At 40.1% G+C, this 72,089-nt stretch overlaps 2 protein-coding genes across 2 annotated transcripts; both read right to left on the bottom strand.

Moving 5' to 3' along the window:
* Window positions 1-22,075: 22,075 nt before the first annotated feature.
* LOC128355523 (monocarboxylate transporter 2-like) lies at window positions 22,076-38,002 on the bottom strand. Its single transcript, XM_053315805.1, has 5 exons — window positions 37,956-38,002; window positions 36,874-37,091; window positions 31,389-31,532; window positions 28,320-29,129; window positions 22,076-22,727 (listed from the first exon to the last, which is right to left on the bottom strand). The coding sequence occupies exons 2-5, from the start codon at window positions 37,085-37,087 to the stop codon at window positions 22,516-22,518; spliced, it is 1,380 nt and encodes a 459-aa protein (XP_053171780.1). The 5' UTR covers window positions 37,088-37,091; window positions 37,956-38,002; the 3' UTR covers window positions 22,076-22,515.
* A 2,313-nt stretch (window positions 38,003-40,315) lies between these two features.
* On the bottom strand, window positions 40,316-46,595 carry kbtbd8 (kelch repeat and BTB (POZ) domain containing 8). Its single transcript, XM_053316508.1, has 5 exons — window positions 46,567-46,595; window positions 43,665-43,872; window positions 43,116-43,422; window positions 42,136-42,955; window positions 40,316-41,611 (listed from the first exon to the last, which is right to left on the bottom strand). The coding sequence occupies exons 1-5, from the start codon at window positions 46,580-46,582 to the stop codon at window positions 41,148-41,150; spliced, it is 1,815 nt and encodes a 604-aa protein (XP_053172483.1). The 5' UTR covers window positions 46,583-46,595; the 3' UTR covers window positions 40,316-41,147.
* Window positions 46,596-72,089: the final 25,494 nt, after the last annotated feature.

Below are 72,089 nucleotides of genomic sequence, written 5' to 3'. Positions count from 1 at the left end.
AAACATGTCAGGCACTTTGAGCAGAGGAAGTGTGAGGTGTGCTATAGCCTTTCTCACCTCTGGAGCAAATGCCGCCAGCTCAGTCCTCACCCCCTCCAACCCCCTCCAACACTGCACTTGTGTCTCTTGCTCTACTTGCTGCCAGTGGATAGCAGGCGATCACATGACCTTCCCAGTGGCTTTATGAATTATGCAGCCTGAACAAACATACAAGCCACCAGGTCACTCGAGGGGAAGGCTGTCTTCTTTTTCTTTTTCTTTTTTTTTTCTTCTTTTTTTTTTAGTAATCCTGCAGGTTTCAACTTGAGCTGTGGAAGGCGATAGACTGATTGGATAAAAGAGTGAAAGGGGGGAGAAGTTGAGTAACAGACAGGGGAGGAGATGAGAGATCAGCTGGCGGTCCGCTGTGTCCTCTCTTCATCCTAAAATTTTTGTACTCACACACACACACACACAAACACACCATGCCCCCAACACACGTCCCCACGTCCCAACTTACCCAGCAGGAGACTGGTGGTGATCTCAGAGAACTGTGACAGGACAGCAGGGGCCCCCAAGGTGGGGGGTCAGAGGGACAGCAAAGGTTAGTGTATAGTGTGGCATGATGTGTGTATGTGTGTGTGTATGTGTGTGTGTATGGAGAGAGCGTAGTGTGTAGCCACTGTGTCCATTAACAGTGGCCAGCCCTGAAGATCAAGCCAAGGGCACTCCAGCCAGCTACTCCTCTAGCCAGCCTTGTCTCTGGTGACTCTGTGTGTGTGCGTAGGTGTGTGTAGGTGTGTGTGTGTGTGTCTGTGTGTAGGTGTGTGTGTGACTCACCTATGACCATTCCTGCTTGCTCGGAGGCAGCTCTTTGTCTTTGTGCTGACAGGGTGAAGATGATCGAACACTCCTCCTCCAGTTTTACGCCACAGAGACCGAGAGCTTTTACACAAAGAACAAGTTTTGTACCACAGTGCGTGTTGGAGCCTCACCTCTGTACCTACCTAACTGTAACACACTCATTTCCAAATGTAATAATAATCTACTCTAACTAACTGTTTCCTATCTGGATGAGCGATTCCCTCAGCTCAAAGGGATTATATTAGACTATGGCTGCTTTTATTCATCAGAAATCCAAATATATATCTATGTCTGCCTAAATAGGGCAGTTTAAATGAAAGAAAGTATGACTTGTGTGTGTGTGCTTGAGCAGGAGTGAAAGAAAGCATTCAGTGAGTGGTTTTCTGTACTCATGTAGAATTCATTTTTACATGATCTTTATGTGGTATGTTTTAAAAGATATGTGATAGGAAGTATATTAACTGTTTTCTGTTAGCTCTGAGCAAATCAGCTGTTCACTGTGCGATTTGTCTTCATGAAGTAAATGAGTGTTTATGTTTAGGGTATTGTATTTTCACGGTGGTTACACACAGAAACATAGGGATGAAAAAATAATGAAGTACTAGAAGAAAATGAAGAAGGGAATGTGAAAGGGAATGGGGATGATAGACTGAAAAAACATTGGTGTGGGTCAAAATGATATTATCAGAGGGAATTTTAATCACACCATAAAATATCCTAAATGAGATCAAACTGTGATGTGTGAAATTCTGATTGGATATCATTTTTGCATTTCTTGGTTTGTTAATCACAATCAAAACCACACTTTTCACAAACTGCATCAAATTGATAGTGTTAAAAATATACACACATATATTTATCTTCTACAAATTGTACTAAATTCTATATCAGGTGATATAACTCCTTTGATCAAAGTTATTCTGCTGAATAGCTACATCTGCTTCCTGTAGTGTTACTGCTACACAAAAGGCTCAAACTGGGATTTAAACACTGAACAAGAGTCTAGCTTGTGTCTTCAGTAGAATATCATTCCTGTGAGACTTTATAAACAACTGACTCCAACAAAGAATCAGCACTGCCAGCACTAGTCTGGTGCTGTACAGTACAGGCCTGATTGTCACATCAGATGGATGGTTCTGTGGAGCAGGGCAGGGCAGGTCTGTTATTAGACTCAACTTGCTGCAAAGTTTTCTGAAGCTTGGTTTTGTAGCACCTGTACAAAGAACTTACAGATGCATATTATTAACCATTAACAAAGTGTTACAAATATCTGGTCCATATATCTATGTAATGTTTATAGATGATCATTTTTCAATCATTAATATTGTACATAAAATGTTGTGTGCTGATTTTTTTTATATGGCTCTTAAATTAATAATTAAAGTTCATAATGTAACGATAATGTAATTGTTATTATCTCTTATCAGCTACAATATACATTATATAAACTAATCTTAAAATTACATAACTTATAGCATTGCTGATAATTATTAAACATGATTAATTATCATTTCTTTGTTTGTTAACTTAGTTACAAGCCAATCGTTATTCAATGTACACAGAACAGACTTTACAGTAACATAGGAGACAACTTGTATCCAGCAGTTACTTTACAGAACTTTTGAAATGAAAAATATTTGCATATTCATAGGTTCAGAGGAAATGTAATATTAAGCATTTAATAATGTGGCTGAAGCTGTCTTATGGATGATACAACTGTATATCTGAAAAAAATGAATAGATTGGTCGATTAAGGGAAAATTAACCAGCCACTTTTATGATAATCACTTAATCATATAATTTATTTTACATTTTGAGTATTTCCTGCTTTTCTTTCTTCTCATTTGGAGCTTCTGGTTTTATAATTTACAAATTGAACTTAAAACATTTTATAGGTCAAAACATGAATTGATTAATTGAGAAAAATAATCTACAGATTAATGGATCATGACAATAATAGTTGCAGCCTTACATAAGTGAGTACAATCTAACAATGACTGACTGAAGCACTAGACTAGCCTTGTTCTTTGTAGATGACGGCAGGGAGTAGACTGCAACGTTTGTCCTCTTCTCTCATAATATCATACTTCTAGGGCTGTTGATACCATTATGTTGACAAGAGTGTACTGAAATATGGAGTTTGGCTTGGGTCCCTGGAGAACATGTGCTGTTGGAATGATTAGTAAAGCGTGTAACCAGCCTGCATCTTGTTGAGCTAGAAAGACAGAGAACATATGTATGTGTGCTGGGCCTTGTAATCAACACATGGACTGCAAGGCTGCTCTTATTGCCAGGGATTGAAAACCCTTCTTCTCTGTGTGGTTTGACGTGAAATAAGGTAAACCAAAACACAAGTATAACTATATTACAAACACACATGTGCAAATATACTAAGACATAGAAGCCAAGAAGCAATAACAAATAGAAGTTCATGGCTCCTTCTTTACTGAAAGAGATCAACAAAATCACATTAACAGTGTGTGAACAGCTGAGATTCAGTTTTTCTAGCCACACACACACACACACACACTCACACACACACACACACACACACACACACACACACATAAAAAAAACAAATCCATATAGTATTTCGTTTGAATACCACTGGCCTAAACAGCATTATGAAGCAGACAGATGCTAATTAATTTCATTGGCAGTGCCATCTCTCTCTCTCTCTCTCCCTCTCTCTCTGCGCCTCTGTTAAGCCTTCGGTGTGTAGGGTGTCATCAGTATTCGTCTGCGGTCATCAGTAAACTGAGAGAGTAGTGTGACAGTGACCCTCTGGGTGCACACAGACCCCACTGCCTCCTCACTCTGCCTGCCGTCACTCCCGTCCCGCCAAAGGCTGCCTGTAATTAAGAGCCACACACAGGAGGAGGGTGCATGTGTGTGCCCATCTATCAGTGGAGCAATACAATGAGTATTTATTGTAGAAGTAATACTGCACAGATTAACTGTGGAAAAAATAAACAGGAAAATCCATGTATTTTTTTTAACATGGTCTATATGGAATTAATAAGGCTGCAGAATTCAATATTGTTCCAGCCAAAACCAGCATCACATAGCACAACTTATTCTGCGTGTACTCCGTTAGCCACATGAAGTTTTTTGGCAAATCTACTGCTCATTATTTATATCCAGTAGTGTAAACCAGTGGCAGTGCAGATTTTTTTAAGTAAGGATGTGGAGGACAGGTTGGTAGATGGATATGTAGTGCATCTGACTTTCATCACTGTAACCACAATCTTTCCCTAACCTTTAAGAGACAATATGTAAGTTTTCTGCGTTTGTAATGTCTAAAAACGACTAGACCTATGTTATGTATTTTGTTGAGTTGTCTACTTACATTATAACAGATGTTTCCAACAAAGCTCAAACCCACAGAAATCCATCATTTTAATCAAGGTAATAGTTTGCTTCATTTGATCACCTGTCAATGGCATCATATCCCCTTTACTCCTTCCTCTTGCTATAACTTCCAGGGAAACAGGGAAGATCAGATGATACATTAGAGGAATTTCATTATCGACCTAGCTTACTACTATTACAAGTGCTTCATGCCAACCACCAAGCTAATGTGTATGGTAATGCATGTGTAACCTATGTGATGGTAGGTTAACATCATGTTAGCTAACATTACTTGCAGAATGAAATGGCATATATTACCTTTTATGTGGATATGATTTCCCCTTTGTTCGTCTTATGTCTGAGTCACGTCACACCAATTTGAATCGACAATGATGGTTACCAATGAAGATGACAACTCCCATGGTCCCACACTACTTCATGACATCATCAAACTCTTTTGTTATTGTTTTGATACCTAGCAGCAAAAATCACATGTTTAACCAGGTGTTTTAGTTGGCCAACCCTTATCATAGTAACATTCATGACTGTTTCCAGGACAACCCAGGGCCCAGTATGCTCAGTTCCTGTCTTGATAGGTAAAGGATAAAGAATTGTGAATCTGCTTAGAGACAGGAAGCACTCAACCAGTCTTGCACATTTGTCTAATTTGCAGAACAGTTGACAGTATAGATATATATGAGTTTAACATCCATGTTGACAAGCCCCAGAACAGAGGCCCTGAAGAACTGTGTTGTGTTTGTGATAACTATGGACTTACTTAGCAAGTGAGCCCAAACAATCTGGACTGAATCATCTCCACGGGTATGAACATTGCTAAGATTGTGGTGAACAATGTTGCTCTCTTTGATCCCTCCTGTGTTTTCTTTGAGACTAACACAGTATAACACACAGTATATCAATGAACTCACCAGTGAAATATTTATTTAGGCTTTTTCTTGCCCTCTCTTGGGTCTCAGTCAATAAGCTTGTAGATCATTTTAAAAGAAAAATATCTCCATAGAGACATGCCATAGTGGTCAGAATATAAAAAAGAGTGAAACGGAACGTAGGTGGTGAAATGACATCTATAAAGAGAGACATTGCATTTATAATTTGAAACTGAGAAATCCAAGGTGTTGCTTTTTTTCTGACAAAAACCCCTAAACCTTTATCCACTAGGGCCTGCAATTAATTTGTCTCCTTCACTGACAGAATTGAGAAAATTAGACAGGCAGTCAGTGCTATGTGTTGTCCCTGTGTGTCCACTTAATATCAATTCAAATACCATGACACAATTTTATCCCATCAACCATACAAACCTGGTGGACATTATTCAACATCTGAAATCCTCCTGCTGCTGCCTTGATATTCTGCCTACGGGCTTTTTCAAAAAACTGTCTCAAATTGAAAGTCCTCAGATCTTCTGCAAATTGTCTTTTCTCTCAGGTTTCTTCCCACAGGCCCTGAAAACAAGTCACCAAGTCACTCATAAAAAGAAACAATGTCAGACACTTCACTAATGAACAATTATAGGCCCATATCAAGCCTCCCGATTTCAAGTAAAATCATTGAAAAATGTATTATTCTTGGCACAAAACAACTCCTTTGAGGTCTTCCAGTCAGGATTTCGACCACACCACAGCACTGAGAATGCTCTTGTTAAGGTCTTTAATGAGATCCACTTAAACACACACAGTGGCAGAATTTCAGTCTTTGTATTACTGGATCTCAGTGCTGCATTTGATGTAGTTAACCACAACATATTACTAGACCAACTGGAAAACTGGGCGTGATTTTCTGGTAGAGTACTAAATTGATTCAACAGAGACTAATTTGTGTTTATTGGTTATTACACATCTGAGCTGACAAAAATGACCTGTGGAGTTACCCAAGACTCCATTCTGGGGCCTCTTATTTGACATTTACATGCTTCCACTGGCTTAGTTAAATATGTAACCATAATTATGCAGACGACACACAAATTTACATAACTGCACCACCAGGGGACTATGTAAGTGCACTGAAGAACTCAATGACTGGATGTGCCAGAATTTTCTTCAGTTAAACAAAGCCAAAACTGAAGTAACTGCTTTTGGAGACATGGAAAAACAGTTCAAAGTCAGCGCTCAGTCTCAATCTGTAAGAAATCTTGGTGTGGTCATGGACATGAATTACTGCAATTACAAAACCAGCCTATTATCACCTGAAGAATATATCAAGAATTAAAGTACTTACGTCTCAGCAGGATTTGGAAAAACTCCAATCGTTTATCTTCTGTAGACTTGACTACTGTAATGGAGTCTTTACGGGTCTCTGTAAAAAGTGGACCAGACAGCTGCAGCTGATTCAGAATGCTGCTGCTTGAGTACTCACTGAAACCAATAAAGTGGATCACATCACAACAGTTCTCAGATCTTTACACTGGCATCCTGTCTGTCAAAGCATTGATTTTAAAATACTGCTGTTGGTTCATAAAGCACTGAATGGTTTAGGGCCAAATACATGTGAACCATGCAGAAGTATCAGGTCGTCTGGGACAGGCCTGCTTAAGACTTTTCTCTTTGCTGTTGCCTTTTATTAAATCAAATAAATTAGTCATGTACTACACTGCACTGCAACTTTTCTTCTTGTAGCTTGTTTTTATTTTCTATTCTCTAAGCTGTTTAATGGTTGTTTTTAATTATATCTAAATGTACTTGTGTGGTGCATTTCCTCTGCACTTTATCTCAATGCTTTGAATGTTTTATGTAAAGCACCTTGAATTGCCTTGTTGCTGAAATGTGCTATATAAATAAACCTGCCTTGCTTTGCCATGTTAATGTGCTGTAACCAGTGTTTTTACTTAAAGATAACATATCCTTTTTGTGTTTGCCTTTATTTTTATACTATTATGATGATGTTGGATTTCTTATGTTAAAATTCCAAAACATGAGGCAAGCATATGTGAGGTTACCTCTACTTCCACATTGACATAACATCATATTGTTTGCATATGCCAGCTATCTGTTGCCAAAGTTGTTTCATGGGTCATTTGTGTTGTGTACTTGCATATTTCAAATTGGCTCTGTACATAGAAACAAGTATGGATGTATTTGAGAAGTTGAAATTTTGACTGAAGACATCAAAAATACCCAAATCGGATTGTTCTCCAAGCCGGGGGGCAGCTTCCAGAAAGCGGCACCAAACAGAGTCTGATCTTAGGGGATGCTTAAAGGGTTAGTTTTAGATACATAACATGTTTTTACTAGTAAATCATGCAAAATATTCCAGGAGCTCCCCAGAATAAAAAAATAAGGAAATGTGCATAATATGTCCCCTTTAACATTAATCATGTTATTTTAATTAAACACTAATTCTGCATGTAACTATGTAGAGTATTTACAGAAAAGTTAATCGGCCTACAACTCAATGCCCAAATTTTATATTATATAACAATGTAGCCATAAATCATAACAGCAGCCTTAACACTGAATTTACAGCATGCTGAGTATGCATGTTCATTGTTTTAACAAAGGTTAAGTATCTGTCAGAGTTGAGCTGAGAGCATCTTTTATTCCCATATTTCCCTCTCTGTCTCTGAACTCTGTATCCTGATGTGGGAGTCAGGTGAGGTATGAGAGGAAGATGATGGGCTTCACTTCCTGCAAACACCCTCATCAGCGTATTGCATCGATTGCATTAGTATCTAGTCCTCAGCGATCAATGACTCACTGTGCCGTCCTGAGCTGTGCTCAACATGCAGGATTTCACCACACATCAACACATCTCTTTCTCAGAGAGATTCTCATCTGTCTCACTGCTGTTTTGTCTCTATCATATCTGACAGTGTTCTCCCTCTTCTTTCTCTCTTTCTCTACATAACATTTGTACAAAAAGAGTAAAAATAATTCTTTTGATCTTTCAAATATAGTTATATTTACTTTTTGGCCTCTTTTTCTGTATACCCTTCATTCATCTTCATTATACTGGGAAAAGATCAGAGATTATTATTTGACCCTTTACTGAGAGATGATTCCTGTGAGAGATGATTCCTCTGTCTCTCCCATGCTGTGACAGGGAGCCAGGTGTTAGATGAAATAGAGAAGATGAGCTCAGTGGAAATACCCATTAGAAGTCAGCAGCGAGGGCTCATTTGAACAAATAGAAACACTGTTATCATCTCCGTTTCCCATAGCCAACTGAATGCAATCCTATCAAAGGATACATGCAAACACATGTACTCACATACTGTACAGGTATAGGGATGTTATCTGTAAATTAGCCTGGCTCCGTTGCAAGAATCCCAGAATATAACATTTTATGCTGATTTTTTATTTTTTATAGGTATTTTAAATGAATAAAATTGCTGAAATGTCCTGATTTTGCTCCCTAAATGTGCCTCTTTTTTTTAGTAATGTGCTGTAATGGTCCTATTATCTATCACTTGGCTTCAGTTTTATTGTTTCACCTGTAAAATCTCCATCCATAACAATCTCCACCTGCAGGTTACTGTAAATCATTTTTATTATGACCTCCTTTTGCTCTGTATCTCTTGCACCAACACAATACTTACCGGACTCTACCGTACTATCTCTCCTCTTCCTCCTCTTCCTTTATCTGTCGACTTACTGTCACCGTCCTGCTCACCTTCTGGCGCTGGCATGTGTGCCGAAATCCTCAGAGCAACCTCACCCCTCCCTAACTCCCGCAAATTTATTAATATGATTTACATAAAGTTAAAGTTCTCCCAGCAGCCAAGGAGGCCGCTCTAAAATAAGCTGTGGTGGTGACAGAGCCAATGTGTTATGTGTGTCATAGGCCCGGGGGCTCTGGGGGCTGCTGGGTAGGGAACGTGGAGGATTCCCTGGGGGCCCGCTGGCCTGGAAATGACACGAAGTGAGGGAAGAGCCCCCATACCCCAGAATCAGTCATTTCATCTGCAGGGGAGAGAAGGAAGGACAAAGACGCATCGCCCCACCGCCGGGCACACACACACACACACACACACACACACACACACACAATGGGAAATACAAGCATGCCCTCTCTCTCACACACAGGCACACACACACACACACACACACACCAGAATGTAATATTTTGTGTGATTTTTAAATATGGTTTTAGAGAAGGATTATGCTGGGGATGATGCAGGCCGATTATGGTTTCAGGACATCACGGGCACTTTATCTCTTCAGAGGTGCCCGAATTTATTCATACAGCACACAGATTTGCAAAAAAAGATGTCACAGTTTCAGCTTTTAAAGGGTCAGTTCAACCAAATTATGAGATGTTTTTCACTTACACAGAGTGCCTCTATAGCTTAATGGTTACTGTGCATGCACACATAACTGCAATATTACTTGTTTCCTATCTGCCATTTTCTCTGTCCAATAAAGACAAAAATAATAAGGTTTGGATATATTTGTATAGGGGGAGATTCTGTGTATAAGTTAAAGGCTCATAATCCTGCTTCAGTCACCGCAACACTCTGCCTTCCGAAACAAGAGTGCAACAAAATCAATTGTTAACATGGCCCGATAATCACCACATCTGACCATGATGGGCTGGAAATAGCAGTGTGCGGTGTAGCTTACCTACCACAAGGTCAATATCTGCCTCTACCTGATGACAGCCAACTGATTTCAAACTACACTGACAGCTCTTTGATGGGATGATTTTTGAGAAACCACCATCAAAGCCCTGGAGGTTTTGAGCCAATACACACGAGAAATACAATCCAGTGTCAAATGGGACAGTGGAGGTTTAAAAAAGAAGAGAAGAAAGAAAAAAAAGACCAAATCCCCCCCACCCCCCCAGAGGGACACGCAGCACTCCGAGCTGTCTAAGGGGAGCTGAAACATGCGAAAATCAGCTGTGAAAAGCATTTTGTGACAACCTACCATAAGCAGAAGGTCTTTTTTTTTTCTAGGAAGAATAAGTATGACTGCTAGAAATAAGTCAGCGTAGCCTGTGTTACTCCTTGTTATTACCCTGCACAGCTGTGAAATTATCCTGGTGTGTTTCCCTCCAAGCTGCATGACAATAAAAAGGCAAAAATTGTCTACACCTCCTTTTCCTGGCAAATATTTAAGAAAACTGTGACTAAACAGGTCATCCTCTGAGAGAGAGAGAAAGAAACACAGAGAGGGATGAATTAGCTGAAACATTCATGTAACATTTTCCCTAATGCTTCATCTTAATTACCGCCGTGCAAGCCATGCAAATCCGATTGGCCGTTTATGCCAGGAAATTCATAACCACAGTGCGATATTAATTACTCCGGTAGGATTCGTGCTATATTTGATATGCACGAGGCATCGCGGCCATTACCAGCCTTGTGTTTCAGCCTCAGCCCTGCGTGTCAGCGGTAATCAAATCTAAACGTTGACAACAACACATTCACCAATCAATATAGGATGGGAGGGATCCTTTGATGGTGGAATTTTAATCTCTTCTCTCTCGTGTGTGTGTGTGTCTTAATCTGTGTCAATATCCTGTTAGCATCTCTTCCACACAACTCTATTAATTTCTCTCTAACACGCTCATTGGATTTCCTCATTTAAAGTGTGTCTTTTATGTTCCATTGTTCGTAAAAACCATTAGATTAAGCGGAGTCAAATGCAATTACAGCATATGGTTGCTCAGTGAGAGCCAAGTATCTCTACTGTTTGAGGAAAGTACAGGATAGGAAATATAGACGCTCTGCTGTGATTATCCCATAATGTATACCCACTATGCAGATACTACTACTAAAGCATGAACCAGAGAGTTAGATTTAGAGAGAGTTAGATAGAAAGAGTGATAAAAACAGAATGATAGAGTAAAGAGATCAAGAATGCAGGCAGGATGACAGATAGACAAGAGAGGTAACTGGCCTTAAACTTCATCAATGGAGCAACACTGACCTCTGCTGGTGTCCACAGCTCACCCATCAGTTTATGTCAGTGCTTCTCAAACTTTTTCACATCAAGGACCCCTAAACTGACATGAATTAGACCATGGACCCCCATTTGACACAGGATTTTGCTGCATATGATAGTTTTATTACAGAAAGTGTATAAAACCTGTGCTCGAAATAGACATACATAATGTCATCATGTTACTTATTGATGGCATTACAGTGAAAAATTAAATAAATTATTCCACTTTTTGCTGGGGAACCCCCTCAAGGACCCCCTCTGAGAACTACTTGTTTATGTCACACACTCAACTCTCTGCCAGTGGCTTCAAAATTGCTTTCTTAAATCATCATCTGCAATGTGAGTGAGTGGGAACATAGATCAAGCAAACTGAGGACTAGAAATAATAAGAAAAAAAAACATAAAGCACTGTGCCAATTACCGGCTCAGGTGCTACATTGCTCTTATAAGAATGTAATCCATCACCAGCTGTGGTGTTGGCCACCCACCACGTGGTCCACTGTTTAACACCCCACCGCCAAAGCCATAGGGAAAAAGGTCATGGGGGGAGGCAGGGGGGAAACATGCACCCTGTTGATAACTTAACCGCTGAATGTACACACCTTGTACTGAACTTGGAAATAGGAGATGCAGAGAGAAGAAGACACAAGATGACAGGCGGGATTTTCTCATCCATATCCATAAAACCATTTATCTTTCCCTTCAGGACCCCCTGGCACGACTCCATTCTCCTCTAAAAGCTTTCAGACGGGCACCGAGGACCCCACCTCACACTGATAGCAGTTGGAGCATGTTGGGGTAGGAGGGGGTGGAGAGAGGGGTTACCTCAGGGGGTCCTCGCAAGACCAGACATGCTCATTAATATCTCCCAGCTTTGTTGGCTGGGGTGCACAGACAAGATAGTGTTGACACATGTTGATGTAAAGGTATGTATGAGATGGCATGCTATACTCTCATACTGACTGGTTATTTATCTGTACGCACATATGGATGCTTAAATGTACACATAAATATATAAGATCCACACACCTTCTGTTTCTCACCCTTGGCTTAATTTGGCTGTTCTCACACTGTGTTAGTCCAACTTGACGCTGAAATGATTTCAAAAAAATCCAGCTCATGCACAAACAGCTATCAGACACCATTTCAAAACCATACACCCTCTTCGTGTCTGTGTGTGTGTGTGTGTGTGTGTGTGTGTTCCTGTCTCACAGTCATCCTCTGCCTCAGCTAATGATGTACTGGCACGCATGATGTAGCCTGCGTAGCCATTCACAGGGCTGGCATGTGTTAATGGCCCTGGCACCCCGCGCCCACAGTAAAGTGATACATCCAACTGGCTTAGTGGCGTACACAGTCAGGACTGAACAGATGCCACTCATTTCTGCTGGCCAAAGCGACCCAGCAATCAGCTGGCTAAGCACCTAAAAAATCTCAGCAAGCTAGTAATGAGAGGAATGAATGCTCTACTGGGTGACAGCACAGCGTGGAGTCTCACCACAGTGGCCGCCTTTCTCTCTCTCCTACTTTCTGTTTGTCCTTTTTCTGCTCTTGCCAGTTTCAGGCTGATCCTTACTTAGCTGATATTTTTGCTGACCCTTACTTAGTCTCTCCATTTCTTTCATTCTTCCTCTCCATCTCTGACCTGCTCCTCGTCCTGACTCTCTCATTCCACCACTCTGTCTCATTTGCTTTTTCTGTCACACAAAATACTCATTCAGTATTTTTTGTCTTTCCCTGTTATCCTCTTGCCTCTTGGCAGCACTGGTGTGTACATGCCTGCCTGTGTGCATATGTGTGTATGTGTGTGCGGCTGTTAGCTGATGCACTCTATGACATATTGAGGTAATAAAAAGCTCCTCTACAGGGACGGCTGTGGCCCACTAATTAAACACCTCCTATGCGACCTTATTGCAGGCGCCAGTTGCCATAGAACCAAGTACATCTTCTGGGCCTTGCGTCAAACTGCATCTTCCATCTCTGAAAAAAGGAGAGAGGAAGAGAAGTTGCAAGGTCATTACCTTAGAAAACCTAATGATATTATACACAACATAATCTCACACAGAGTGGAGTTTTGACTTGCATGAAGCAGACTTCTTTTAACAGCTCTATAAAAACAGTGACTCTGACAAGTTTGGAACAATTTGCTCTTCACTTTAACAGCATAATATTCAGCTGTTGAGCAGAGAACAATTACTTACATAATGTTTGTGTAGCTATTTAATGCAGTGTGTTCTTTTGAAAGTGTACTTTACTAATGAGATTTTATTCATGGACATTCATTCAAGGACAGTATGATAAGAAGTAAAGCTCTCTCAGTATAAAAACAGGTTTGCCAAAGATGAAACTGGTGTCACAAGCACAGAATCAAACATCTGTGATGACAGTGAGATCTGGTGTCAGGAAGCCAGACTATTACATAACAAAAGCAAAAACAAGGGATGTTGCTTTACCCTCTAACGTTACGAATAATGTACCAGCTAAACCCATCATCCAACAAAGTCATACTAAAGAACAGCAGTTTCTCTTCCAGGTGTTTTTATTTTGAGGGGGGGGGGGGCGGTTACCAAGCTCAAATAAAATCAAAGAAATCGCAGCCTGAGAAAATGTTACCGCAAACTCCTTTCTGAATTAGTTAACAAGAGACTGATCTGTAGTGTCTCGTTTTGGTCTTTCATGTTTACTCCTGATGAGAGACAGACTCTTCCCAATGCAACTTCAATAATTAGATGCAATGTGACAGAGGAAATGAGCAGAAGGGGAGCGCGATGGCTGAGCGCAGCAGGGGGTCCTTGGTTGTGAGTTCCACTTAGACCTTTTTGTGTCGAGTGAGGTGAGTTGAAGTGAGGTAAGGGAAGGTTAAGGTAAGGTAATGTAAGGTAAGGTTAACGTAAGGTAAGGTAATGTAAGGTAAGGTTAAGGTAAGGTAACGTAAGGTAAGGTAGCGTAAGGGAAGGTTAAGGTAATGTAAGGGAAGGTTAAGGTAAGGTAAGGTAAGGTAAGCTAAAGTAAGGTAATGTAAGGTTAAGGTAAAGTAACGTAAGGTAAGGTAGCGTAAGGGAAGGTTAAGGTAACGTAAGGTAATGTAAGGGAAGGTTAAGGTAACGTAAGGTAATGTAAGGGAAGGTTAAGGTAAGGTAATGTAAGGTAAGGTAACGTAAGGTTAAGGTAATGTAAGGTAAGGTAACGTAAGGTAATGTAAAGGAAGGTTAAGGTAAGGTAATGTAAGGTAACGTAAGGTAATGTAAAGGAAGGTTAAGGTAAGGTAACGTAAGGTAAGGTAGCGTAAGGGAAGGTTAAGGTAATGTAAGGGAAGGTTAAGGTAATGTAAAGGAAGGTTAAGGTAAAGTAAAGTAAGGTAACGTAAGGTAAGGGAAGGTAGGAACGTCTTTGAGTGTTAACCAATGTGTGAGGTGACATTTAGAATGGCACATAGCAATTTTCAATACAAGCTTTTATAGTACAACATAGAATTTCATTCAACAAAGCTTGAGTTTCTATGAAACGTTCCATCTTGCTGTTGAGCTGCAGGAGGTCAGATCATCTCATCCATCCAGAGTTTGAGGATCATTTTGCATCCACAATTTGAAATAACATTTGAACGAAATCCGAAAAACGAAATAATCTTTTACATCATGACTTAAATTCCTCAGAAGGAAAATATAGGGTTCATATTCAAAGCTATACAGAAGCTTAAGAATGACAAATATGTGGATAGTGTGTAGGGTACATGTGCAGCCAGAGTGTTCTCCATATGTTTCTATAATTCCAAGCGTGGGAGTGAGCAAGCTTTCCTACCAGCTTGGAGTAAAGTCAACTAATAAATGTAAAGGCAATAATGAGTCTGTGTATGTATGTGTGTGTGTGTGTGTGTGTGTGTGTGTTTGTGTGCATATGTGTGTGAGTGTGTGTGTGTTAGGGGTCATGCCTGCTGAATGAAGGTGTCCTCTGATTTGGTCCGTTGTGGGGCGGGGGTCAACGCGACAGACGACTCAGCACCTGTCAGCCGGTGAGACCCACTCATCAGTCACCAACTCCATATGCTGCCCATTAAAATCAGACGTGTGGGCACTCAGCTGGCAAAGTCCACACACCTAGTGACCCTCTTCACATCTGTTGACAAAGCCTTAAACACATGCAGCACGGAGAAGGGGGAAAGGACAATCGACAAGGGAAGGAAAGCAAAGAGAGACAGCGGCAACATTAACATGCACTGAGAATTCACTTTTCTGTTTACTAAAGTGTTTTTTTTGTCCAGGGATCTAAACCTCATCACTCAGTCACTTGAGTCTACAATAATAATAATAACATTTTTACTTTTGGTTTTTCCACATCTACTGGAGTTCTGAGAGAGTGTCATGATAGAAAAGTTTAATAGTCTTTCAGAATTTGGCACAGATTACCACAGGGACTGCTGTTTCCTTCCCTTACTAGATGTAATCTACACTACAATGTCAAGTTAAAGGGTCAGTTAACTCAAATTACAAAAAATGTTTTCTCACTCATCGAGTAATAATTTAGATTTCGATTGTCATTTTTTACATTTCTGTCTGCTTCCTAACACAGTGGACATGTGTGAATTTGGTTTGTCCCTTAGAAACCTGTTGAGCATGTGCTGTGGGTTATCCAGACATCCTGGTCTCTTTCAACTGTGAACAAATCATATGACTTTACACATGTGTGATGAATACAAAAAAGTCCAATTACATGCAGATGATAAGCCAATCCTTCCCAAGGAAGTGATGGTGATTTTTGGCTTTTGTAGGAGGAGATACAGGTAGATAGTTAAATTATCAGCTCACAAAAATCTGCAAAGCATCCAAACCAACCAGACTTTTTAAATTGTCACGCTGGGCAGTTTTGACATTTTTACTGCTATTTTAACCCAAATCATGACTATTACCTAACCGAGTGTGTTTTGTGCCTACCCAATGGTGTTTAATGGTACATGAAAAGTTTAAAAATATGAATATACATATAAAATGTGACTATGGCATATGCAGTGCATGCCATTTGAAAGTATAAAGTCATGTTATTTGTATGTGACACCAGTTTGATCCAGAATCACAGTTGCTGTTAAACTTGTATTTATGCATGAGGTAAAAATTTCACTTTGTCTGTGACCAAATACTTTAAAACTATTGACATTCCAAGTAGGTTCAGTTGTACTTTGTGTTCAGTGCTAATTATCAAATATTAGCCTGCATAGACACTAAACAATGATGGTGAATATGATAAACGTCATACTTGCTAAACATTGGCATGTAGCAATGTCATTGTAAGCATAATAGTATGTGGATGCATTTAGTTCAAATCCCCATTGACTGAGACTGAGAGTTGAGTCTTATGTGTAAGTTTATGTGTAATTTTTCAATATTGTGAGCACCACAAAAAAAATGTGTTTCACCTCTAGTGTACTGAGGTGGATGCAACAATTGTCACACTTTGGAAAGTAAAACCAAATCTGCAAATTAGCACCAGGGGTAAGTGGGTAGAAAACACAATTTAATTTAAGTGAACCTAATTCTTTACTTTATATCAAGAATACTCGGTTGTAGGGTATAAATGATGTATGTAATAAGTTTAACCTGAATTAGACCTTTACTGGAGAACGGCCAGTAGCCAGAGAAAGGTCATGCCTATAAGTTTAGCCTGAGAGAGAGAAAGAGAGAGATCAAATGAGGCTGTTTAAGATTAAAATGGAAGAGAAATTCACTCTCTATTCTAATGACACTGCTGGGATTTGATGTACGAGGTGTGTGTGCATGCATGTGTATTTTAGTTTAAGATAGTGTGTGAATGTGGGTAGGTGGGTATGTGTGCATGTGTATGTGATGGCAAGCAAATTTCTAAATAACTAACTGTGTTTATGTGTGTGTGTGTGTGTGTGTGTGTGTGTGTGTAAATGGAAGAGAGTATGCAATCGTGCTTGAGTGGCGGTGTAAAAGAAATGCAGAGGGCATTCTCTTCAAACGGAGGATATTCAAAGAGCGGGGAGGTTCAAAAGGAGACAGCACTGAGGGCAGTCGGGTTTGAACTGTGTTTGTGAAAAGCAGTCTGCCTTTTAAAAAAAAGGAAAAAGAAGAAATTCCTGAAGTGCATTCACTGAGTTTTCTTGGAGGAGGAGAGAAAATTAGAAGAAATAAAGAGAAAGTGATGGAGCCAGACATACAGGAAGAAAGGGAGTTTACTAACCGACCGGAGAGCAGTAAGAGTGAAGTGGGAGTTGTGAACTGGAAGGCAAGAGAAAGAAAGACGGGGAGAAAGAAAAAGAAAGAAAAAGAGGAAGAGCAGCACATAGAGGGAGAACATTGGCCCGGGGCGCTGCTCCGTGCTGCGCCTTTTTCTCCCCTTTCTTCAGGAGACGAGAAAGAACAAAAACCCACTTTCCATCCATCCCTGTGGGAGCAACGAAGCCGGCGGTGCCCCATATAGCTCCACCGATCTGACCTCGACGCTGCTGGAGTGATGGCTAGTGAATTACCATGTCAGTGGCCCGGTGCCCCGTCATGCCAGCTCCCCCACACACACATAATAAACACACTCCATCACCCCTTCGGCCCAACCACACCGCCCAAAGAGAGCATATTAATTATAGATGTACGTTAAATTACTTTCATTACCTCCCCTGCTCAGTGGACGGGACAGAGACAGGGATGATGGATGCAAAGGGTATTGCTATACCTCCCCAAGTGGTAAACGCCCCCTCACTTACTTTCACTAACACTTTTTCCCTGATTTTTTGTTCTTAATTTTGCACCAATTTCTGATTTTTGTGGCTCTCCTTCCCCCATTCTTGTCTCTTTCCCATGCAAACATTCTCTATACCCTCAAATGATCCAAGCATAAGCACTCGAACCAGTTATCGTTTTTACTTAGACTGGCAGAGTTAGTGTGTTTTACGGAAGAAAAACAAGTAGGTGGGGAAGTAGAAGTAGGGCAGGGTACCGAACCTTGATACTTTTATGGCAAAGACGAATTGCTTTGATACTAGCATGTATCAAAAATTTTGGTCGGTCATTTGGCAACAAATTTCAATACCTAGCAGAAGCAGAGGTGTCTGGAATACCTGACTGTAGCTTCTCAACCAAAACAGCAATGGCAAAGGCAGTCTACGCAATGGTGTCTACAGCAGCTTCACCAGTAACAGGAGGTTGGACCAAAACACGTAACCTAAAGGTAAGACAAGACAAAGCTGTATTACAATATTAAAGATGATGATACTATCTATCATTTGACATCAAAAAAGCAGTGATTTGATTGCTGGCGATTTGGCAGCGTCTTGTGAGGTTCGGGTAATGTTAACATAGTTGATGATGTAGTCAGAAGAATATTTTGTTGTGATCATGAAATACTACTGAGGGTTTAAAAATTGGGTCTGAAACATCTGTGTGTTAGAGGAAAGGCAAACCGAACATGGATCAACAGCAGAAAGTGGATTATGGTGGAGGAGAGGTTTGAGAAGTCTCTATGGAGCTTTTCCAGAACTGAATCCAATCTGCCCCCTGCTAAGGAACAAACTATACATTCTAATACTCAAAAGAAAGTCTTCCTGTGGAGTATCCCTCTAAAAGTTCAACATTTTTGACTCTGAAACTGTACTTCTCAACCCAGGTTGATAGAAGGCAGAGGGGAAGAGAAAGAGAAAAATAAAGAGAAGCAACAGTCAACCTTACATTTTAAAGCTGTCATTTTCTGTCCTTGCCTTTGTGTATTCATTTGAGGGAATTGCTTTGTATTCAAAATGAAATCAGAAAAAAACAAGGACATGGTGTAACCTCACACAGTTGAGCTGTAATATTGTGCAGAAGAAACTGAACGATCCAGTGTGTCATCAGACACTGGTGAGGGCCTCTGGAGGGTCGATGGGCTGACTGGGGATGAATTAATGAACATGTCAGCAGGTTACTGTCAAGGTCTATGAGTCACTGCTTTGAATCCTAAGCTATTTCTATACCTCAAATACTTTACCATAAAGTCAGTTTTGACAAAACTGACAAAAATATGTCTCAACAGGTGACATTTCAAATGATGCTTATGAAACCTATATGTAAGCCCTTTTTGATGAAATTTTGTATTAATGTTACTTACTCAGACTCCAGTGAGAATCACACGGTACCTGACAGCTACAAGTTCTGATGAAGATGTGACTAATGTGGAAATAGCACATATCCAATGTTATCCAGCATCACTCCTTAGTGTACTCCCTGAGCAAATAACAAAGCATCACATATCTACTTCAAATCTAAAGGCCACAGTGGGATGCTTTGGGTTGTGTGTGTGTGGAGTGTGTGCGTGCATGTATGTCTGTGCACATTTGGCCTTGCTGCACTATGTTCTATAAGTTTGATCTCACTCCAGCGAGGGAAGCATTACATTGGTAGCCTGTGCTTGCTCAACACTCTGGACCTATCTAATCTCTGCTGCTCTGAAACATCCCATTCAATTTCTTCTGTTGATAGATGCCAGTGCTCTTTGAGCCCTGTGGGAGCACATTCTTTCCTTCCCACTTGTCTGAGACTCTTCTGCTTGTGTAACACCAATCTAGATTCGTCAGGTCAGCCCACCCCCCCATTGTAAACAAGCCAGATCTGATTCACAGATTCAAAGGTCAGGAGAAGGGCTGATAATCAACACCGAGAGAGACAAGTATCTCATCCACGTTCGCCTCATTTATGTAGGTAGATGCTGATGAACACAAAATCGCAGCACAATGTTTTGGGGCAAGCAGGAAGGGTTGTTTTCATGAAGAGTGATACCTAATTACCCAAGTTGGCTACTTGTTATAGAACTGACAGTTAAATGAGAGCTGTCAATTAGCGTTAGGACATGGTGATACATTCTAATTGTAGTCTTCATTAAGAGATGAGTGAGAAAGATGCACTCAGTCGCAGCATCTCCTCCTGTTTATGAACACTCACTTTTTCAATTTACAGACTTGGATGTCATTGAATGGGCTTCATGTAATTTGGCAGCACAGTCAGCAGCCCATCTTTCAACCGAGACGCTGAAACTTAAACTTCCAGGCATCCGAAACACCAAAGGAAGAGATAATGTTTCCCTAACCCTAACCCACATTACATACCACACAATAAAGCAAGATATCTTTATATTTTTTTTCTGCTGTACCTTCCAACAACCGTGCCTAGTCACCCGACCACCTCGGACACCCTCTGGAGACCGAAAAGTCTTTTTTTTACCATTGAGCATGCAGGACAACAGTCATAAGGCTCAGCGAGAACACACATTGCGGTGAGGTCGAGCTGTAGAGGAGGGTCAACAGGCCAGAGGGGAACAGGAGGTGAGGGGAAATATAATAATGATAAACAGATTGCCGGCCTCAGCGCCCATCGACTCGTCTCTGGGGTACCTTTCCACCTTGTCATGTCCAAGACCTTGCATAATACTAGGGGACAGGCAATGGGGGTCGAGGGGGGGACATGTATGTGTGTGTGTGTGTGTGTGTGTGTGTGTGTGTGTTTGCGCGTGCATTTCTAATTTATTGGCCCACTGATTTGCTGATGTGTGTGAAGGCTGCATGCAGCTCAGAGCACTAGCCTGGAACTTCTGGGCCTTGCTTCATTAGGTGCTCACGCCCTTAAGCTGCTGACATTTCCAAACTTGTTTCCCAGTCTTCTAATTGTCGTGAAAAATTGGACAGAGCCACCAACACTGAAAAAAGCCACACGGTAGATCTTGATTTGACTGCATTTCTCCTGTGCCCGAGTTTCATTTACCTCGCCGCTCGAAAGATGTGAATATGGAATGCGAAAACATGCTTTCATTTGCCGTGACTCTACAATAAGTGATGAGAGAAAAGACATTGGGCTATTCATCGCTTTCATTTGCAGGAGAAAATCATCAGCCACAACAGACCGATCTGTCTGTACTGGTGCAATACACATTTCTGAGATAGAACAAAATACTCTGAAAATAGAAAGAAATAGAAAGAAGAAATGAGATGCATATTCATTTTAAAACAATTGACAATTCAGTGTTATTCATAGCATTAATAATACATGTCTTAAATTGAAATACAGCAATATCCAAACTTTTGTCATTTAAGTAAACTTGTGGCTTTCATTAAATCCAGACACAGAATTCAAAAAGCTGCCATCACCTTAAAATACAAAGCTTATATTAGCCAGATTTAGAATAATATTTAATTCATATTCTTCTACTGTCACCCACTCACATGCAGACACACACTAAAATACACTAAACAGCATTAAATCAATTAGCAGGACATGCAAATCCATTCTCACACAAATAACATACGTCACTGCTAAATGTCAGCACAAAATTATTACAAGACTGTGGCACATATATCGTAGTTGATATGATCCAGCATGAAAGTTAAAATCTATTAAATACTGACTACAAACATTTATTATTATTTGCTGTAAACCAGAGAAAGACCATAAGTTGATATCACCCTTGTGAGTAACATGATAAAGTTAATCACAGGGTTATAACTGTATGTTTACTATGAGCTTTAGTATCTTATTTAAAATTAATTAATTAAAAGGGTGTTAAAACATCTAGTTATATCTATAATACTTCTGTGTTTTTAGTGGTAGCTTCAGTATTTGACAACTATTACCAGTGTTTTACTGAAATACTGAAAATAACTAAATATCTGAGGCACACAAGAACAAGTCATATTTTTATAAAGTGCCCCACTGAGTCAATGGTCATTGTAATAAAGGAACATGTCACCCAATGCAACCGTTTTACCACAGAACTCAATGACAGAGAAACTGTTGGTTGAGATCTTTTCATGAGATTTGTTAAAAAGTATGAAATATCCTTTAGATAACTACAGCAAACATAAAAACTTTAAAATATGAAGGCTGTCTGCTGGTGACACAGCCAAAGTCATGGTAATACAGTCGTATTACATCACATCACAGTTTTAAAGCAACACATACAGCAGGATTGCAGAGTAAAGGTAAGAAAATCCCTGTTCAGTGTGTCATGCATTCAAGTGGGCAGACACACAAACTGAAGGGATGAATGAATGAATGAATGCAACAATTCAATTTTAAATAATCAATTAATTAATTGGTTATTTCTTCAAGTAATTGGTTCAACATTTCATTGATAAAGTCTGAAAATATATTATAGAGTCCATTGTGACATCTTCTCCAATAGGAAAATACATTTTTAAAACTGAGCAATGCAGCATATTTCAGAAGTTGGATCTAGCAAATGTTTGGTGTTTTCAGGGATAGCTCTGTCAGACTGTTGACTGTTGTTCCACCACATTGCATTACCACCCACACACCCATGTCTCTAACATGCAAACTTAGTAGAGAAGTGACATTTAATTTGGTGCCTTCGGCGCTCTCTGGTCATGTCTCTCCCCCGGGGCCTTTTTCATCTTTAGCCTCGGGCTCAGTTCGCTCCCCTGCTGCCCTTAAGCAGTCTGTTGCATCTCTGACACTGAGATGGTCTCCTGCTCCTGGTTCTCTAAGTTTTTTGTTTTTCTGTCCTTCGCAGCCTTCTCTTTTTCCAGCATGCGGTAGTTGTAGATGTTCATGACAAAGAGGAAAAGCCCACCAGCCACAATCACTGTGCCACACATGTAGAAAAGGTACTTGTAGTCATCAAAGACGTCCACCAGTAACCCTGTGTGAAGACAAGAGGGTGAACAGTTAAATAATGAATTTGTGAATACAAATACTTGCTCACCATACAAAGAAATTAAGCTATCATATGACTTTTTCAACCAAGAGATGGTCAGTTGAACCTATTTTACACTGTGCCATGTCTGTATAAACAAAAAAAAAGGTTGACTGTTGTACACCATGACAAACAAAACGCACTGTGTACCTGAATAGTATCTTCATTTGACCACTTGACAAGTTTGAAGGTGAATAGAGCAAGAGCTAACTCGCATTTGGCTGCATGTGTGTATGTTTGAGAGAGAGTCAGAGCGCAGGCCAATTTGAGGCGAGCCATGTCGGAAATGACAGAGAGCCATTTCACCCTTCCTGGCTCTCCCCGCATATCTGGGAAGGCAATTTGGACGGCCGCTACCGAAACGAATCAGAAGAGAGGCCCACACTCAGAGCCATAACTATCGAGCCCAAGTCTGCAGAAAAGTGACAAATGTGGTTTAGATCAGATTTAAGCCTCCAGGTTTTCAGAGTCTTAACTGCACAGCACCCCCCTCCTCGACCCGACCCCCTCTGCTGCAGACACGGATCGATTGGCAAGTGTTGCTATCTCTCTCACTCCCGGCACTTATGATGGCCTGTCTGCCTGTCCATCTCACTGTATTACAATCTCTCCTTTATACTATTTTGAGCCTTATTGAATCAATGGTAGCGTGTTGAATTATTTGGAGCAGGAACATGTTCTCCTTACAGTCCAGAAAGTCCTTTTTTCCCCCTAGTTTGTAAAAGTGATTTTTACTTTGTGTATTTTCATGAAACTCAGGAACATTTTTTTTAAAAATTCAGAACAAATTGATTTCCTCCTAACTCCAACAAAAGGATTTCTTTTGTCTGACTTTTATGACTGGGAGGCACATTTATTACACAGCATGTTTTTAGAGTCGATGGTAACATTATCTTATCTAAAATCTCTCTGAGAAGATTTGCAGTTTCCTTGGTTGGTCTTCATAATTACACCAATTACCGTCTTTATGACACGTAATATGATAATGATGTTTGTGTGTGTGTGCTTATACTTTACTGTACCGCACTAGGAGGGGTCACTTTGCATTTGGATCATTTTCAACCATCTCAATGCGGACTGCATCATCTGATTGATAGCACTCATCTGGTGAGTGTACGCCAATGACCATCACCCTCATTAAGACAGTCCTTGATTGGCACGGCAGTAATTAAGTCCATCTGGCATAGTCACCTCTTTTTTTTCAAATGTATTCACAGCTTAATTATGGCCCAGGTACAGGACTTTAATGACGAGAGTTTGAACTGAGTGTCATTAAACATCCAAAGCGAAAAGCTAATTACACCCACTTACCTCACTTCCACCTAATTGGATTGACCTGAAGGTTTGGGGGTGCAGTAACAAGCAGGCGAGTTAGAGGAGACATAAAGATTGTGCCCTCTGGAGGAGAATGTTAGATGTGCAGGGAGGCATTTACTTACCCTGTTCAAAAAGCACCCCAGAACAGGGTCGCACCAGTCAAACTGGGGGGGGGACCTATAAATTTCCATCTCATTATAATTCAGGTTGGGGGCATTGGGAAAGTTTGTCAGTGGGCTGATATGCAAGGCATGTGCAGCTACAGGCGCTTCTTCAGTGTATTTGTCTAGAACACACTAAACAGGACTCTCTAAATGAAGTAGACATGTAGACTGGTGCACAGGCTGAGCACCTCAATTACTGTCCTACGGTCCTAGCTTTAAGGTGGCCATGTCTTTGGTGCACATTTTGACAGGGACTTTTTGAGGTGCACTGTTATGAAGCGGGGGTAAAAACATAAACTGTGCATGTGGTTAATATACTGGCTGGCAAAAGTGATCTAAGTTAAAGCTGTTGGAAGTTCAGTGGTATCACACACAGAGAACACTGACTATTTGAGTGTGCCAAAAGTATTGTTCAGCATAGTAGACTAAACTCATTTCCATTGATTTTTTTTTTCAACTTTTAAAGAGATGATCAATTTTAGAACTGCTTATAATTTGTAGACATAACCTATTACGATGAGTTGGTTTTTAAGGGTCAGAAAGAAAAAAGGTTGGCAACCACTGATATAAACCATATTGTTGTGACCTTGATTGAGACATGGTGGTTCATTATGTACAGATTGTTAATCCATCCGAGTCTATTTGTGGTTTTGGCTGTGTAAATATTTGACCTAACTTGCCTAATACATAGTAAGTTTCCTACTTACAGTACCACACCTTTATTAAGAAATCCAAAATGCCATTCTACAACATCTGGAGTTAACTTAGAACGTGTGTATACTCTTCATTTAGGCTGTCAGGCGGTCTCCACAAAGCCCTGCAAAACTCTATTGACTCTCCACTTTCAACTTTAACAAAAACAGAGACCTTTTTCTTTTGTTTTTTTCACCATCAGTACTACGGACCTTTTCATGGCTGCACAGTGACAAATTGCTTTAAGATTATTTCACAACAAAGTAACTCTCAGCCGTCAGCATTAACTCACCAAGACTATACGCTGAAGGCAATGGGAAGAACTTTTTGATCGCTTGTTACTAGCTGAGATTTCAACTACAATGTCTAAATTCAAAGTGCTTTTATTCCATTGATGACATATAGTGGCTAAAAAAACACATTTTCCTCAATGGCTCCTTTTTTCAGAGTCAGTTACTGTCATTAGATCCCATCTTTCTGTTTTTTTACTAGATCAAGTGAAGGATGTTTTATAGTGGGGCTTTTGAAAGTGCATCAATCCTGAAAATGGCAGGGACGCAGCGCCTGTAAACAATATCCTGCTGATTACACAGTTATTTAGACCATGAAGGTAGCTGTCCAACACTTCAATCTAAAGCACTAGACACACCGATAGAGGAATGCTGGAGATATATGGCTGCAGATGGAAATGTTTTCTTTCCTATTTGATATGCTGGTAAGCAGAAACTCAGCCTGTAGGTTGATGCTGGGCAATATAAAATAACCCTTTACAAAAATCCCCGCTTACAGCATACTCACTTAGTTTATGGATCAATATTGTATCAATTATTAACATGATCCAGTGAATACTTGAGATGTCAGCAGACAGTCAATCTGATCTTACCTTACCTTGATTATTAGATCAAGGTAAATTGATGTATGGAGCACTGGCAACTGTCTGGGATTACTTTTCTGTTTGAAACTGTTTGCACTACCATAGGCTAAATCTCATTTAGCTATAAAAACAGAGAGGAGTGTGACGGGGTCAGTTTAATATTTTGGTTTGCTGTGATTTACTTATGTTACTGTTGAAATTGCACATTGTGTTTCTTTTTCCGAGCTGACCTTGAACATCCCACAGCTGACAATCAGCGCAACAAGCCACAGCTGGCAGCTTGCAGGTATGACCCTTTTTATTGCACGCCAGGACGCCAGAGACGCCAAAGACGGAGAACCAGCCGGAGAACCAGCCGGAGAACCCGCAGGCCACCAGGAAACTACCATCGCAGAAAGATCCTCCTACCTGAAGTGCAGCGGCCCGTGTCTGTCGGCGTGACTACTCCAGCCTGGGTGAATGACTTTAAGTTATCACCCAGGAAAACCGTGAGTGTTAACTCCCAAATATAAATTGCAGACACTGAGAAGGCCGGCTGTAGGGCCAGGCAGAGGAGGGAGTGAGAGCGTAGACGGGTGTGTCGACAGAGGGCTGGCGGTTGTGTTCTGTGTCTACAGGCGGAGTACCGGACCGAGGGGACGAGTAGATCCGGAGAAGGAAGAAGGTCTCACCCCCCCATCACCTCCGAGAATTGAAATCAGCATCCAGTCCTGGGAAGGATTCCTTCAGGACGGTCTGGAACTAGGAAAAGACTTTGGACTGTTTTATAATGAATCCTGGTGAACTTTCTATTTATGTGGTTTTTTAACTCTGCTCCGTCCTGATTAGAAAAGAACCTGTAGGCCTATTTGTAATTATGGAGTCCTAAGCTCCTCAACTTAGGTGGCGTTGTTGGCAACATTTTAAAACTAAATTATTGTTTCGGCTTTTAACCCAAACAAACCCCGTGACAGGAGCTTTAGGCTTTGTTGTACATGTTTGTGATATCATCGTGAAATGATGTTTTAATGCTCTGACCTCTGCCAAGAAACACTGACTGGGAAATGTATCCTCACTTCTTCCACATCTAAGGTGGTTCTTCTGGGTCAACGACATAATCAAACAATCACAGATGCAGCCACAATATGGAGGTGAACTGGGGGATCCCCTGTGCTAAGTTTCATACATGAGAGCTTTAGACAACTACCTGCTGTTAGCTTACAGTACATGACAATTATGATGCAAAGTTTCCCACAGCCACTTACTGCAGAGGTGGACCATCTTTACCTTTTTGGCAGATGCCTCCAAAAGTTGATTGTTTGTTTTATGAAATCAAAACTTTAAATGGGAGAAAAGGGGCAGACACATATATTCATACAGCAAATATCATATGTTAAATGTACTATAGTAGACTATAACCTATAAAAGTGACTAAGAAAATGTAGATGGTGTCAATGATCAATAGAAGTTAAATTTCAGTTTGATAGCTGGACACACTTATATACAATATCAATAGTCTGAATGTACAAATATATGTGAAATCACTATTTTTCAGCTTTCATAAGTAAAATAAAGGTTTCACAAATCTGAAAGTGGGATTAAACAGTGTTAATGATTTTGCTATGATGTATAACACTTTCATAAGTGTTGATAAAAACCAGAATCAGGTGCTAAATATAGTGTATTTACTGCCAGTCTTCAACTGTATCAGTGATCAAAATAAACAGCCAGTCAAAGGTCATGCTCTGTATTCAAAGTGACCAATCAAAGGACTGTATATTCCAATCCCACCTCCAAAGTCTCAAAAGTCAATTTAACCAGTCAGCGTTTAGCAGCTGTGAGCATGTGAGTGTGTGTGGTGTGTGGGGGGGGGGCTGTGGGGGTTGGGGAAGTGGGTAGGCTGTAAGCTTTTACTAACTGGGCCTTGTCTCAAAATCTCAAAATCTAACCTGCCTACAAAACTCACTGTAATGAAACTGTGATGGAAAAGGAGGGCAGAGACCAAGATGGACACAACTCCTTTGTGTTCACTACTCCGATGCATTCTGCTCTAGTGCTCAGTGTTAGTGGTTAGGGTTAGTCTACTGAACTACTTTCACAACCAGATGCTGGTGTAACATCTCCTCTACCATCCCATGTGACTGACTCTTTGGCCGTCAGCAGCAGGAGAGAGGCTCTGTACTGTGCTTGGATTTTATTTTTACTTTACTATGACCAGAACATATACTTTTTATTTATCTGATGAAGAGGAAATACATGAAACTTTATGAAGGCTGTGGAGGCTGCAGGAGTGAATATTGCATTTCTCATAATCAAGGGGGGGGGGGGGGGTCAGTAATAATTTGTGTGTGTATGAATACTTATTTATAACTATAAGCATAAAACCTCAAGCGCACAACAAATTCAAACATTTAATACTGAATCCTGATTGTAGTGCAGCCCTATGTGGTTTTAAATGTCTTACTGATTCTGTCAAACCTGGATAGTTTTATGTTGAGTGTGCACAGTTACCTGCAGCAGGTGGTCCCAGTAGCATGGGGAAGCACTCAATGATGGTGACCAGTCCAACAGCACTGGGGAAACGTTCATTTCCCATCAGGTCCATCAGGCATTCAAAAATCAGGGCAAAAACCATGCCGAAACCCACACCAAAAAATACTGCGTAGACCACCAGGAAGGCATAGCTTGTGAACAGTGGGCACAGCAAGTGGCACATGCCGTTGAAAACCATGGCAAAGCCGAAAAAGTACTGAATTCTGGGCCTGATCCACTTGTTGTTGGCTACCAGGCCAGTGGCAGGCCTAACAAACATGTCCACAAAGCCCATGATGGAGAGCAGATAGGCTGCAGAGTACTCCTCTACACCCTGACTAATAGCATAGGCTGACAGGAACACAATGGGTGCATAGGCACCAAAGATGTACATCACATTCCCAATGAGGTAAATGATGAAGCCTCTATCCTTGAAGAAGGACAAATCCAAGAACTTAGTAGTTTTCATACAGTTTCCTTTTAGCTTAGTGTTGCAGTTACTTGGCTGTTCCTCCACTTGCTTTTGAGGTGCAGAGGATGAGTTTCGAGGCGGAACAACCGGCCTCATCAGGGCTCCAGCAACACAACAGTTAAGCATCAAACCACCAAGGATAAGGAAACTTCCTCTCCAGCCAAACGTGTTCAGTAAATATTGGTTGAGAGGAGCAAGAAAACACACAAATACCGGGCTTCCAGCCATGGCCAGTCCATTGGCTAAAGGGCGTTTTGCCAGAAAATACTTGCTGATGATGGTGAGAGATGCATTCAGGTTTAAGGAGAGTCCACAACCTGTGTGTAAACATGAGAGAAAACAGTCACATTCCAAAAATCTTAAGTAACAAAATTCTCCTGAAGCTAAACTCCAAAGGATACATAAATCAAATTAAGGACTGATTCTTGCTTGATGTCCATTAAGGTTCCATCTCATTTCACTTTTGCCAGCTCACATCTCCTTTGAGAATGCTGGAATTATTTCAGGAATAATATCTTCATTTAAGTAGAAATAAATAAGAGAGCCTAGGTATTACACCCACTCTCTTGCCACGTTTTTTTCAGAACATGAGCCTTTTCCATAAGGATGAGTAGCTACAGGTAGCTAGTTAGAGTGCTATATTCTCTCTTTCCAATGTCAGTTTAATCTTTAATCGAAAGTATAAGGAAATGAATAGAATACTATGAGTTTAAAACTACATAAGTTACCCAAAGCACTGTAGAAGATACAGGAGATTAATATAATATATTTATGGGCATCAGGGTAACATTTCAGATTTTTCAACAGCTTTGGTCTTTCACATACATCAAGATATCAAATATCAAAAAGTCTTATTGGCAGATATGTCTTTTATTGATTATAAAGGCATAAATGAATATAGAAATAGTAACATTAGTACTGTAGATGAAAAGTTATAAATATAGTATTGAAAACAAGTTTACAAAATTATTCACAATATTAATAGTAAACCATTCATTTAATCTGGTGATTGTTATTTACTTTAAAAGGGAATACTTCACTGCTTTGTAACCTTATTGCAATATCTTTACTGGTGGGCTACTGATCAATGCATGGTGTAAAGTCTGCCCACATTCTTTGTATTGTCAAGGCAGCCAGAGGACCCCAGTTGTCCACAAATGTGTATACCATAGGCATGTGGACATTAAAGACTATAGTAAACCCTAGTTGTGCAGTCTAACTCCACTGTTGACCTGGGGAGGGAGTAGTAAGACATGCACCTCCTGTGTGAAACTTTCCACTAGTGAGCTTCAACAGGAGGGCATAGCAAATGGGGAGGTTCACCCACTCCCCCCTCACTCCTCCTCCTCCTGGCAGGTGCCCCAACCAACCTTGCTTGTGCAGTGTCAAGGACCTTATCCCTCACCAGGTTCCCACATGCAAACACTGCCTGTTGACAAGCAAGCCTAAAGATAACTGCACCTGAGAACTGAACTGTGTTACTGCAGGTTTTTGCGGTAACAAAAAAGAAATGAAACTTTTCCTGTTATTCCCTATCCCTGAACATAATCATTTTAATATTAACTTTATTATTGCAGTTTTTCACTAACCCAACGGCTGCTGCTTCTGCTATGATTTTGCTCTGTACAGCAGATTTCTTGAACAATTCATCAGTCTTTCGTTTCCCCAAAGAATCTAAAATATGAACCTTTCTAGTCAGTTCTTGAACATCCGATGTTCTGACCGTGTGTGTCCACCACAGCTTTTCTGCTAACTTTTTGTAATGACATTACCGCTAACCTTGATTTTTTTATGCCTACTTTAAAATAACACTCCTATAAAAGAATAATTACTTACTGAAAGCTTCACTTCACTGAGTCTGTGAAGTTTTTTGATAAAGTGGTTATGTGTGTATGCATGTGTGTAAGAATATCTGCATGTCTGCTAGATGAAACTGCCCGATGCCTATGTGTCAGTGTGCCAGGGCACAGGGGAGCAGAGCAGGGCACACACATGCCCTCTGGCACCACACATGGCCCAGCCACTTGCTGGGCCTATTAATCCTTCACAGCAGTCCTTGGCAAGGTAATGAGCCTCGCAGGGTGGCAGCGAGGCCCCATGTGACGACCATGATAGGAGCCTCCGGGAGAGTACAGAGGGCCACGGAAGACCATGCTCTCTGGGATCAGGGACGGTTCTGTCTTAATTACCGTCCTATTCCAGGTTCCCTCGGTGCTCTAACTGCACGCCAGGAGATGGGGCAGATGCCCTGGGCCCTGACAAACAGCAACAGCAGCGCAGCCAGGGAAAGCAGATCTGGAAACCTAGACATTCTGAATGGACGTGAAAAGAGGAAGACTGCCATCCTACCATTCCCAGAAGAGCTTAAGCAGGGTTGATGGGTTACCAAAGTGGTAAACAAAGCAGGAATCCACATCAAACTGGCTGGCTCATTCACTTTATTACAAATGTCTGAGTTTTGGGCTGTGATCTCATGGACATTTAACTGTTTATGGAAAAATATGTGATGCTTTGGATTCCCAAATCAGGCATGCAAGTAAATTCTTCTTAAATAGATAAAAATTCAAGTACTGTACCACCAATGACGCCAATGCAAAAGTAGAGGAATACGATGGAGTTCCCAAAAGAAGCAGATACCATAGCGACGCCACACATCAGTCCACCTGTCATCACTACTGGCCGGCTTCCAAAGCGCTTGACCAACATGCTGCTCACTGGTCCTGCAAAGATGTGAAGAAAGACAGAGAAATGTATTGTATGTTTAATTTCAATATAAAAACACTTCATAAATAACTTACCTTCTTTTAATGATCGAGGATTTGAAGGTGTGCACACAACAGCACCAATTCTCACTCTAGGTCTAAACCCAAGGGCAAAAGGACATCGCAGAGGGGGGATGGAACACCTCCACACTTTTGCGTCCACTACGAAGTGACTTGGCGACTCATTATACTCTCCCCTGATGATGTAAAATACTACACTCAGTGATCAATCAGCAATTAAACAGCCTTTTATATGCTGTCACTCTTCCCTTCATTCATAACCTTGCCTGAAAGAGTGACATTGCGCCACCAGTCCATCTGTAGCACTCCATAATGAAAACTTCTTTCTTCTCCTTGCTATAAAGACTCATCGTTTAAATATATATTTATCTTACTCACTACTGACTTACTACTTTCATATAGAAAAACGGAGAGAGCATCAATCAAACTAAAATATATGCTTCCACAATTACTGAAAACGTAACATTCTGCAGCTATTCATGGCATTGGTGCGAAGGGGCCTGTGTGTGGATAGTGATAATTGCAAACTGTCCAGTGAATAGTAAGAGGATTACATATTTGGCAAACATCTACTGTCTTCAAGAGCATGTTTACCATGGCTGATGAATAATGGGAGAAAAATAACATGAAGGAAAGCCTGTTGTCTTGACTTAAAAAGAATATATTTATGATTTTTACAAGTACACATAAAGGATTTGTATGTGTCTGTAAACACATTCTTTATATAATTCTCTTAATTAAATGTTTATATGCCATGTGGATTTCTAGATATAGCTACTTATAAAAATGCCTACTTCTGGCTCCACATTTTCTGATGCCAGGAACAAATAATACCTGACTTTCAAACCACAATTCACATTACACAACCATTTGAGCCATTGTTTATATAAAAATATTGATTAGTGCAACTTCACTTCTCAAAAGTATCTGTGTTTAATTTTCTCTAACTACAAGACACAGTGGAAAATAAGGCAAATTGAAGCATCTGACTGTGTATTCAATGCCAGCTTACTGGATGCTACAGGCACATTTTGGGTGGTATTGGAAAGCACTGAGGTTCAATACCCAGCCCTGGTGGTGACATCAATGCATTAATTGCAGAATTGTGCTGCAAGCTAGCAGGCAGCAGCTTGTCAAACAAAAGCAGGAACAAGTGAGCCCAGCTAAAAATAACAGAACCGCTAAAAACAAAAAATGTAAATGCAGTTTTGAGCATCAGTAACAGATTCGTCTAACTTTTTTCCTCAGGCCTCTGTATTTCTTGAAGCTGCTGCAGTTCTCTGCAGTACAATGGAGTCCATTAACATGTCACACTACCTACAAAGCTATTTGTGATATCAGGCACCAGTGTGTGGTAAACTCCATACACAAAATACTTCAGATCTAACATACAGCATGGAAAGCTTTGAGAGGAGGAGAAAGCAGCCTCTAAACTTTTCTACAGTTGCTCGTTCCTGTCTGACAAGCTGTTAACCTGTCAGGATATCTTCATGCACAGGACAGTTCGTTAATGCTTCGGGACATTTACACATGTGCATGTACAAAGTGAGTGAAAAATCAATCACAGTTGACACACAGTGAGAGCTCTCTGTCCTTCATTCGTTTGATCTTTCTTTCTTGCTTCATGCTGAGCTTTAAAGAATTGTCCTCAACAACTGTATCTGCTGTACCACCGTACTGCACGTGGAATAAAAACATCCATCCCGCTGTTTATACAGTTAACCAGGTGCTTGCGGGGGTCAAAGATAGATCATCTTTCTCACTGTAGATGTGTCACAATAGGGCATCTCCCTCACTACCACCATTTCCACTTTCATCATAACTTTATCATTTGGACTCCTTGAGTCAGAGGTTTTCCTGAAAAGGCTGTCATGTGTCTCCCATGGGGACGTGGTGTCAGACCCCAGTGTGCTGAACCTTCCTCTGATATATTCCCCCTGTCTCTCTCTTCCACTGGGTGACATTGCTGAAGCCTTGCCAAGGACAATATGATAAAGCCTTGTGCCTGAGCCACAGTGGAGGGGAATATTTCACCAGTTAGGTCTCTCTGACTCTAGTGCAGGTGAGTTACACACACCGTTGTCCTGTAACCTTGAAAGCCGCTAGTGGCGAATTCATGTAAAGCCTCATAAAGGCTTTTATTGTCATCTTAATGAGTTTTCCCATGTCTCTCAAATACAGCTTTACCTACAACATGACATGAGACAAAACACACTGCAGAAAGTCATTTCTGTTTTTCTGATTGACAAGTGAGTAAAGGTCTCCTGCATTCTTTTATGGCTGATAAAAATTCATCATCAATTTAACAATCATAATTACAGTTAAAATGACAGGGCGGCTTCAGACTGCCCCCATGAGGGACAAACTGTAATGGGTATCCTGCAGCCAGTAATTGTCTAGCCAACACAAGCTGGAGGAACCAGGAAAGCAGAGATGACACCAGCAGGAACTAATAATGATTAGGTTGAGTAACAGCAACTATAAAACTGAAATAAAACTATACTAGAATACATTTGTTTTGGAACCTTACCAATGTGGGTTCAATTTTTATTTGACTATTGTTGAACAAACTGTCACTGGAGCCAGTATTTCCTCTTTGACACTGGTGAAACTGGTGAAGGGGGAACAAATGTTTCATGTTCCAAACCATACACTAAAATATGAGCCAAGTGAGCCTGAGTTCAGAGATTTGACTGTTGCCATCTTTGATTGGCAGAAGTGACATATTTGGACAAAATCAGAGCTGGTTGGAGCTGACCCTAGCTCTAGCTAAATTAGCACTGCACATTTATAGTCTATGCGAAAATGTTCATTTTAAAATATACTTTATGGAACAAACTGAACAGCCGACTCCTTCAAGGGTCTTTTATCATGACCAACTGAACTGAAGACTGAAACACATTGTGAAATTGCAGCAACTACACCTACTCAGTAAATATGGGGTTATGTCATAGTTATGTTACATAATCAACGTTGTCATGGTAGTGACTTGTCAATCACAGGGTAGCCATGCCCTGGAGCATATTCTGCCTTATCATGGTTTAGCAAAAAAGAACATCATGGTGTATTGAAGACTTGAACTAAGGTAATAAATCAAGTGAGAAGTAGGGTACTATTTTAGAAAGAATGCAGGTTTAAGGAATGTCTGCAATGGCTTTACTTTTCAGACCAGAAGCTACCTGCTTGTTGGAAACACAGATTATCACAACCAGACATTGGCGGCATATATCACTAGATCCAGAGGAAATCTAGTGTTAGAAAACCTTTAAGAGTCACAAGATGACGAGGGACTGCAAGAAGAAATATGTTTATTTACCTTTTCAAGACTCTAAAAGCTATTAAACAATCTGAGAAGGGAGTAACACTATTTGGTTGATCTACTTGCACCTCAGACGTCTTCATCTGCTTAACATAAACGGCTCAGAAACTAAAAAGGCTGTAGATTAGTACTAGTAGAGCAGGAATGGAAACTGTCAACTAAACTAAACTAAACTAAACACATCTGCCATTATGGGTCTGAGTGTAAGGCTAAGCATTGGTGGCACCAACCAAATTCTTGTCAAATCAAAGCTATTTTTTCTGATTCTTTCATGTCAAATGACTGTATGTATGTACCTGAACACTGAAGAAGAAAACTGCAACTACTAACACATAGGTCAGGGTAATCAGTGTCAGTGTGGATATATAAATTTGAGTCAGGTGAGTAATACTTGCTAACAACACTCCCCTTATTAGGCAGCCTAACACTATTTCAGTGGGTGCAGTCAGTCAGTCATGTGAAGTCAATTTATCAATTACATATCTGGTACAGCACAGCAGTTGCTTTAGATTCCCAATAATCAAAAGGATTTTTTTCCCCATTTGCAATAAATCTTGGATTTACTTCTCTAGTTTTGGCCATGATGCTGATTGATGAGCACAAATACATTTCATACACACTGACAACTCATTCTCTCTCTTGCAGGCATGCAAGTCTGCAGTCAGCTGTCTAGCTGTACTCACTGCTGTGTGTTAAAGTGCAACTTAAAATACTGTTTGATCAGTAGAGCTTTATCAGTGCCATTTCTTGGAGGTGAGCGTGCTGTGCCAATGCACTAAGGTAACACAGGGACAATACAACCCAAAGAGACCATAATAAAACTTTGTTTTTTTAAAGCTAACCTGCATGTTGTTACTTGCAGGCTATATAGATATAGTAAATTCACAACTAACACCTCACTGAATTTCATTCATAGTAACCAGCTGTTTTTAATGAAGAAAATATATGCTGATATTTGCAAGAAATTACAGTATAGCATTGCCAAAGATATGTCTGGTAGGTTAGAAACAGTAATACCAATGCATCATTTTACAACTTTAAAATGTCCCACTCAGCACATATCTTGATCGTAATTTCAAAAAGAAAAAAGAAAAAAATTAAGGGATCCTGTTATGCGGTCTTGGAAAAAAAGTAATAATATCTCTATCAGTATCAGATACTCACCAAAATCAATACTGGTATCTGTCTCAAGAATTCAACATTTGTCTAGTTATAGATTATTTTTTTAAAAACAGACATTAACCTGGGTTTGTTTCACATAAAGAAAGACAGGTAAGACTCTGAAAAGAAATACTAATTGCAGTGCAAATGCAATCATTCTTTCATTCAATCGTTGGTGAACTATGTTAAGGGGCTATGCAAACTTTAAGCAGTATTTCACATCTTACTTTTCTTAATTGAAGCTTATTTTTAGCTGATCTCTTCACAAGAGGACCTTGATTACTATGAATTGCGATAACGAGTGTATTTTCAAGAAATGCAAAAAACTGAAAATTGAAACTAACAACAAAAAAAAAGAAAACTGAATCTTAAAAAAAAAAAGTATGTATGACAATGTGACCCTGACTGCATTTAACCACCTCATCAATGCTGTAGCTTATTGTGTGTAATGCAAATGAGTCTGTAGCCAGTGCAAGGAGCATCCCTGTCTCTCTCCTTCTGTTTATCTGTACTGCCATGTGTCTCACTACTTCAGACTGCCATCTCATTTTGAGTTTTCCTTTGGCAATGGATGTCCAGTTCATCATTGTAGGCCTGCTTAACAAAGAAAGGCACAATGCAAGTACAGCATAAGTGAACTAAATACTGAGATAGGCTGAGACGACACATCCAACAAAATGTTCTTACACTAACACTAACATGGAACAAAGACAACTCAGATCTGAAAAAAAGGTAAGGTTACCCTTAAACATCATACAGCAAATTCAATGTAACAAATATTGATTGAATCTCACTCACCGCCTGCATACATGACAGCCAGCATAATAGAGGAAATCCATGCTATTTCACTGTAGCTGGCCTGCAAGTCCACCTGTATCACCTTGAAGAAAATAGAGAGGACTTTGGGCATGGAGTAGGCAAATCCAATGGAAATATGGGCCCCAATGACCACCATCCAACCCCAACCACCATCCAGGGGTTTGCCCAACTCATGTGTTGTTGCACGGGACATTTTCCTATTCAGAGAGAAAGATAGAGAGAGACATAAAATATTAAAATGCTAGTTGAAAAACATGAGTGCATACTTAAAATGCTTAATTATGTATGTAATTATGTAGAATTGGTACTTTAACCGACATACAGTGTGTACTTTAAGTCAGCAAATGAGTTAGTTTAATACATAAACTTACACTGGATGATAAGTATAGTAAAGAGTTGAGTGTTATCTGAAGCTGTGATGAGGATTTGCTTACATCATGTTTATCTTTCAATGTAAACACAAGAGTGACATACCTCAAAATGCTGATTACATCATAAAAGCAAGCTCTTCACTTAAATAGCAAATACATGTCAACATTTACATGGCTTTTTTTTTACCTTTAAATAAAAGAAGTTCACTACTAAATGCAGAGAGTACAGTGTATTTAAGGCTGTATAATGTAGCTATAACCGGCTGTATTTGTTGAGTATAGCCAGCCAAGCTAAAAGCGTCCTCACTCATTTGTCACATATGCGACTCCAGTCACAAATAAACGCAACTATTCGCTTCAACGAGGGATGCTTAAACTACCACTTCTTCAATAAAACCACAAACACTGCTTTTCCCCCTCACTGTTAAGTTACGAGTTCAACTGCTAAACTTTAGCTGTTGACAAAACTTATTCAGAGACGTTTTCAGTCAGTGAGAAGAAGAAAGCTACTTGTCTTTTTCCTCCTCTTCCACTCCGAGCCGAACGGAAGATACCATTCATTCACACGTGGACGTTTCTTAGTAACAGATAGAAAAAAAAAACTACGATAGTAAACTTGTAACCTCCCACGCTTTAAAAAGAAATAGGCTTTGTATAGAAATGTTGTATAATAGTGTGAGTAAACCTTACCTTTCATTGAACGTCCTCGCAGCTCGTTTCCTAGCTTGTTGCAAACTTTCAGCCTGCTCCTTTATTGAATGTCTGGTCACGTGTTACACTCATAGACTCAGCCTGGAGGGGTTTTTTGGAGTTTTGACTAGTTTCACAAGGTTCAGTACTGAAAGGTCTTTGTCGCCTCTTCATCATGTTCAGCCTATAGGTCATGACTTATAACTGACAGTAACATGGTGTGATTATGTAACTTCAGTGTCTTTAAAGTGAGTTTCACCCCCCAGTCTATGTACTTCTGTGACTGCCTCCATATAATTATAGAAAAAACACACAAGCATAGGCCTACATGTGAAAAACAGAACAAAATGAACAAATGTCACTTTTAATAGTTTTATTTTCAAATTATGTGCAATGTGAATTTCACAGTTGAACTCAACCACCACTATAACCCGCAACCCAAAACAGACAAACCAGCAAAAAAAAAAAAAAGTAAAAGTGAGGAAAGAAATGCGATGAAATATAGCACCCATGAGCGATGCATGGAGATGTCCAGAAGTGAGTAACGTTTTTTTTTTTTGCAGCCGGAGGCCACTAAAAAAACTCTTGAATACGGAAAAGCTGTTTGTTAGCTTGTTGTATGACATGACTGGTGTTTGAAAGTTGATCTGTAATGCTTAGTTTCGGTGAGATGTTACAAAGAAATACTACTGTACTAGAGAGGGAGGGGAGGTGAGGGGAAGGGGAAGGGGAGAGGAGAGGGGGGGTAGGAAATCAAAATCTATCACTCGTGCAGGTAATCATTTTTTCTCAACAGAGCAGGATTACTCTACCATAACTAAATAGGTACTTACATAAAGAAAAAGAAAAAAGAAAAAAAAAACAGCCACTGGAGACAACAAAAAGAAATCACATCTATTTTTTTTTCAAGTTATAAAAGAAAATGAAGATAAGTTTTAAAAAACTGTGCAAGTACAGCAAACCTATAGTACAGTATATTACACATAACAAAAACATTTAAATACAGTACTGTATCAGTAGAAATCCTGAGAGTTCTCCGTTCCTGGTTCTCAAATGGCCGTCTGTAGACATGTGGATGAAGCTCAAACCTTCTCTCGCCCCTTGATGAGGGCTGTTTTGAGGGCATTGTTCAAGCCAGGTCAAATTTTAAACCAGCTCAAAAGTCAGTCCAAGGTGGATCTTCTCTTGGAGAAGTTATATCATGTTCACAAGTCCTTAATAAATGCGACTCTTCTGGTATTCAAATTCATGTGAATCTCTTAAGATGATTGCTATATGGTTACTAAAACTTTTTCTTTTCTGAATAGAGGGGCGCTCTTCTTCAGATAAAATACAAGGGAAATGTGTAGTGCAAAGATGACACAGGAACCTGCATGAGGAAAATTGACGGCACTGAAAATGTCACACGCTGACAGGGAACGCCACTCAGCGGTGGTATTACTCCTTCTATACAAGATTGTCAAAAGAAAAAAAAAAAGAGAAAGAAAAAGAAAAAAATACCAGCACCAACAGTTTGTGTCCTCTGAAGGCGGATTCATGGCTGTTAGATGAATTAGCACACAACCCAGGCCACCTTCGCTAGTTTATATAGTCTGCTTTGTTTTTCAGAAGGGTGCTTCGTAAAGTTTGCAGTTAAGGACCGTTGAAGTGGAGAGTGATTCAGTGCAACGCTGAGTTTAAGACTTTTCAGATATTCTTCATCAGGAGAAAGGTTTTTTTTTTATTCTTATGCCCCCTTTTCTAGCCACAGGCACATTGGCATCTCAAAATGATCTGCACTAAATTACGCATCACTTCAAGCCTACACCCATGCAACAGCCAAACAATCATTATTGGAACTAAGGTGATTTTCACTAGCAGAGACGAGCACACAAAACAATGAATGCACTTTTACTAAAGTAATATAATGTGTATATATATATAGATATATATATATATATATATATAGCCTAATCACAGTTCCATGAGTTATTGCTACCACAAAATTATTATCAATGTCCAGATCAACTATAACAAGACCTCAAATGCTTTTTGGCATTGAAGAGAAAGGCTCTTTCAACCTATTTTTCAAATGATTATAATCAGATGTCGAAAAAAAACAACCTCAACAGAGCTCAACACTGGATTGAGCTTTTCACACAGTTGTTTCATCAACACGATGGCCTGAAATGTCCCTTTTCTCCTAATCAAATATCTCTGAAGTTTCTGAGGTAAGCCTGTTTAGTTGGTCTGAACTTTCCACTTAGTGTTGCCACAGATTTGACTCCGTCCTTAGTTCTCCAATGTGGAGAGTGAGTACTCTTAACAATTCGCTTAAGTTGTCTTCGCACGTGACACAAAATGGATGTCAACTCAAAAAAAAAAAAACACACACACAAAAAAAAAAAAAAAGGACGGGAGGTATGAGCCCCCCGCGCAAACTGGAATCTCAAACAAAACTTTAAAAATAGCTCGGAAGCCAAACATAGTGTACTGTTTGACACACTGACGCTTGTGAAGGAAGAGGGCCATAAAAATATCACGCACGCTTCAAACTTCAAAAAAAAAAAAAAAAAAAAAAACATGACGGTAATGTAAATCACAAGCACACTTCAAATTATAACTCATCTATAAAATAAGCTGCAGAGACTTGAGCACAGACTAGAAAAAAAAAAAACACACACACACACACACAAACCTCAGAGCCAGCACTAATGAGCTAAGGTACTCATCTTACCCGTATGAATATATAGTTTATATATTTATATATATAGATTTTAACTTTCTGCTGACACGTAGCATCCATATCTCCAGAGGGCACTTTTACCTTGCCGATACCCTCCTACAACATGCTAATCATTTGTAAAAATCCTCACCTATATACGTATCTAAAACAAAAATACAACAGCATGGCTCAACGACAAGCAAAAAAGAAAAAAAAAAAAATAGTATAATTGCACTTATGATTCATTGTACGGTTTTCTTAAACAAGCATCAGTGTGGGTAGTTGGTGCTGTCTGGAAAAAAAAAATACTGCAATCTTTAAAAGCACCCCCGTTTTTGATCATGTTAAACCAAAGTTTGAACGATTTAAGACTTAACCAAAAATGGTCCTTGTGGTGCAAACCCAAGGTAACACCAGGCACAAGGCAGGCAGGACCACACTATACTCCCCCCTCTGCCTCATAGATTGGGTTCACAAAGCGAGCTACCTCAAAGCACTTTCTGTAGACATTGTGGGTAAAGTTTAGCCACCACGCATTCAAAATGGCGGCCCAAATCCCAGAGGCGGTCGGGTGTCTCGTAGATTTTGGTCCATAAATCTGCCTCGTCGTCATACTGGTAAAGGGAGTTCTTGCGGCTGGTTCGAAACACGTGCTCCTCCACCATGACCTGCGTGGCCCTTACGAACAGGTGGAGCTGGCCCTGCAGCAGCATGGCCTTAATGTACGGGCTCGTGGCTTGATCGAAGGGCAGGTCTCTCTTGCGGCTCCACGAGTTCTTCTCGATGTCGTAGACCTCCACGGTGAAGGTGCGCTGGTGATTCCTGCAGATGCCGGCGATGTAATAAATGCAGTTCTTATAGAGGGCGGCCAGACCCTGACTCCGAGGGACGCTCATCGGGGCGAGGTGACTCCAATAGTCCTTACGGGGATCAAAGCAGAAGAAATATTCACCTGTAGGAAAGAAAAAGAAATGTTATTTAAAGCTGAGATCAACTGCTTTCACATATGTTTAATAATGTGTGTCATCTAAATGTCTTCTCAGATCATTCTTAATTCATGACATTAACGCTGTCATCTTTAGTTGCACATTTTACAAGTTAATTATAATATTTGTACATTGAAAACCTTTCTGGTAATTGTTCCTCCTGTTCATACTGGCCATCAAGAGACCTTTCCAAATGCAGTTCCAACATAAGAGAAGGGATAAAATACATTCATACACTCAAGTCTTTTTAGTATTTGTGTTTCCCTAAGCAGTGTTTGAGCTGTTGTGGCATTAAACACAAGCAGAGAGAAGACTGTAACTTCAGCAGACTGCTAAAGGCTCATATTAACCTCAGCTGAAGTGTGGAGACTGGGGGAGACACAATAGCAGCAACTAAAAATGATTACAATAGACATATGTACACATGAGCACTGTTCTAGGACAGACTTACAAACAATGTACACCAATCCTTTAGGAAGTTTATATTTACCTTGGAGGACGTAGATGCGGTCTCTGTACTCCACAGCACTGTGAAACTCCATGGCCACTGGCATGGGACTAACGGCTGTCCAGCAGTTGTCCCTGGCATCATAGCACTCTACCGACTTTAATGCGTTTCGCCCATCGCCTTCATACACTCGGCCGCCCAGTGCATAAAGCTTCCCGCAGCAGTGCACGAGTCTGCAGCCGATCCTCGCTCTCAGCAGAGGTGCACGTGGAAGCCATCTGTTGCCTGCGTGTTCGTACTGCCAGAAATCGCTCTCCGCTCGATGGTCGATGGACACTTCGCTATTGCTCGGTCGGTAGCCACCGGCGATGTAGATGTCGTTCTCAGAGGACACCAATATACCGACCTCTCTGAGATCATTGGGTGGTTTGCAGAGCTTGAACACCCTTCCTGTGGCTGTGTCCAGGCAAGGCACCGTCTGCTTCTTCCCTGAGTGTTTGTGAGCGGCGTCGAAGCAGATGACCATCTCAGAAGCAGTCATTCCCAGGCGCTGTGGGCAACCATTGGTGCCAGTGAGGCGGGTTTTGGCCTCAGCAGGGTCTTTAGACAGGGACAGGGCACCAGCAAAGGGAGCGGGTATCCGACTGAGAAAGGCCTCATCCAACAAAGGCAGACGGATGCATTGGGAAAAAACCTCTGGAAGGTGGGCCTCTCGGCCAGGCAGGTCGTGTTCCAGCCAGCGGACTATGCTCTCGTAAACGTGCTCTTCCTTCTCCACATTGAGGTCATCATTGTTCAAAATGCTGACCAGCTGCTCCTTAGTCATCTGGAGAAACTCTTGCTCCCATGAAACACACAAGAACTATTACAAAGAAACAAATATGTTAGATTTAGCAGCCAAACACTAATCACAAACAAAGCACTGCAATTATTACAGTGATATACGTTGCTATGAAGTAGCAGCAGGCATAATCATTACATCACAATACAAATAATCCATTCTAAGCTCATGTTCAACTGACCTTCTTGCGAATATAGTCCTGTGAGCGTTCCCTCAGCTCTTGGTGTCCATAGGCATCAGCAAACATGTAGACCCCAATACAGTTCTGGGGGTCAAGCCTGCTGATCATGAACTGGGCACACTGGTCTTGCAGGGCAGGGATCTGGAAAATGCTGGCTGCTGTGAACAGGGCCTGGACGTTGGACTCAGAGAGCGTAACCCTGGACGTGTAGGCGTAGTCTAGGACTAGGTGCATGGATTCAGACTCCACCCCAACAATTCTAACCTCACGCTGGCTGCTCTCTGTAAGGCCACTGGTGAACATGGACCTGGTGATGGTGGAGACGACACAAAAGTGATAATAAATACTCAAATCTTTTGATTCATGCACAGTTTACTGCAGACACCGGGCTGATTTCAAACATGCTACAGCTGGATATGAAAGTTTTAGATGATGTCACTGTTATCAGTTATGTAGCCAAATGGACTATTACAACCAAGTAAGGATTTAATATTTCCAGTTAGTGAATTATGAAAATGCCAACATATGTGCACATCCAACACTTCCTACCTAAAATATGGGCTGATTGCTGCAAGGACATTTCGGTGACACGAGAAAGTCTTGCCATGGTCCACTTCTACGACGATGTCTGTGAGCTGTGCTTCATCATACAAAGCTTTGAGCTGCTGAAGGATGTTACAGGCATGAACAGCATCTACTCCGTTATAGTTGGTGCTCGGTGGTGTCCCATTTTGTACTTGTAACAGCTTCCCTACCTCTGAACAACACAGTGCAGAGAGAGAAAGAGAGATCAGGAAATTTAGTTACGGTGTACAAAACACTGAGAGACACTATTTAATAAAAAAACAAGTGATGCGATAGTAGGCTATAAAATTCAGAGTGGTAAACAGTAATTCATGTTCTCACTTTGAAACCTTTCATTCAATCACTTTTATGTAGTTGTGCAGTCGAATGAAAATACAGAAATAAACAGACGGATGATTACACATTTATCTGAAAATAACAGAGTCAGAGTCAAGATGACACAAAAGGTAACTACTATGCATTCTGGCAAAAATGATCTATAAATCTATAATGCATTAAAATAAAGAAAATAAAAAAAGAATATATACTGTAAAGGAAGACGGCACGCATGTAACAGATACCACAAAATCAGAGTTAATTTATGTGTTATGATTTATATTAGGTATGGACCAAGAGTGTACAGTTGTATGCAAAAGGTTTGGGCACACCTTAACATATTGGTGATATTTGGTTGTTTAAGGGTTGGTTTTTTTTACTGTAAATACAACCTCTCTAGGATAGGGAGTGGGAAACTAAATATTTTCAACACACATTCACAATAGTTTTTATGTCATGAATTGAACAAAATATATCTTTAAAACATTTTGGCATTTGAAAGTTTGGCACCCTATACAATCAGTAGTTAGTGTCACCCCCTCCGGCTGGCTTCACAGCTGGAAAACTCTTTTTGTAGCCAGCTAAAAGACTTTCTGGGATACTCTCCCATTGTTCCTCGCTAAAGACTTCTAGTTCTGCAATATTCTTGGGTCATGTTGTAAGTGTCCCATGTAAGTAAGGGGACTGTGAGGGTCATTTCAAAACCTTCAGCTTGCATCTAGTAAGGTAGTCCGTGATGGATTTTGAGGAATGTATAGTATCATTATCTTGTTGTAGAAGCCGTCCTCTTTACAGCTTCAGCTTTTTTTTATACAGTGTGATGTTTACTTCCAGTTTTTGATGGTATTTATTGGATTCCATTATTCTTCCCACCTGTGCAATGTTTCCTGTGCCACTGGCTGCAACACAATCTTAAAGAAGATCTCATCTTGACCTCTACCATCCCCCTAAGCTGCCATTTCATAATTGCATTTCACACTGTGGAAACAGCAAGCTGACAATGCTTTGCCATCTTCTTGTCGCCTCCCCCTGCATGGTGGGCATCAATAACTTTTCATAGTCTTACACCGCTGCTTAGGAGGAACCCAAGGTTGCTGAGTGTTCACACAAGGTTTGAAGAGTCAGAGTATTTGTAACGCTTTGAAATTGGCACCAGCTGACATTTCTAATGACAACTGCTGACATGCCTTGGGCCTAACAAGCTAATTAAGGTCTGAGACATTGTAAAAGAATCTGAGACTTTCTAACTCTTCTAACCCAAACTTTTACACATGCCACAATGATTTTACCTTTTGTCAATTTACAACATAAAAAGTAACCATGCATAAATATTTGCTGAAAAGATTATGTTTTATGCTCATATCCCAAAAAGGCTGTGTTTACATCTTTTCAACAACAAAAAAAAGAGTGAAATATATTATTTGTCAAGAGATGTCCAAACGTTTGCATACAATTGAATGTGACCCAGCTTTGATAATGACTGTGACAACTACAAAAACGTTGTCTCCTTTCATTGTTTTTGTCAACATCTGGCTGTTTATAAGTTTGGGCCAAAGTTGTTCATCTACTTAGTCCCCATAGACCAGCACAAGACATACGGATAACATCTGGGCCTATAAAGTCGCGGATTCAGTGCTGTTCAGCGTCAACATGTTTCTTATCACACATGTTGTGGTCTAGTTACACAATTCAATTGCCACTCCAACTTTGTGCCTCATGTAATGTTTCACTATAGACTTATATTCTCAGCTGCTAAGAACAAAAAGAAACTTTTCCAAACAAAATACCTCGTGTTGTGCAACGCTTACTCCCTGACAGGACAAAGACTCGCGATGAGTGAACAGAAAACTACTGTCTCGCCAGGTGGTAGCTAGCCTGCTAACAGCAGACATCACTGCCCGGCGTCTGCAGTAAACTGTGAAGGCAGTTAACTGTGCTACAAGGCAACTTTAAGAGTATCAGACGATGACTAGTATGATTATGATCTATCGAAACGCGTGTATATTTCGATGAAGAGCAGTACTAGCGGCGGCATTAGCTGGCTGACATGCAAGCTTAACTTTTAGCAGGGAGCTAGTCACCAAGCTAATGTTAGCAAGCTTTCTTTGACACAACATTGCGAGATATAAAAGAGCGATAAAGACCTCAGATGTTTTTTGTGCAGCCGTCACTGCCTAAGAGAAACATAAACAGTATTTCACACGACGTCTAGTTCGTCAGTGCTCGAAACAGTATCTGTAACCACAACTTCTCGAATCTTTGTCCCTTGTCATAAACAAGTGTTTACAAAATCAGCTGTGTGGGTAGCAAGCTAACCGGCCGAAAGTTAGCCACACAGCTAACGTTAGCTGCTTAGCCGGAGCTAACAGAGCCAACACTTTTGAGGAGTCAATAAGAGCTTGACCCCTTTAGACGAGAATGCAACATGTTACGACTCATTTCACTAGTCTGTACTACTATGCTCCACGAACATACAAACACACATATTATAACTTTAAAAAGCGTTATTTAAGTCTGATTAGTACACAAAACAATGCAGATTTTCGCTAACCTCCACTGGCAGCCATTCTCTCCAGTCTGTCTCGGGGCAGACCGAGAAAACGTCAGTGAGCGCACAGCGGAGCCCCGGAAACAAGGGACAGCCAATCATCACACGGAGCACGGATCTCACAGCCAATCATATTCATCTTTAATCTGAAATAGGAATAAAAGTTGCTGGCTGTGTGAGTGAATATACCATACACAGTAACAGAATTACAGACCACACTCAGTACGATCACCCCCAAAAACAAACAAACAAACAAAAAACAATCCAGCCTAGGTAAACCAGCTGATATAGAGTAGCATATCATTATATATATATTGCCCCTGCTCTTTGTAGAGGAATACATGTTCTTTCTGTCTTCCAATCAGATACACAGAACTACATTCAGTAGTACAAAGATTGCATTAAATAGCATTTGGTCTTTAGGGCTGAAATTAAAGCCATTTTCACTTCATATGAAATTGATCAAAGATAAAAACCTTTGTTTCTTGTGACAATGTATTACAATAGGAAATCTCTAACAAAGAATACCCTTTAAAATGAGTTTTTGCCATTGTAAATCTTGAAATCAACTGAGGAGATTTGAGCCTATTAACAAAACAGGACTCAAAGTCTTATATTAGAAAGTTTCCAATCAGTAGATATTTCAAATTCTTGATAAATCAATACCACTTATAGTAGGATACAGTAAAGCCCATAATAAGAAGTTGTTAATCGTGGCACCACTAACATGCTCAGTACTCTAGGTGCACATTTCCTCTGAAAGTTACGAGCCAATGCAGATTTGTACAAGAATATTTTAATACAGGTTTGCTTGAATAAATGTAGATTATGAAGTTTAAAGTTTTAAAGGCCAATGCAAATCTTAAATAACTCAGTTATAAGGTGTTTCTTTCAGTAAAGGATACAGGCATATGAATCCCACTTAAAACTTCAAGTAACACTCCATATACTCTCATGTACTCTGTATTAGGTTCTCCAGTTTTTGAATTGAACAACATATCAAAATTTAAGCTTTACATATGGCAACTTATTTATTGTTTTGAGCTTAACTATAGGACAGAAAGCTGATATTACTGGGGGAAGTTATTTCCCAGCAGCTGCACAACTGTACAATATTAATATATTAATACTCAGGATTTACCATCTTGGAAAATGCAACAGCAATTATGTAAGCCAGACAGAAGAGATGTTTTGAAAATGTACTTATTTACCTAAAAGTACAATCTGTAACATTTTCTATGTTGGTTGTTTCTCATGCAGTTTTAGATTTGAATTACAGCCAAACTTGAGAAATGATTCTGAAAGGTTGTGTCGAGGCGTATTCATTTAGCAACAAAATGTGAAAAATACTTTTACTAAAGTGACATATTAAAGGGTCTTCCTTGATGTTAGAAAGTACAAACATAAATATTAGTTGTCATCATTAGGAAGTTGCGAAATAAGACAGCTCTTGGGGGATGGGGGGTGGGGGGGGGGTGGGGCTGTGACTTTGGAACCATTCAGTCATGTGTACTGTAGCTGATTAAATCTATGCCTTCTGGTTTTGCCTGTTTGTGAGTCAAACCTGTGAATCTTTTTTTTATTTTTGCATCAAGTGGCACTACAGTAAATTGCTTTTCCTTGTTGATATCTGCAAAGTATCCCAACACAATATGTGTAAGTATGTACTAGAGTCACTGAAATATTTTAAGTCAGAGGAAATGTATTGGCTTCATGTACAGTTGTGTCACCACCTTCCACTTTATTTTGCAATTGTAGGTTAGGCTTATACCTAGAACCTGCTTTACTGGAAAATAACTTAAATACATTTTTGTTCTGCCTTTTTCTCTGGCTTATGTGTAGGTTCATGGCCAACCACAGCTCTTTGTCAGCTTAATGTGTTAGTGTGGCATAGTTAGCAATAGTTGGCATATTACTACCACCAGTAAGAATTTAGTACCTGTTACAGATCAATGAATTAACAATTCATCATAAAATGAAGTGAGTTGCTGTGCTCCAAGGACAGATTTAGAAGACTGCATTTTCACATTTTTCCACATCAAGATAATTTTCAGAGGAGCGTAGTCTTGTTTATACACTGACTTTGCTTGTTAAATCAGCATATTAAGATGAAACTGGAAAATGTTTAAATGTGATTAAATGGTGTGTTTTTTACTGCATGCTTCAAAAGCAATAAAAACCAGAAATTTTGGTACCCTTTCTCCAACACGTTTTCATGTTTTTGTTCAATATATCAAACGTTGCGTATCACATTTCTCACTAACCACCTTGCGACTCATGAATTTTAGATCACAAAAGATTATGTTGGCTTGAAAGGCTGGGTATATTAGGCTAGATTTCACTTTTCAAGAGGAATAAATTGAGTTTAGGTGGGGTTATTTTTACACTGGCATCCCAACCTTTAGCTTTGAGAAGCAGATGAATTTTTGAATAGATGAACAGGGGTAGTGTCTGTGATGGTTAAATGCCTTCTGGCCATATGAAGCAAATGAGTATTTTTTCTTAATGATTCATTTTACTTTCAGTCATCTGTACAATTTATTGTGTGTTTAACAGAGCTGGTTTCCTGTTCCATTTGTTTTACAGGTTGCATTTATAGACCTATTTAATACAATTATTATTACAATGGCAATGATGCTTTTCACTGGATGAAAAGTATGAAAGTAGAATTTCATTACTCTTATTATTACAATGGCAATGATGCTTTTCACTGGATGAAAAGTATGAAAGTAGAATTTCATTACTCTTCCAATTACTAATTACTATGTTTCCCTGCTTCCAAAAAATCTCTACTGGAACTGGTTTAATCCATCCACAGAAACTCCAGGTTTTCTGTTTACATGTCATTCTCTGGTCTAATGTATACCACGTGACCCTCATCATAAATGCTGCATCAGTTTTTTTATTCGTTAATGAGGCTTGATCATAGCAAAACTCCACTGAATGTCATTTACCCTCACTGACAATCATTACAACCCACCCTCTGACACTCTATTTCTCAGGACGTTCCAGACATATCAAGAAAAGAAATCATGTTCATCTAAAATCATCTGTCTCACACAGACATTATATATTTGTGATCAATAGGTCAAAAATATACAGTAACATCACTCACTTCAGTATGTTTTAACAGAAACAAATAAACAACAGATACATTATTAAATCTCTCAATCTAGAGGGAAATTTTATGATGAAATATTAATCATTGCCACAGGAAACATGCATTTTTCATCTACCAAATAAGTCAAACTTGAATATTTCATTTAAATCCTCCATTATTATGTTGATTGCATATTTCAGGCTCTTCACACAAACTGTCAACAATAATGAGGCAATGCCCTTTGTGGCAATAGTGGTTGATAATTCATTGCAATTTGACCTCTCCATCAGAGGCGACTAGGGATTTGACTGCAGTGAGACTTTGAACATTCACAACATGAGGGAGCACCTGCAACCTCATGCTGTCAAGAGGAATAGACTAATTGCTATTTATTGAACACTGTGATTGCCATGTAATTACCACGTATAAAGTACTGTCATTTAATCTCTATTGCTTTTAATTAGAAGTTATTTATTAATGCATGTAAGAATCAATCAATAACTTTATTTGCCTAGCGAGGCAATTGGTTATGCTGCTGTGGGATGCATACATTAAGCACACATAAAAGACAGGGAACATAAATACAACACTAAGACTAAAACACATGAATACACAGTAAAAATAATCAATCAATTAAAATAATTTAAAGAAAAAGTAAAACATTATGCAAATTATTAAGTTTTTCTCCTAGAGCTTAGGAGGGAGATGGCAGAGGAAGTGTTTTTATCTGCTGGTTTTAACCACTGACTGTATATAAATATGGACAATGTGTCTCCACGTCCTACCGCTATGCAAAAGTGAAGCCAAAATACCTCCTTTCCGGGAGCTTCCATCTTGCTTGTGTGACATCATTTGGAGCCAGAGTCTGCGCAGTAGAGTCAGGCGGCTGGATGACGGCCCGTGGGAGAGAACGTCCGTCACAGCTGTCAGTCATGTCATCACACCCCCTTTATATATCGTCAAATAACTAATTTAAAAAAAAACTTGAAATAGGTGTAACGATTCTGTTTTTGTTTCTAATACACAGTGTTGCCATACAGAGTCTCAAAACCCGATGTCCCAGACCACATATGACTGCGTTGACCCCACAGCCAAAGCTCAGCTCCGCCAGACACACAGTCCTGCAGCTATTTATACATTCATGACACAGAGACAGACAGAGTGGAGCACAGAAGAGAGACGGAGACAGTGATGTAACCTTGCTATCCTACAAATCCTGACCTGAACGCTGTGCACTGCCAGTTATTTTGCTGCAGACATTAACTATCTTATTGAGTACATTGTTCTGTTTTACCTTGAGAGGTTGATACGAGCAGATGAAGGAGAAAGTCATCACAGACTCAATAAAAGATCAATAAAACAATGTCACCAGGGTCCTGTCAACCTGGAACTTAGAGGGTTTCCTATGTAAGACAAAAGAGACATCATTTATGTAAGCCTGTCAGATGATGTTATTGTTAAGCACCACACATTGATTCAATTGAATTTTTCAATGTGATATTTGTGATGCTCCTACCTATTTGTGAGATTGATTACAGCAATTATTTTGTAATTTATTATGTGTTTATTAGGCCTGATTGTTAGGACTGATTTATTTTATTTTCATTTGTTATTTTTAACTACTCTCAGCATTTAACTGACACCTCGACTCCATTCAATGTTTACACTTCATTTGACACTTTAAACCCTTTCAGGTCTCAAGTCTTTACATTTCAACCCGAAAAACCTCGGCTTGTGGAAGTTGCATGTCCACTATTCATACACTGTTTACCTCACCTGCTTTCAGTGCTTATAACCCAGGCAGCATCTTTCACATTAGGAATTAATTTCTTTTAGGACTCCCACTTCATTTGACTCTTGCGGCTCCATTTATCATTTACATACCATGTTAACTACTTTCAGTGCTTTAATTTCAACTTCACTCAGTACCAACACTTAAATTCCATACCATATTCCAGCTTTTTTAAATGTTTCAACTACAAATCTTCAGCTTTAAACACATGTAAACATGTGGTATATATGCCATTTATGGTTATAAATATCTTATAAAGACTATAAGGGGAAATGCTAAAATGACTCAAAGCTTTGATTTGATTTACATGCACTTTAGGTGAACTGTGTATGAAATGCATCTCTATCAAAAGCACCCTTCTGTGTTTTACAAAAATTTTGGGAACCAAGAATATTTCATTGATTATGAACATAAGCACTCCCAACAACAGAAATCCAGCACATATTTCTAATCCAGTTTTTAGGAGTACACATCCAATTACAGAAAATGTCTCACTTATGCACAGTATGTCTTGGCAACTGTTTTACAAGTATGTATAACACATTACAATACAGCTGGCAGCACCAAAGTAACCATAATTATTATAAGCATTGTCCATCAGAATTGTAAAGTGTTTATGCATGTAGTCAAAGCCAACACTATCAGTGGGTATTAGGCCTACTTTCCTACCAGGATTACTTGTAGTCGTATTTGATGCATTCAGAAGGAGACTACAAACCTAAAGGTAGCACCTTCACTGCAGTGTCATTATCAGTGCTGTGCAGGCTGGAAATGCAGTCTAACACTGTAAAATGACAGAAAGGGAGACAAATAAAAGTACAACTGCAATCTAAGCAATCGATTTCACATTTTTTTCCCAATTTCTTCCCATTCAGCCACAGTGCGGCCTGTGAAATTGGGCCTAGCTACTGTTGAATGAGAGAAAAAGGCTTCCTGGGGTCGCTGTTATTTGATGATAGCTCTGGTTTCTGTTTACCCCTCCACACATGTCCCCCTTTTGATACATTGAAACTGATCACCTGATATCTGCACTTTCTTCCTTCTCCCTATCTCGCACAGAATTTTCTGGTCACAGCACTGTGAATGAGAGATTTATTATTATAGTGTGCAATCACAATATAATATTATAGTCTAAAAAAAACCCAAGAAGGACTGCAACCAATGAAATTACACAAGGCATCTCCCAAGAATATATAGAATTTGCTGCTTACGCTCAGATTCAGAAACACAACTGCAGCTCTGTGTTTTTCTCTTAGGAAAATCCTTCATCATTGGGTTCAAGGTGGAGTGAATGTGCATATTCATGTTTTTCCAATAATCTATCGTAGCAATTAATTGTATTTGTGCATGTTTGTGTTCTGTATGTAAACACAATGAAAGAGTTTACATTTGTAATAAGTGTTATCTTCTGTGAAAGGCCACTCTTCAGTCACAAGCCCGTCTTTTCCAATCTCTTTGGAGGATGAGAGAAAGACAGTGCAGGGGGTTAAATGGCGGAGTCCCATGTTGGCAACGATTGAATTGCAGAACAGAAGAAGAAGAGGAGATAAGATGGAATGCATGAGGAAGAGGAGGCAGGGGGTGTAATTGTAGTTTAAATGTGTGTTTTTGTCAGAGAAGGAGGTAATGGGTTATTATATGCCTCCGGAGACCTATGGAAGAATGCCTGCAGATGTTGTAAAGAGCCCCATCCCGTCACTCAGGGGGAGACAAATAGGAGCTCTATGGGAGGCTGCTGTAAATACGGACCTGGAGGTCTTTCTCAATGTTTAAAAAGTCTTATCCTCTGACTTTCTTTCTCAGTAAACCCACATGAGGAGCTGATGAGCAGATGGTCTGAGTCTTCCCAAAAGCACCTTAATTTCCAGACAGACACAACATAGCAGCTCAAAATGCTGACAAAGTTGTTTGCTAATGGTTGTTGCTTAGCTGTAACACTCCAGGTCTGGTAGTTTTTCTGTTTTGTTTTTTTTTGTGACCTTTTAAAAATGAATCTTTTTTTTTAAGGGAATAGTTTAAAAAAGTAGGATATACACTCTCTTGGAGCCAACAGCCAGTTAGCTTAGCTTAGCACAAAGCTTAGCACAAATAGTGGAAACAGGGAAACAGCTAGCTCTGCTCCACAGGTTACATTTCCAGCACATACAAAGATGCCAGGTTAACACACTATATATCTCTTTTATTTAATTTATGCAAAAACTACCAGTTGCCATTTTTCAGGCTCTTTCATGCCAAACTTGTTACTTATGTCTTGCCTAGGAGTGGTGAATTCCTGACTTCACCACTGAATACCTTGGCTTCTTTGTCTAGCCAAAAATAGTCATAGCATTTAAACCAAGAGAAGTTTTTACAAGCCAGTTTTGGTATGAATTAAACAAACACGTTATAACATGTTTATTGGGAAGCTTTGGAGGAGCTTTGTTACCTTTGCACATAACAAGACAAGCTGTTTCCCCCTTTTTCAGTCTTGTAATTTCACAGATATATGAAAGTGATATTAATCATCTAACCCTCGGCAAAAGCAAATAAACCTATTTCCCAAACTAGCTAACTGTGTATCGTCCATCTTGTTTCTAATTATAGTTGGCGTAAAGAGTCGAATGGTATGAGATGAAATTGACAATTGGATACTACTGCCAAATAAATCATAGTTCATTAGAGGAAAGATAAGATTGTATAAATATCAGTCTGTTGAAAACTGCAACAGTTGCAGTGATGGTGGGTGGTCCTATCCTGTGGTGATATTAACCACCCATGCTGTCATCACTATGAGATGGAAGACAAACCTCGGGTTTAACAGAGATGAGCCCAAAAAGGAAATGTCCTCTTTTCTTGTGTTGAAACTGAGCCGATACACTAAATCAAAGCTTGTGCGTTCTGTCTGCCAAAGACCACACTGACTAGTAGGAAGCCGAGGTTCACGCTGGCTGCAACTTTAGGGACAATTTCACTAGGCTGCTGGGTGACCGTGCATTGTATGTCCTTCAAGTTGTATAAGCAAACAAATAAGGCTGTGGTGCCTCCCACTGTGAGGTCGACTCATTTGTTCCACTTGTCCGGCTGATGGATTTGGTTTTATAAAATTTGGCTTTTTTTAGCCCCCCACTAATTAGTTGAGGGAGAAAAAAAAAAGATGCACTCCACACATTTTGTCCAATTTGACTAGCCTCTTTTTTTCTCTCCTAAATCGTCCTCCTGGGGTCTTCTTTACAGACCTGTGTGTCCACAGCATGGTTGAGCTCTCTCTGTGTCAGGGTGAGCCACAGTGGCCGGGAGGCTCAAGACACCCAGCAGGGAGGTCTGCGACTCTAATAGCAGAATCGGATTATAGGACTCCCCCGGTGTGTGCTGCCATGCACCCGTGTGCGAATGCTCTGCCTGTCATCAATATTGAGGCGGTGGCGCGGCGAGATCTATCAGCAAATCCGATTGCACGCAGAGAATTCTGAGGTCCCAGCAGAAAAGGCTGGGATGGGCTTTTTCCCCCCTCTCTCCCACTTTCCTTTTACATTATTTCAGGCCCCAGGAGAGTATTCTCCATCATGTCAATGTAATGTAGCACACAGAGGCAATCATGCAGCCTCTCTGGCCTCAGGCTGCCTGCTCGGAGGAGAAAATGCAACTTTAGCACTTAATCATCTCACCCAAAGCTGCCACACCAGTCTATGGGAAGGTTTTCCACACAATATGAAACCAGATCCCTCATGGTGGGCATGCTGTTGTGTATCCCCCTAGGTTGGGGGCTTTTTCTCCTCCATTTCCCTCTTCCCATTCGAAGATCAGCGAATATGCTGCCCCAGAACTGTGCTTATGTGTCAATTCAGCCCATGCGGAAAAAGACCTCAGTTGGAGTGATGTTACCTGCAGACACCTGCTGAAACATTTGGATTCATGAATCCCGTCTCCTCACTGAAGAGCGCGCGGCAATCAGAGCCATTCTAGTGTGATCAATGGCACACTGCTGAGGAAGACCATGCATGCCGAAGTGAGTGATGTGGAGTTTTGTTGATATTGGCTTACATGCATACCAGACATTACTGTTTCATGTTTCAAGGCCACAGAGTTCACATTTGATAGGAAAGAGATACAATACAATCCTAATGTGTTTGTCTAAGAAAGAAGTGTGTGAGAAAAGCAAGACACAGAAAAAAAACAGTGTACCGCGTGTGCGTGCGTGTGTGTGTGTGTGTGTGTGTGTGTGTGTGTGTGTGTGCGTGTGTGTGTGTGTACATGCGTAGAAATGAAAGGGAATGTGTGTATTATCAGGTGATTGATCTGCTGCACGCATGGCTCCAAGGGAAGACATAGGGAGAGGTCAAACAAGACTGTTCCAAATAGACCTGTCGGAATCAGCCTGGGGGAGGCCTAACTGGTTAGACAAGGGCGATACTTTTTTTTTTTTTTACAAGTGCCCTTGCTTTACTGTGCTTGGACCGGACAAGCACATGTATTATTCACTGGTCGCACTGGGTGATAAATTGGAGGCTTCCATTACAGAAGCAGCAGAATATTCACGAGTGCTTATCTCTTTTAATCCCATGACCACAGGCCAAGTCACTGAATTAGTGGGCAAGGCATAACAGTGCTGTTTAAACTGCAGGGGCAAGGTTGTTTAACCAAGAGATTTATCCAAAAGCTATTTGATAAATAAGCGCGTGGATGCTTGCCGACAGTGTTTTTAGGACATACTTAAAAGCAACACATGCAGGATTTATGTTAAAGATGAATTGTAACTAGGACTGTGTACTGTATATTTCCTGGAAGCAGTTTTTTGAAAACTGTGCCTTCATTTTATTCCTCCTCCCGGCTGCATTTGATGTACAATATGGTTGGTGTATGGTTGTATTTTTAAACTGCGCCATCACAACAAATGTCATGGCAATATGTCAATGAATAAATCATGCATAAGCCACAGTTCTCTCGGTGATATGTTTTTAAATAAAATTTCTTTTATTGAGGACTATAAAAAGCTACACTCCACTCTGTCAAGTGTGTGCCAGTGAGTTGACTAACTGCCTGTGTTGTGTTTATGCACATGTGTCTGTGTAAACATGCATCATACAAATAAACATTTCCCTGTTTTTGCTCAGCTTTGTGTGATTCCTTGCCTGTGCTGTTATCTGCTTTTTTAAAAATCTCCAAACACTTTCTGTGATTGTCATTATGTTTTAACCAATGGTGGAAGAGGCACTTATGTATTTTACTTAAAAAATAATCTGTGTTCTGTGTTTTTCCTAATGTCAGCAAATTCCATGAAAACATCAAAACCAACAATGTACTAGTCCATCTCAATACACTCTTACTTCCTTAAACTGGCTGTAGCTGTAGGCCCTCTTCTCATTTCTAAAAACGTTGAATCATATCATCGTAGTAGATTTGGTGCTCTGGTGAGTACTTACTGCAGCAGGACAGTGTGTGGGGGGATTAACTCAAAATAAACTACAGTGCAAATGTTCATCATAATGAAAAATAATAATAATAATGTCACCCAGTGCAACAGTGTGGTTACTGATTTACAGTAGATAATAGGGCAAGAGGAATAAGCTATATCAAGGCTTTGCCTACATAGGCAATACTATTTTCAGACTATCTTCAGAATGATCCTGTAAAAACACTGTATCAGCAAAATGTATTTAAAAGTATCCAAAATAAAACTAATTGTTATGCAGAAAAATGGCCCACTTGAGTGTTATATTACTATGATACATTTTATTATGACTGGGTTAGTTATTTATTATTACTGATGCAGTAATGTATAAGTGACATTTTAATGTTGTAGCAGGTCATGGTGGAGATTTAATGTTGGAATCTAAACTACTACATATACGGTTGGGCACACCATCTGCACATCATAACTAAAGCTCTTAAATAAATGTAATGGAGTAAAAAAAAAAAGTACATTATTAGCATCTGAACTGTAGTAGAGTTAAAGAATAAAGTAGTATGAAACAGTAAAAGTATGGATCTAAAAATTGTATTTAAGTACAGTATTTATGAGTAAATGTACAATCAGTGGTTTTCAGAGGCATAATCCAAAACCCTTCAGTTTAAAGACAAACCTTGCGTGATCTCCTAGATTGGATCTGATAAAGGGACGAAGACTTAGGGTTAGTGGCTTAGTGGCTAGGGTTAGAGTAGGTTATTGGGTTATGGTTGCAGTTAAGGTTTGCATACAATTTTCGGAGGATCCTGTGGCTGCTCCAATCTAGTGCCAACCATTAGAATGTATCTCCACATGTGTCTTGAGTGACTACTTGTGATCGTCAGTTGAGTAGGTGGTCCGTTCGATGTGGCCCCGGACTCTTTCAGTATATGTTATATTTACATTCAGCAAAGAACCACCCCTACTCTGCCTCTGACTGGCTCTGACACTGATATTCTTACCCTAACCCTAACCATCTCACATCTCATGCCTAAACCTAACCAATCTAACCAATGAAGGCAACAAATACTAACCATTCAGAGGCAGAGTAGGGCAGATCTTCACAGAATGCAGGTGGGGAAAAAAAACAAGCCATTTGGTACACATTGCTAAAAGAATGTGGCCATATGTGCCCCAGATCACCTCCAAATGTGGTCTAAGCAATCAGATCTCAATGTGTCCTCAGTGCGTCTTGGATGCATTCACACCTGTACTTACAGCTGTCCACTTGTGATTGGATCACCCAGGACGCATTTTAATGCCAGGTGCGAGCAGGACGTATTTCACCACCAGAGACGATTCTCCATTCTCCTCAGCACCTCTCCCTCCATCCTCAGCACCTCTCCCTCCATCCTCGGCTCCGCTCACAGTCATATCACAGCAATTTAGAAAAAGCTGAATCCTACAGCACAACTGCACCGCCAGCCTTTGTTTTCCCACACAGAAACTGGATGTCTGCCACGGAGCTTTCTAGAATACTAATGAGCGTGGTTAGCAAGTCAAAGTTACTGACCTGAGGTGTCGAGACAGAGCACAAACCAAGGAGTGGTGGGGTTGAGTGTAGCCAGACACTGTCTGCCACAATAAGACTGGAAATGTCAGAGTTTATTACCTCTGGCCTGGCTTGCCCTCCACCGGTCAGGCCTGATAGCAAACTACACTCATGTCTCATTTGTCCTATTATGGGGATTTTTGGGATGGTGGAGAGAAGCACGGAGATGATTTGCTACACTACAATCTGTAACACAAGAATACAATGTTTTGCTTTATATCTCATCGATAGGAGACTTTTTTTTTCATTCCTTGAAAGTTTCTAAGGGACATTACTCATCACAGTGACACCAGCATGTGTGTGTGTGTGTGTGTGTGTGTGTGTGTGTGTGTGTGTGTGTGTGTGTATGAGTGTGTGAGTGCTCTTTAATTAGGTGTTCAACCCCGGAGAAGCCCCCCTCGACATCAGGGATAAGAGGTGGAGAGAGAGAGGATTTGAACAGCCTCTGGAAGCCATGTCATGTCTCTCTCTCGGTCTTGGCTCGTCTCTCCTTTTACTTGCCCTCCTCTCTCTTGGTTTTTGTTTCATTTTGATGCTTGTATCGCTCATTCTCTCTGCCTATCATCTCCCACTCTACCAACTTTTCCAACTTCATTTTAATTCCGTTCCACCTCCCTCTCCCTCTCCCTCTCCACCCGTCTCTCCGCAGGTGGTGAGGCCAGGGTAAAGAAAAAAAACAACAACAGAAAAGAAAAAGAAGAAAAGGACTGATCCTGCTTTTCTGCTACTCATGCCCTTCCATGAACATGGAAAGGGTTAGGCTTGTCAGGTCATTAATGCAGCTCCATGTGGCTATGAGGAGCCTCTCCATTATAAACAAAGCCTATTCATGAGCTGGGAGGATACCCCCATGCCTTCATTTATATGGGGAAGAATAATTACCCCCCATGCAACTAATCTATCTCTGCAGTCACTGATTCCTTTTCTATGTGGTCGTCTGTTTAAGAAGGCATTCTCTGTTTTTTGTCATTCTTTAATTCACATTTCAATGGAACATTATAGATTACAGTGAGAAAATATCAGCGTTCCAAGAGTGTACATTTTATCATTCTAGCAGAGGCCTGGCCTACATCCATTCAGTGTTATAGTATATGCAGGGTTTCATGCATAGATGCAACTTTGCACAAACACAATTTAATATGACATAATATGGGTAAAAGTGGTGGTAAGAAGAAATATAGAAAAGTCCCAAGCATTGAACTTTTGAAAGACTTAAAAGTTTTTTTGTTTTTTTATGTGAACATGTACAAAAACAATACATACTGATTCAAATAAACCTAGAGAGAATTACGTATCAGATACATATGCATAGCAAGTGAATGCTTTTCTTTTCTTTTTAATTTCTTTTAATTTCTTTTGTTTTTGTTTTTGTGTGTGACTACTCAAGTATAAAACTAACTACACTGAAGTTATAGTTGTATAGTTACACTTGCAACTGAGGTTGATTGGATCCCCTAATTTTTTCCCCAGTCTGGAAGTCCTATGACTTCATAATACCTTCCTACCTTCACAACGTGGAGTGTTTCCTTCATTTGTGTTTCTCAATAACAGTATATTTGCCAAAAGTGAATTCTGATGGACTTAAATTGAACAATTACTTTGTAAAAATGCGAGAACCAGTTTTTTGAAAATACCTAAACCATCAAGTGTAACAGGGTGGTTTTCTATGGAAGAGCAACATTGCCATCTATCATCTGGAAACAGAAATGCAGATATACCAAAATAAATAAATAAATAGATAAGAAAACTTGAGTCTGACATTAAGTTGTTGAAATAAGACGTTTACAAGTCTGCATATGAAGTAAAAAACACAATCATAATTATAATTTTTTTTGGTCTGAATGCCAGAACCATTTTCTAATGTCTTATTTACTGAAACCGTACATGCTACAATAGCAAGAAAGTTTGAGTTTCTCTATTAAGACCATTTGAATCAACCAGTAACTCATAGTGAAGAACAAGCAGGCTAACACTCATAGATTACAATCCTTTTAAAAGTTGATTATAAGCAAATTGAACATAATCCTTATCTCACTGCTCTTCCCAGGCTGTCATACCGATGGCCCACTGACTGACATTCCTCATGCATACAGTGCTGCCAGTATGGCCTTGGATGGGAATACTCCACTGTCAGCCTGAGATTTATTCCTCAGGTAGTGTATTTGCATGAGATGCGGTGATGCTGCCACGGTGTCAAATGATAATCCTGCCGGTCCAAAAGTCCCACCGGTGCCTTGTGTGAATGTGATTTAATTTCTCCTGCCTAATTTAGTGAAGAGTGTTTATGGAGTGGCCCGCCTGTATGTGTGAGAGATTACAAGTGAAGGTGGTGCGGGTGATTAAACATGTGGCAGACACGGCTGTGTGTTTGCTCTGTTGCTGGGATAGCAGTGGGGACATCAGAGAGCATGATGCATGACCTTTCTTTTTATTAGCATGCACACAAACATATAAGGTTTCATCCAGTGCTTCACACGCTCAGAAACGCAACCGGTGAGTGCCACACAAGTATGTCATCATGATTGAGAAAGATGGCTTCTTCCTTAACCATAATTTCATGCATAATGTCACAGATCTGGATGCTCCCCAGCCCGGGTATTCTCCCCCTGAATCCTAATTCCACATTCAGATTGGTTTATTTCTGAGACGCCTCAGCAAATCATGCCCCTAATTAATCGGAATGATGCATCGATTCCAACTTCCTTCTTCCCTTTCCTCCGTAATTTTCAAAGGCTTATGAGGAATGCACGAGGAAACAGAAACACAATCAAAGCAGAGAAAACTCCCCAGAATAAGAGTATTTCAGATGTAGCATTTGATTACACCAGTGTACACAACTCTCAATGGTGCCTGATAGAAATCTGCAGAGTAGATACAGAAAAGGTAAAAACTAGTTAAACTAAACATCCAAATAGGTGTATGTCAATGTATGTTACATCTCAAACATAAAAACTACCAGCAAGCTTTATCCCCTTTTTTCCATTCTTTTTTTTTTTTTTTTTTTTTTTATCAGCTCCGACTACCTCTCTTGCTCTCCTTTCCCCTCCCTCCATCCTTTGCTCTTCAGCTCTAACAGCCCTTGACAGCTGGAGATGAAATAGAAATTTTGATATCAAACACCTACACAAAGGAGGGCTGACCTTTGATCAACGCGCCGTTTGATGTTGTGACATGAAATTTGCATCATGGGAGCCCGGGCAGCGGTCGCTACCGCAAAGGGCTAATGCCAGAGCCCTGTCAGGGAGCTGCGAAGGTCAAGGATCTATTAGGAAGGAACAAGCCCTCTAATCCCACACAAGGGCCCTGCACAGCATTTGATGTTCAATACACAGAAATAGAATAGAAAATTGAGCCCCGAGAACAGAGCAATGACAGTAAGAGTATTCATGAGGTATTAGCAGCCCATAAGTGAACAGGGAGGAAGGGCATTATAGAATTATTAGATATGATGCTGTGTTTTAACTTCGTCAAACAAGATGATACTAGTCAGAAACAACAGGCATCATTCCACACTCAAATTTGTTTAACTATCCATAAAGCATCTCAGTTTCTATCTCCTTCTTCGCCAGGAATAAAATGGACATCCACTCTGGTGGTGTGGGCCGCTCTGGAACATATGGCACGCTCCATCTGAATGTTGTCTATTGATCTGTGGACAGGTGGATCAGTGGAGCTCTGAAGCTGTTTAATTATTCAAGCTGGCACGTCATTTTTCATGCCTGGTGCTGTTTCAGTAGACCAAAAATAAACCCGTCACTCCCACTGTCCATCTTTCATCTGGCCATCAGCTTGCAGCCTCATTAGGCTACACAACACAGGTGAAGGGAGAGAGGAAGGAAGAGGAGGAAAGATGTGCACACTCATATATGGCCATTATACATACAGTAGGTACTCTTTCAGACACACACGCACACACACACACCCACACACTAAGAAAAGGGTCTGCAGCTCTATGTCAGACAATCATTTGATCTCATTTCAGGCAATATCATCATCTTTCCTCTGTCCTATAATCAATATTTCAGTTTCATTTTTGCCCCCACTTTCAAAGAGCAGTCAAAAAATTGCAAAGAGTTTTGTAATACAGTGAAGACAGTGGTTTGTGTGGTTAATTTATGACAGTTAACTGATATCAGCATTGACCATTTTGGATGTGCATTCTTCAACTAAATGTATATCTTTACTGTATTATGGGTTCTCCCAGTCATTCCTGTAGTTCGCTGGTATGCTTGTTTGTAATATCACACACTACTGAGACATTACAGCAGAATCAAACCGTAAACAGGTATTTTAAATGAAGATGCGAGGCAACTTCACCTGACTTCTATTCCATTATATAATATTAGTGTAAAAGAACAAGCACTGAGGCAAACTAGTCTGCATACTTTACTGCTATATACTGTATATCTGTATTCATGTTGCAACAGTTCATGGTAGATTTACATTATAGTGACTTTAGTTCAAAATCAGCCCAACTTGAAGGCTGAATGTTGGCCTTCCAATCATAGTGATTGCTAAATCAAGAGATACATCAACTTTATTAAAGCTGATAATTAACATTATATCTGTTGGACCGCATATCTTAAATACCAACACACGCTTAGTACACTACATTCAGCAATATGAAATGATTATGGTTACTCATGAGGCACGTACTGGATTCAAATGATTTCAAAATGATTGGCAAGAACTAATGTATCATCTGCTCCTAAAATTGACAATTGGAAGCTCTGTAGTAATGCTTTTTCCTTAAGCAATAAGCCAACATTGGTACATTTTATTAGAAAATATCAAGGACAAGCATCGTATACTCACTAATCTATCATTTTCATGCTTGAGGTACATGAAAGAAAATGGATGCTGTCAAATTCCTTAACAAGCATACCAGCTGACCAAGTGCCCGAATGGTTAAAGCAACAGGTTTGAATACCAATCAAGACAAAGAGTCTGCAATAAGCCGGTGATATGGTGATACATAGCAGGTATAACCATGTTCACATTATTATTTTTTGTTTTTTTGTTAGTCAAGTCAATTTTATTTGTATTGCCCAATATTACAATCACAAATTTGCCTCAGGGGGCTTTACAATCTGTACAGCAATGCAACATCCTCTGTTCTTAGATCCTCAATTTGAATAAGGAAAAAAACTCAAAAAAGAAAAAAAAGGAACCTCAGGAAGAGCAACAGACGGAGGATCCCTCTCCTGGGATGGACAGATGTGCAGTAGATGTTGTGTTTGCAGAATAGAACAAGATGGACAAGTTACAGAAAAACAGCTTAGAACAGGAAAACAAAATTATAATGGATTTATAATATATATGAATAATGGTGAAAAATGTTAGCATATTAAAACTGGCTTATTAGGCTGAGAAACAGAAAGTACAGCTGAGGCTGATGCAAATGTCATTAGGTTTGCTGGTATTTAATCATAAACCATAAGTACAGGAAAGAGCACTAGATGAAAAGCTAAGGAATCACCAAAGTGATTACCATTCTACTTTAGGGGGACATGAATGTTTGTACAAAATTTCATGGCTCCAATATTTTACTAAAAACCACAAATGTCACCCCCATGGCAGCACTAGAGGAATTGTTGGAGGATTGCCAAAGTCAATAGGATAAATGGTCTGGGAAATATGAATGTCCGTATAACATTTCATGGCAATCCATCCACTTGTTACTGAGATATTTCAGTCTAGACCAAAGTGGTGGACTGACCCCCTGACTGATCAACATCACCATCACAAACTCACACAGCTGGTATGGCACACGTTTGTGATGTTATGCCAACAACAGCAAGAATTTCTCATTTTAAAGTAGAGTTTAGAACTTGAAAGGTTCACTGGAGCACATTGGTATTCTTGCTTCTCCACTTTATGTGGAAATATACCAATATTTCAGTCAACAAACCTTCTTCAGGGCATTTACAGAGCTGCTGTTGTTTGACATTCTTATAGACAAAGGATTCCAAACAGGTGTATGAGTAGAGTTTGGAATCAGCACCAGAGCCAAAACCCTTCACTCAGAGTTTGGAAGTCAGTGAACTTTTGGTAAGTTGAAGCCCTCAGAGACTGCTTATTAAAGCTGTTGTGCAGACATGTTCTTAAAGTCATACTTAATTACATTCTGCTTGGATAGTGTTTCATTACTCATCTGTTCAAACAACAAGCATATAACTTTCCATAAGCAGTCACTTTCATCATGAATTATTAAAGGATCAGACCAACAACACATACAATTCCTACAGGCTTTTGGCATTTTCTTGTAGTGATATTGAAACCCATTCCTTCACTGAAAACAGCAAAGATCCCACCTGATAAAACAAATGAAGTCAGAGTTCAACAACCTTTTCTCACACTGAAACATTTGCATGCATCTCAATAATCTCCCAGGACTGAAGAAAAAAAGAGCAGATATCATCCACTGTATTGCATTACCTCACTCACCATATTTCCTGACACCGGCATGAGGTAAGATCTTTTCAGGTCAGACGTTGTTAAGACTCAGGAGTTTGCTGGCCTGATCAATAATTTTGTTCTCTGTAATTATCTCACCATTGCACTCATTAATTACACTTTCAAGGCTCATTTCCAGCGTTGGCCACAGATGCTCATTCTGTGGGAGCATCCAGTGAGGTGAGGGTTAGAGAGAAGGAAGGAAGGAGGGTGTGGAGGGTGTGGTGTGGTGGTGGTGGAGGTGGCGGAGGAGAGACCTGATTAATACTCTGTCTCTCTGTCTAAGGTTGGCTGCCATTTGCAGGGGGTAAAATGCAAGCGCTCTGTCATCTGAGACTTCACCAAAGTGGGAGACAAACGAGGTCTTTGGCGGCCAAATCGATAAGTTCCTTTGATGAGCCAAATTTAGAGAGTGCTGCTCCACTCTGAAGTAATCCTCCAACACCCCGGTGTTAAGACTTTTCCAGAGAACATCCTGTGTAGTCGTTTCTGACTGCGGGATACATAACATATGGATTGACAAATTGAGAGACAGCCCCCTTGGGTCAGTGTCTACTGTACTGATGCATCAGAGTTATTTAGTGGAATAGGAAGACGCTACACAGATTAGTTAACTCAACCAACAAGTTTCAGTCAGACCAGCTGCTGTTGAATAAATTACAGCAATGAATTGAGTAATCCATGTGAAACCACATCTATGAAATGCATCATTTTACACCAGAGAGGCAAAGAGATTTGTCAGTCCATCTTGTTGGTCTTTGATTAAATCCCATCCCTTGTCTGCTCATTTTTCTTACTTTCCATTCTTTGGAAATATATAAAACACTGCCAGTCCTGCTATTTTGTAGATTTAAAAACAAACATGAAATGAGTTTGACCGATAGCTAATCCAGAGTGATGTGTGACGTTGCTAAATATGCTCCCTACCTTGCCAACCTCCCCATCTGTCCGGGAGGAGGAGTTGCCAGATTGGCTAAATAATTTTTACTGGACCCAAACAGCTGTCAGCTCCAATCTACGGCATGTTCCCATGACAACACCTGGATACAGTGGATGGAGGAATGAAGGAAGTTGACATTATCATCCAAAGATCAGAAAATTGGGTTAGAGTGCTTGTGCTGTAATAATTTCTGATTAGTACTGTTAATGTGTGAATTATAATATTAACAGTGGGTGACTCCCTCGTCTTAATGACACTGTTTGTGTGTGTTGAGTGCACTCTGTGGGATACATGTACCATATTGCTCAGTTTTGAGAGTGCAGTGTGCAAAATGTATATATTTTGCTGACACTGCTCTTATTCGCTCATCTCATGCTAATGATCATATTATGATGATTAGTGTTTAGGTTAGAATCCACCAGAGGGAAGACAGAGGTCACTATTAGTTATACATTCAGCTCCTAACCTCCTCTCAACAACTTGAGCAAAGTGTATACTGGTCAGCTGAAAACACACTGAGAAATCTTGCACACTGATGCCATCTGCTGTCAGCAACCATAAAACTGGATTTTAATGAAATGTTTCCACCAATATTCATTTAGTTTAGACAATGCTCTGTTGGGTATTCTTACATTTTCAAAAACAACAACAAATACTGATAAAAACTGTCTATCCACACACTGTATGTCCAACTGTATTCAGTATTTTCATTTAAAAACGACTTTTAAGGGTTTTGTATACTTCACCAATCATGATTTTGTGTTGCTAAAATAACTTTCTCATTTATTTTGGTCTTTGCAAGTCCTTGGAAGCTATAGTCTAACTGTTCTCTCAGTAAGCGTGGCATAGACTACATATGGCAGCATTCTGAAAACCATATAATCGTTTCGCAGTGGAGAGGGCAAGTGCAGGAGAGGCTATTAAGTGGTTTGACATGTGGATGGAGGGAGGTGCGAAGCAGTAATGGAGAGAAGAGAAATAGAGGAAGAGGAGGAAAAAGGAGGGTTAGGAGAGGAGAACCAGCTGGGGCTGTACCTCCAGTCAGGATACAGCTGCAAGCGCAGTGGCGTGTATGGAGGCTTAGGCCAGGCCAGGCCTAAACATGGAGCAGTTTCACGCCTCAGCTGCAGAGAAGTCAACTGGGAAACAAGGGGCTAATAAAGAGACTGGGGGCAGATGAATTTTCTTTCACAGAGCTTGTTCCCAACGCAAGTCTGCTTTAAAGGTGCTAGTGTGTGTCTGTATGTATTATATGAATCTGTGTATTCTAAGTGTGTGTAGTTGTGTATGTGTTTTTCAGCATGCACAGCACATTATATAAGAACATATGGCAAAAGAGGAGAGCTTCATCCTGACCATGACAACAGAAAACAGATGTCTCTCTGTCAGCCAGCATCACAGCACAAACAGGTACAACTCTTCCAACCTGAGTTGTTCCAATAAAAGCAGACAGCCTTTGGCAAACACGACTTGTTGTGACTGTTTTGAGATTATCTGAGGAAATTCATGTCATATTAAATAGATTTTACATTGCACAAGTGATTATTATTCTGTCTGATTTTGCAGACATTCTGGCGTGCTTTGTCATGAGGCATTGGAAGTTCCGTTTTTTTCCACAAGGGGGCAAACTCTCTCCAATATTTAGTCCATGTGGACATGCTGTAACTGGAGTCATGAATGCAGTACTCTGCAGTTACTCAAAGAGCAAGCTTGTCTTTTAAGTGTGACAAAAGTGGCATAATTCTTTGGCACTTGTATTTAAAGTTTGAGCCCAGCCTGCAGTTGAGTTTATTACTCAAACAAGGCTTTAAGGAGTACAACACCTTTTTTTACCTCAACGGAATGTGTGCCTTTCCTTTCACCTCGGAAATTAATTTCCCGCCCTGATATACAAACTTGGCCGTTTCATCCCCTTTCCAGTGATTTTTTTTTCTAGCTTAAGGCAGGAAACGAACACAGGAGGTTTTGTCCTCCGCTGGTGTGGGGGTTGAGACCCCCTACCCCTCCCGGCAAGTCAACTTGATGTTGGGAGATGAGACGGGAAACAGGTGTCACCCATGACCTTCAGTGTTCAAACACTACAGGCCTCACAATCAGAGGCACTCCGAGGGGGGGGGGCTGGACTCCTCAGAAGCTACTTTCTCATTTCTCCCTTCACCGTCTCTCCTTCTCCCTGCACCAAATATTAGGTAATCCCCCAGTCCAACGTTTGTCATTGAAGATTATTTCCATCAGTGTGTGCTTAGCATCAATGCTGCATTACCCAGTTACACTGCGCTTCTCTTGTGCTCACCCCGGTCTCACCTCAACTCCGATAGATGACCCCCTTAAACAAAGAAGGGAACACAAAGTAATAACCTCTAAATCCCAACCACTGGCTTATGTGAAGCCGGAGACGATTGGGAAGTATGCTGTTGAGAAGGATAGATGTGGGAGCCGGCGGTGTCTGTGTCCTCAGCGTGTCTGTCAGCGCTGCTCCTATCGCCCACTCTGTTTTCTTCATAAGAAAAAGATTAATTCTGCAGATTATCAAGCTTCAATAAAGTACTTACTGTTAACCAGTAATTGGGAGAAGCTGATTCCTTGTCCAGACGTGAACAATGGGCGGTCAAACAAAGTTAAAGGACACCAGTACACCTCTGATAAATCTGCAAAGCATACTTTATTACACCAGCAAACACAACAGTATGCAGTATCTGAAATTAGAGAGAGAAGACAGAGGGACATAAAACAAATGTACTGACCGTCAGGCCAAGGAAGGAATGTAGTCAAATGTCAAGTTCAGCAGTTAGCTGAAATGGCTGCATGTAGCAACATGTGGGGTCCAAGCAGTGTGAGACATGGACTTTTAGAACTATTTTTTTTGCCAGAGCAAAAAATATTTATGTAAAAATTAGAAGCAATATCTATATGATAAAGAAGGTCATGTTTGCATAACTTTTTGGCTAATTCAGTTATTTGCTTTTGCCTGCAACAAGCTATTTTTTATAGGTTTGAATGCCATTGGAAACCACTTTCCAAATGCTTTCTTCCAGATAGAGAGGGAATCTTCCTACTCTCTGACTCTTAAATGTTACTGCAAAATTCAATCTAATTATCATCCTGCAGACATGCTTCAATAGAATACAGTGACAATTTTCCAAAGGATTTCTGGTGAAGGAAATCACCACAAAAGCCCTTGTGATGTCGGCAGAAACAGGAAGCCACACCATCTTATCCCCTATGATCCCCAATAAGTCTCCCAGTTATTCTTTGACACATAAACAAACCACCGTCTTCCAAGGCATTTTTTATTCCAGTTCCATTTAGCGTGTATTTCACGTGAACAGCTGTATGTCATAGCTTTATGGTCATTATCTCACCACAGACATGACCATAGAAATCCCTAACCATTTGTCTATAGAAGGGCGCCTGTTTATGGACTAATGGTTATCCTGGTTGTGTGTCTATGGCATGAGCCTGACAGCCAACTGTTTGACACTGAGGCCACAGAGACAGATGGCAACCAAATGCCTTTTATTGCCTGCCTTTACCACTTGTGTGTCCCGATCACATCAGTCATGAACACTGCAGGGACTACATGACATGAAGCTCTCTCTCTCTCTCTCTCTCTCTCTCTCTCTCTCTCAATCTACAAAGCTCCTCGGGCCCTCAGCCTATCAGATCAAAATGAATTCTGTGATACTATCAGTGATTTATGATTTCATACTTAAACATGCATGTAGGCTGTATGCAAATCTGCGAACATCATCTGTAGTGTATGTCTGTAAATGTATTTCTGTGTACATATGGTAAATGTATGTATGTGCAGTTCTTTTTGTGTGTGTGTATGGGGGGGCGTGTGTGTGCGTGCACGCTTCAGGGTGTCATATTGCCATGCTATGTGCTGACACAGCGCCTACAGCTACAGGTTGCACCTGGTGTGTGAAAGCAGTTCACCAGCTGCTGATGCTTGAGTGTCAGATGCAGGCACACACACACACACACACACACACACACACACTTTATGTATGCATGCAACTGTATATTTGTTCATTCCATTCCTTACACATGTGTGCGTGTATACATACAGCCTTGCAATGACATATGCTCCTTCATGTCACGTACAGCTCATAACACATGAATGCATATTTCTCAATGACATTGCATTGACATATTGAATGCTGATCCTCCTGGGACAAAATAAACCTGAAAACACACTGAAACAGGCTGCAGCTGAAATCTGTAAAAATATGCTGTTAAAACCCATTTAGTATATTTACTACCAAATGTCCAAATACCAAATAATTTAAAAAAAACAATATTAAATATGTAGAAATATACAAATTGGCAAATTTGTCAATATATGGGCATGCATGCATACATATGGCATATACATACATTCATATTGTACCTACCAACCTGTATACAAAAGCTGTGATTATCTTACTTGCCTCAGCATTCATACAATCATGCAATAGTGAAATTCATCACGTTCAACACTATCTACACAAACTCTTGTTTTTTTATTCCATCACTTTGGCTGAGTCTGAAACTCATTACCTTTGACAGCTTTTAGATGGATTGCCATGAAGTTGTGTACAGACATTCTCCTGACGATCTCCTGTCTTTCCCTCTCACACCACCATGAGGTTGGCATTCTTGTTGATGAGTTAAATGTCTCGACAACTACGGGATGGATTGCCACAGACTTGTACAGACATTCCTGGATCCCAGACGATGTATCTTAATGACTGAAACGATCCCCTGAGTTTTTCTCTCGTGCTACCATGAGGTTCACATTTGTGGTTTTGAGTGAAATGTCTTGACAGCTATTGGACACATTGCAATGGAATGCTGTACAGACAACAACTTACAGAAAACAAACATAATTCTTTAAGTAGGGGAACACTTTTCACATAGCACTACCAGGTCAACATTTTATTTTGTCCACTATTTATAGAATAAATACAACCTAATAGAGCTGCCAGCATAGCTGTACACTCTCAGTATATTTTAAAGGTGATTTATGTGTTTCTTATTGATTTTGTTATAAATAGCACAGAAACTCACTAACTGGAACATTTGTAACTGGAAAAACACAGATGGCAACACATATGCATACAGTTTGTTGCTATTACGTACCTTTACAAAAGTACTGAATGACTTGTCTTAACATTCATACAATCATAAAATAGTGAAACTTATTTAATCATATTATATATTACATTATAATTTATTCAAAGTTAAATTTTTCTGTTATGTCGCCTCATAGTATAAACTTCATTCACAGTGGTAATATATACTGTAAAGCAGTAAACCTCTATGTTGGTGTGTTTTCTAGACTGGTCCCCTGTTGAATGCACCTGTTGACTGCAAAAATGTACTCAGGGCGTTTTGCCAAAGATTAATAGGCCCAATGCGAAATCATTTCATTCTTAACAGCGTCTTTGACATTGTGAATTATCCACAGCTCAGCCTTTGCAATTCTTAACTTGACCATGTTCCTCTGGCTGTTTGCTTTGTCCCAGCCAAGACTTCAGACCACAAGTGTTGAGGTTTGTACCCGTGCACACAGCTTTCCACTGATAGCATGTAAAAGGGAATTCACACATTGTCCTGACTGCTTCAAACAAGACAAGTAAGATCAAAGACTGTCTAGACTCATAACTACTATGCTGTCAGAGTGAAGCGCGGAGTCGCCTGACATTTTGTCAAGATAAAACAGGCACGTCACGATCCAGAATCAAACAGCAATTTGCCAAAAGTGCGTGGCTGAAGTTGGTGATAAGGAATCAAAGTTGAGCTGGCACCAGTTGAGCCACCGGTGGGGCTTGAAAGGTGATTGTAGCAGACCTACTATCACTTTCTCCCAGTGTGGGCTAATCTAATCAGTTGTATTACAGTAAAGACAGACTAGAGGTGAAGCTGTATAGACGCCAGAAGCCCAACACACCTCAGACAAGACTGGAGACAGTATAGGCTGGAATATTAAAGCGGCACTTTCACTGCATAGAAATCAGAGATTAAAACTATTTGAAGAAGATATATATTGGGGTTTTATTTATTTAGCATATCAGCTTTGAGTTGTTACTTATATAATCCATATAAGTAATAGTGCTTTCTAACAGCTGCTTATAAATAATACAACAGGCTTTTTTTCCATAGGAATTTCCACCGTGCTCTGCTCTTGTTGACACACATTTGTTTGTGGTGGGACAGGGAGGAGAGAGGAGGGCGAGGTGAGAGGCAAGGAAACCATCATACCCCCTTCCGAGATGGACA

This window comes from Scomber japonicus, chromosome 3 (genome assembly GCF_027409825.1).
Source record: "Scomber japonicus isolate fScoJap1 chromosome 3, fScoJap1.pri, whole genome shotgun sequence".
Lineage (NCBI taxonomy): Eukaryota > Metazoa > Chordata > Actinopteri > Scombriformes > Scombridae > Scomber > Scomber japonicus.
This window is presented reverse-complemented; position numbering and strand designations above follow the sequence as displayed.

Excerpts from the sequence above, each read along its gene's own strand:
- LOC128355523 (XM_053315805.1), bottom strand. The coding sequence starts at position 37,087 with ATGTCCCGTGCAACAACACATGAGTTGGGCAAACCCCTGGATGGTGGT. Across the intron at positions 31,533-36,873 it reads GGCTGTCATGTATGCAGGCG|GACCAGTGAGCAGCATGTTG; the intron begins GTGAGTGAGATT and ends ACATCTTTGCAG. Across the intron at positions 29,130-31,388 it reads TTGCATTGGCGTCATTGGTG|GTTGTGGACTCTCCTTAAAC; the intron begins GTACAGTACTTG and ends GTTTACACACAG.
- kbtbd8 (XM_053316508.1), bottom strand. Across the intron at positions 43,423-43,664 it reads GCAATCAGCCCATATTTTAG|GTCCATGTTCACCAGTGGCC; the intron begins GTAGGAAGTGTT and ends CACCATCACCAG. Across the intron at positions 42,956-43,115 it reads AGGACTATATTCGCAAGAAG|TTCTTGTGTGTTTCATGGGA; the intron begins GTCAGTTGAACA and ends TCTTTGTAATAG.